This window comes from Pseudophryne corroboree, chromosome 1 (genome assembly GCF_028390025.1).
Source record: "Pseudophryne corroboree isolate aPseCor3 chromosome 1, aPseCor3.hap2, whole genome shotgun sequence".
Classification (NCBI taxonomy): domain Eukaryota; kingdom Metazoa; phylum Chordata; class Amphibia; order Anura; family Myobatrachidae; genus Pseudophryne; species Pseudophryne corroboree.
In genome coordinates, this window is record NC_086444.1 from 799,859,232 (window position 1) to 799,931,320 (window position 72,089).

Consider the following 72,089-nt stretch of genomic DNA (forward strand, 5'->3'; position numbering starts at 1 on the left):
GCCCTTTGTAGCTGACATATCCGAAAGCTCAATGCAAGGCAACACAGTACAATATCAGCAGCACAATACCTGACAAGAACCCCCTGTGCAGAGTATCAGCACAAACAGGGAATTCAAGAGGTATATGGTGACTAAAAATCACAGAGAAAAATACACACTGAGTATATCCTTTGAACTACCTATATTAAATGATAAACCTGACGCACTTAGCCCCCCAGGTTATAGAATATAGGTATAGCAATCTGAGTGAGATACACCAAATGGAGGTCACACAACAGCTATATGCACACACACATAGTCACAAAGTACAATGCAGAAATTATGACATGCAATAAAACTGCACTGGGCTAGCAATACAGAGTAGTACTATGTATAGCTATACACTCAATAGATATAACAATGCACAGTAAAGACTGGATGTATATCACAGGGTACTTGAACTACATAACCCTGACTAAATGCGCTCTTTCTTAGCTAACACTGTCAGCAGACATGTAGAATACTTAAGTGTCCTGTAAAATGCACAGCGCTGACATGCAGACGGTTTTACAGAGGAGGATTTGCCCAAACAGTCCCAGGATCAGCTCAGCTTGCTCCTAATGGCGCCCAAATGCTGACAGGGAGTGAGGGAGAGAGAGAGAGATGCAGCTCCAGGGCAGGAACATTTACTCTAAATGGCACCCTGGGGCTGAGGGAGGGGGTACAGGTCAAAGCCTTATCCCCCTGCTGGACTTCACCACCGGGTACTGTGGGCTTAAATAAACGGTTTATGAGAGAAATTCGGCCCATGCCCTGGTAGTCTAGTGGGGTCCCTGTACTTCCACAGTGTCCACGCCAGCGCGTGCGGCCCACCTCCCATGCGATCCAGGAGAACATCAGTCGTGTGTGTGACTAATTGTAAGAAAACCGGAGCCTGCGCTGTATGTACCCGGCAACCAGGGCACGGGAGTGTACAGCACCGCTGGGGGAGTTGATGTAGCTGCAGCAGGAGATGTCTGTCTGACTGACATCTAACACAGTCAGTGTCTCTGCTGCAGCCCTTGAAGTCTTCATTTTTCTTTAAAAGCTTCTTCTCAGGGCTGCAGGAGCAGCCCCCTGATATATTCCTGCTTATTGCATGGCACCAACTACAAAACAGAGCTCCTGTGCACGGAGGCGGGGTTATAGAGGAGGCGGCGCTAGGCATTCTTGGAACAGACAAAGATTTGAGCCTGTCGGTGCCTTGGATCAAGATCCTACTCTACACCCCCAATGTTATTCCCTGTGGAGCCCAGTGTACCCCGCAGCAGAAATATATATACAGTATAGTCTATGTAGAGCAGATCACACTCTTATCGCTGACATAATTATCAACCACTGGGGTGTCAGCCACGATCTCCAATTCAGTGTAATGACAAGAATTTGTTGCATGTAAAAACACTGTAAATTTATTTCTTACATATTACGCTTAGGATAGTGCCAGAGTAACTCAACGTTTAGGTTCTAGTTGGACACAGCAGCACAACACCGTGTAGAAGGTGTGCAATCCACCCAGATCCAGCATCAAACTACCTAAAAGAATACCAAATTTGCAACCTGGAATGCACATGATGTCATATCCGGGTGCCGACTTAATACTATATTGGGCACAATATGCCATCTATTGTAGAAATACAATAATTAAACAACTTATATGGCCATCCCTAAACACAGCCTTGGGTCTTAAGCAAAAAGCCAGAGCTCACTGGAACCACGGATCGCTGCCACTATTGTCTTCTGATCCGAGTAGATGTCACTTCTGCGTTCCAACTGGAACGCATTGCATCACTTCCTATTAACTCAGGGTATGTCTAATGCTGGGCATACACGCTACAATTATCTGTCCCATCTGTCTGATGTCAGCGGATCGACCAGAAAATTGCAGCATGTATGTTGCTCACCTACCCGAAAATATCGATAGGTCGGGCATGTCCAATCATCCAGCATGTACCTCTAATGCGATATTTTAAAGTGTCCGGTCGGCCACATTGTGCAGTGTATGCCCTACCGTGGCCGACCGACAGACATTTCCCTGTTCCTTCAAATTGGAAGGAATGGGAAAATGTCTCCTCCCTGGGGACGGGCGCCAATATCATGTGACATGCACTGTGAGAGATCTCACAGTGTATGTCCCAGCTATCTGCAGGGTCAGATAAAATGCCTCTCAGTCTAGCAGGCAATTTATCTGACCATGTATGCCCAGCATAAGCATTCACAAAGCTGGTAGCACTGTAACTTCTGCGTTCCACCTGGAACGCATGGCAGCGCTTCCAACAAATGGGGGACCATCACTAGATGCTTTATATATATAAGTGCAAACTCTGCAAATAATGGCACAGCAAATAAGAAGGTACTGTTAATGACGATCAACAGATTGGCAGATCAACAGACTGACAATACAATATTTAAGGTACAATGGAATACTAAAAGCCTGGTAAAGGGGACTGCCCCAAAAAGCAACATCAATAATTACAAAACTGACACAACTAAAATATACAGAAAACATAAATACAACACACAAAAAAGTTTTATTAGAAAAATAATATTAGAAAAGAATATTAGAATAAAAATCTTACTGTATAAATGGAGATTGTATTGATCAAGAAAAGAAAAACAAAGTCATTTTTTTTAGACACATTTTATATACAAATTTAGCACAAAAAATATTGAGTGCATTGTTGAGTGGATTGCATTTAATAAGTATGTGGGGAGCCACTGTCTCCAATCTAAACATCCATTTTACGTCAATTTTTTTAAGGACCATAGTACGATATCCAACTTGGGTCAAAGGCAGAACCCAGTCAATAATGCAGCATCTCAGTGCCACCAACCTGAGCACCAGAAGTAGAAAGCGGTGGGCTAAAAGTATGTCAGTGGTACCAGTAGCCATTGCTTTCCATATAGAGCTTTGGCGATTGGCTATTCTCTCACAAAACGTACACATGGTGATGCCGACATAGGCCAATCCACATGGGCAAATTAACAAAAACATTACGTGATCCATCAAGCAATGCAACGTGTATGGATCAGTATAGGGCTACCTTCGGAAGTGAGAAAGTTATTCCCAGGATGATAGATTTACATGTGGCACATCCAACACATTTAATACACCCTGGTTTCTGTGTAATGAGCCAGATGCTGTCCTTATGTGCTGGGTGTCAAGATGAATGCATGAGGAGCCATTTCATGTTTCTTTATCACCTATATGCCATCATTGGGGGATTAGGAAGACATTACAATGATCTGACTCAAGAAATATGCCAATGTTTCTTAATGGATTTAGCAACCGCAAAAGATTTTCTATCATATTGTATGATGAATATCATACTTTCCTTGGCCTTCCTGTGTCCAACAAAGGATTTATTATGTGCTGTGGTGGGGCGGCTCTCAATGGTCTTCCTTTTATAGCCCCTCTTGAGAAAACGGCCTGTTATCTCGATTATTTGATTTTCCACAACAAATTGGTTGGTATTGTTCCGTATGACCCTCATAAATTAGAGGATCGGAAGGCTATCTTTAAGATTAGGTGGATGATTACTTATAGCATACAAAATAAGATTTTACTCACCGGTAAATCTATTTCTCGTAGTCCGTAGTGGATGCTGGGAACTCCGTAAGGACCATGGGGAATAGACGGGCTCCGCAGGAGACTGGGCACTCTAAAAGAAAGATTTGGTACTATCTGGTGTGCACTGGCTCCTCCCTCTATGCCCCTCCTCCAGACCTCAGTTAGGATACTGTGCCCGGAAGAGCTGACACAATAAGGAAGGATTTTGAATCCCGGGTAAGACTCATACCAGCCACACCAATCACACCGTATAACTCGTGATACTATATCCAGTTAACAGTATGAAATATAACTGAGCCTCTCAACAGATGGCTCAACAATAACCCTTTAGTTAGGCAATAACTATATACAAGTATTGCAGACAATCCGCACTTGGGATGGGCGCCCAGCATCCACTACGGACTACGAGAAATAGATTTACCGGTGAGTAAAATCTTATTTTCTCTGACGTCCTAGTGGATGCTGGGAACTCCATAAGGACCATGGGGATTATACCAAAGCTCCCAAACGGGCGGGAGAGTGCGGATGACTCTGCAGCACCGAATGAGAGAACTCCAGGTCCTCCTCAGCCAGGGTATCAAATTTGTAGAATTTAGCAAACGTGTTTGCCCCTGACCAAGTTGCAGCTCGGCAAAGTTGTAAAGCCGAGACCCCTCGGGCAGCCGCCCAAGATGAGCCCACCTTCCTTGTGGAATGGGCTTTTACTGATTTAGGATGCGGCAAACCAGCCGCAGAATGCGCCAGCTGAATTGTGCTACAAATCCAGCGAGCAATAGTCTGCTTAGAAGCAGGAGCACCTATTTTGTTGGGTGCATACAGGATAAAAAGCGAGTCAGTTTTCCTGACTCCAGCCGTCCTGGAAACATAAATTTTCAAGGCCCTGACTACGTCCAGTAACTTGGAATCTTCCAAGTCCCTAGTAGCCGCAGGCACTACAATAGGTTGGTTCAAGTGAAAAGCTGATACCACCTTAGGGAGAAACTGGGGACGAGTCCTCAATTCTGCCCTATCCATATGGAAAATCAGATAAGGGCTTTTACATGACAAAGCCGCCAATTCTGACACCCGCCTGGCCGAAGCCAAGGCCAATAACATGACCACTTTCCACGTGAGATATTTCAAATCCACAGTTTTAAGTGGCTCAAACCAATGTGATTTCAGGAAACTCAACACCACATTGAGATCCCAAGGTGCCACAGGAGGCACAAAAGGGGGCTGAATATGAAGCACTCCCTTTACAAAAGTCTGAACTTCAGGCAGTGAAGCCAGTTCTTTCTGGAAGAAAATCGATAGAGCCGAAATCTGGACCTTAATGGAACCCAATTTTAGGCCCATAGTCACTCCCGACTGTAGGAAGTGCAGAAAACGATCCAGCTGAAATTCCTCTGTAGGGGCCTTCCTGGCCTCACACCACGCAACATATTTTCGCCAAATACGGTGATAATGGTTTGCGGTTACTTCTTTCCTGGCTTTTATCAGCGTAGGAATGACTTCCTCCGGAATGCCCTTTTCCTTTAGGATCCGGAATTCAACCGCCATGCCGTCAAACGCAGCCGCGGTAAGTCTTGGAACAGACAGGGCCCCTGCTGTAGCAGATCCTGTCTGAGCGGTAGAGGCCATGGGTCCTCTGATATCATTTCTTGAAGTTCTGGGTACCAAGCTCTTCTTGGCCAATCCGGAACCATGAGTATCGTTCTTACTCCTCGCCTTCTTATTGTTCTCAGTACCTTTGGTATGAGAGGCAGAGGAGGGAACACATAAACCGAATGGTACACCCACGGTGTCACTAGAGCGTCCACAGCTATCGCCTGAGGGTCCCTTGACCTGGTGCAATATCTCTTTAGCTTTTTGTTGAGGCGGGACGCCATCATGTCCACCTGTGGCCTTTCCCAACGGTTTACCAACAGTTGGAAGACTTCTGGATGAAGTCCCCACTCTCCCGGGTGTAGGTCGTGTCTGCTGAGGAAGTCTGCTTCCCAGTTGTCCACTCCCGGAATGAACACTGCTGACAGTGCTAGTACGTGATTTTCCGCCCATCGGAGAATCCTTGTGGCTTCTGCCATCGCCATCCTGCTTCTTGTGCCGCCCTGTCGGTTTACATGGGCGACTGCCGTGATGTTGTCTGATTGGATCAGTACCGGCTGGTTTTGAAGCAGGGGCCTTGCCTGACTTAGGGCATTGTAAATGGCCCTCAGTTCCAGAATATTTATGTGTAGGGACGACTCCTGACTTGACCAAAGTCCCTGGAAATTTCTTCCCTGTGTGACTGCCCCCCAGCCTCGAAGGCTGGCATCCGTGGTCACCAGGACCCAGTCCTGTATGCCGAATCTGCGGCCCTCTAGAAGATGAGCACTCTGCAGCCACCACAGTAGAGACACCCTGGTCCTTGGAGACAGGGTTATCAGTCGATGCATCTGAAGATGCGATCCCGACCACTTGTCCAAGAGGTCCCACTGGAAGGTCCTTGCCTGGAACCTGCCGAATGGAATTTTGCTTCGTATGAAGCCACCATTTTTCCCAGGACTCGTGTGCAGTGATGCACCGATACCCGTTTTGGTTTCAGGAGGTCTCTGACTAGAGATGACAGCTCCTTGGCTTTCTCCTGCGGGAGAAACACTTTTTTCTGTTCTGTGTCCAGAACCATCCCCAGGAACAGTAGGCGTGTGGAAGGAACCAGCTGTGACTTTGGAATGTTTAGAATCCAGCCATGCTGTTGTAGCACTTCCCGAGATAGTGCTACTCCGACCAGCAGCTGCTCCTTGGACCTCGCCTTTATTAGGAGATCGTCCAAGTACGGGATAATTAAAACTCCCTTTTTTCGAAGGAGTATCATAATTTCTGCCATTACCTTGGTAAACACCCTCGGTGCCGTGGACAGTCCAAATGGCAGTGTCTGGAATTGGTAATGGCAATCCTGTACCACAAATCTGAGGTACTCCTGGTGAGGAAGGTAAATGGGGACATGCAGGTAAGCATCCTTGATGTCCAGGGATACCATGTAATCCCCCTCGTCCCGGCTTGCAATAACCGCCCTGAGCGATTCCATCTTGAACTTGAATCTTTTTATGTATGTGTTCAAGGATTTCAAATTTAAAATGGGTCTCACCGAACCGTCCGGTTTCGGTACCACAAACAGTGTGGAATAGTAACCCCGTCCTTGTTGAAGTAGGGGTACCTTGACTATCACCTGCTGGGAATACAGCTTGTGAATTGCCTCTAGCACAGCCTCCCTGCCCGAGGGAGTTGTCAGTAAGGCCGATTTGAGGAAACGGCGGGGGGGAGACGCCTCGAATTCCAGCTTGTACCCCTGAGATACTACTTGAAGGATCCAGGGATCCACGCGTGAGCGGACCCACTGATCGCTGAAATTTTTGAGGCGGCCCCTCACCGTACCTGGCTCCGTCTGTGGAGCCCCACCATCATGCGGCGGATTTGGAAGAAGCGGGGGAGGACTTTTGTTCCTGGGAACCTGCTGTTTGTTGCAGCTTTTTTCCCCTTCCTCTGCCTCTAGACAGAAAGGACCCGCCTTTTCCCCGCCTGTTTTTCTGGGGTCGAAAGGACTGTACCTGATAATACGGCGCTTTCTTAGGCTGTGAGGGCACATGGGGCAAAAATGCTGACTTCCCAGCTGTTGCTGTGGAAACAAGGTCTGAGAGACCATCCCCGAATAACTCCTCACCCTTATAAGGCAAAACTTCCATGTGCCTTTTTGAATCTGCATCCCCTGTCCACTGCCGAGTCCATAAGCCTCTCCTAGCAGAAATGGACAATGCACTTATTCTAGATGCCAGCCGGCAGATCTCCCTCTGTGCATCTCTCATGTATAAGACTGAGTCTTTTATATGCTCTACGGTTAGCAATATAGTGTCCCTGTCTAGGGTGTCAATATTTTCCGACAGGGAATCTGACCAAGCAGCAGTTGCACTGCACATCCACGCTGAAGCAATAGCTGGTCTCAGTATAACACCAGTGTGTGTATATATAGACTTCAGGATAGCCTCCTGCTTTCTATCAGCAGGTTCCTTTAGGGCGGCCGTATCCGGAGACGGTAGTGCCACCTTTTTTGACAAACGTGTGAGCGCTTTATCCACCCTAGGGGGAGTTTCCCAACGTGACCTATCCTCTGGCGAGAAAGGGAACGCCATTAGTAATTTTTTTGAAATCACCAATTTTTTATCGGGGAAAGCCCACGCTTCTTCACACACTTCATTTAATTCTTCAGATGGGGGAAAAACTATTGGTAGTTTTTTCTCCCCAAACATAATACCCTTTTTTGAGGTACCTGGGTTTATATCAGAAATGTGTAGTACCTCTTTCATTGCCTCAATCATGCAACGAATGGCCCTAGTGGACATTAAATTTGACTCATCGTCTTCGACACTGGTATCAGTATCCGTGTCGACATCTGTGTCTGCCATCTGAGGTAGTGGGCGCTTTAGAGCCCCTGATGGCCTTTGAGTTGTCTGGGCAGGCACGAGCTGAGAAGCCGGCTGTCCCGCATTTGGCATGTCGTCAAATTTTTTATGTAAGGAGTCGACACTTGCACGTAATTCCTTCCATAAGTCCATCCACTCCGGTGTCTGCCCCGCAGGGGGTGACATCACATTTATAGGCATCTGCTCTGCCTCCACATAAGCCTCCTCATCAAACATGTCGACACAGCCGTACCGACACACCGCACACACACAGGGAATGCTCTTAAAGGAGACAGGACCCCACAAAAGCCCTTTAGGGAGACAGAGAGAGAGTACGCCAGCACACACCAGAGCGCTATATAATGCAGGGACTAACTGAATTATGTTCCCTTATAGCTGCTATAAGTTATACTGCGCCTACATTTAGTACCCCCCCTCTCTTTTTTACCCTTTCTGTAGTGTAGACTGCAGGGGAAAGCCAGGGAGCTTCCTTCCAGCGGAACTGTGAGGGAGAAATGGCGCCAGTGTGCTGAGGGAGATGGCTCCGCCCCTTTTTCGGCGGACTTTTCTCCCTTTTTTATGGATTCTGGCAGGGGTAATTACCACATATATAGCCTCTGGGGCTATATATTGTGGTTATTTTGCCAGCCAAGGTGTTTTTATTGCTGCTCAGGGCGCCCCCCCCCCAGCGCCCTGCACCCTCAGTGACCGGAGTGTGAAGTGTGTATGAGGAGCAATGGCGCACAGCTGCAGTGCTGTGCGCTACCTTGGTGAAAACTGAAGTCTTCTGCCGCTGATTTTCCGGCCCATCTTCATGCTTCTGGCTCTGTAAGGGGGACGGCGGCGCGGCTCCGGGAACGAACACCAAGGACGGGTCCTGCGGTCGATCCCTCTGGAGCTAATGGTGTCCAGTAGCCTAAGAAGCCCAAGCTAGCTGCAAGCAGGTAGGTTCGCTTCTTCTCCCCTTAGTCCATCGTTGCAGTGAGCCTGTTGCCAGCAGGTCTCACTGTAAAATAAAAAACCTAACATATACTTTCTTTCTAGGGGCTCAGGAGAGCCCCTAGTGTGCATCCAGCTCGGCCGGGCACAGAAATCTAATTGAGGTCTAGAGGAGTGGCATAGAGGGAGGTGCCAGTGCACACCAGATAGTACCAAATCTTTCTTTTAGAGTGCCCAGTCTCCTGCGGAGCCCGTCTATTCCCCATGGTCCTTACGGAGTTCCCAGCATCCACTAGGACGTCAGAGAAAATACCATTTAGATCAGTCTCCTCTCAGTACAGTGTAGTGCCATGTTTGGTCCTTTGCCATGATACTGTGACATCTAAAAACATTATGGAACTTTGGCCACAATGTCCTGTAAGACATACAGTGTTATCAAGATGATTCAAATTATTTAACATTAGATTAAAATCTTCCTCAGTGCCATTCCAAATCAATAATATGTAGTCTACGAATCTCTTATAATAAAGAATCCTTTCACCATATTTAGGCATAAGATGGGTGGACTCATAGTTAAGCATGAAAGTGCTATCATATGTAGGTGCAACATTGGAACCCATAGCCATACCTGCAGCTTGGATATAACATTTACCTTCATACATAAAGTGATTGTGCACCCTGATCATGGACTTCTCATCAGTGAGAACCCTCATGGTCAGTATGAAAATCTGTGGACCACCTAGTGAATTTATACTGCAGCTCCTTGCACTGAATGTGCATATATAAATATATATATATATATATATATATATATATATATATATATATATACACAGTATATCTCAACATCATTGCACCAGCCACAAACACTGGCAGCACTTAAACACCACACAGATAAGCAGTACACTTTAATTTGGGACCTTTATGTATGGATGCCAGCATGAAATGGAAAAGCTATGTGCAAAGGTTACAGTTCTTCAGCGTCCCACTTTTGCAGTAAAGTAGACAGTCGCAGTATGCAAACTTCCCTGTCACAACAAATGTAAGATCTTTAACCAGCATCCATGCTCGAGTGTGTCTTGGGTTTTTAGTTCTACAGCTTTATTCTCCGACCTAATGGACACACAATGCTGTATAAACCGAATGCCGGTCAGACAAACACTAGGAGTACATTTACCTACCCACACCCCACTTGAATACCAGAATTTAGCAAGTTAACCACGTTTACTTATTTGCACCAGTGTGGGTTTTAGGACCTGATCTTGATTCCTCTGTTGACTTGCAGAGTATCTCTCGTATGAGTTGCCTGCAAACCTCCTCTGCTAAACTCCAAATTCTGACTTCTCCAATGGGCTCTGTTCACAGTTCTCCCAGCTCTGCAATCCCTCAAGACTTTCAGCTCCCTCTACCCAGAACTCTATTCCAGTGTCCTTCTTTGGGTCCCCTTCTGTGGGCTTGTCACACAACTGAGTCTCTCTTAGGATGCTTCCCCATCTGTAACCCTGGCAGTCTCCAAACTAGGGATTTGCAAACATTGAAGGTCTATGGTTGATAGCAAGCGTGTGTGTTTTGTTGTGCAGCACTGACTCTGCAATTTAAGTTTGATGGTGAGTCCTTTAGATGCCATTTACCTTACAAATAAGTGTCTGTCTTTCAAGTTTGGAATGAGCAGCATGTTATTTTTACTGGTACTGACAGATTGTTCCCATTTAATTGGACTACAGGCATTGCCCATGTCTATTGCCTTCAGTGCTGATATTACCATCATCTAAAATATATATTAACTCTTTGTGAAGTAGATCAAGTTCTGTGAATAAGTTTCTATAATATATTATCTGTTCCTGAATATTGCACCTGAAATGGGACATATGACCTTCCATTGATTTGAAAGTACTACTCCACTGCTAAATTGAATTATGGGGGCTTTTATCCATAGGTAGAGGCTAATTGAAATCCACTTATTAGGACAATATCTTTCATCTTTGTAAACATGGAGCTTCCACAGCATGGTGGTTGAATACTTATTCAAGCAGCATTTTTCTTTTTCTTTTTAAATCAGCAGATAAATAATTATGAGTTTTAAAATCTACTTTAAAGAGCCTATTTATTTATTATTATTTATTACCAGTTATTTAAATAGTGTACACAAATATATATATACCCCGGCGTTTACAGAGAACATTTGGCCATTCGCATCAGTCTCTGCCCCAGTGGAGCTTACAATCTATATTTCCTAGCACATTTACACACATTCACGCTAGGGTTAATTTTTGTCAGGAGCCAATTAACCTACCAGTATATTTTTGGATTGTGGGAGTAAATTGGAGTACCCGGAGGAAACCCACACAAGTACAGGGAAAATATACAAACTCCACACAGTTAGGGCCATGGCCTCAGAGCTGTGAGGCAGTAATGCTAACCATTACACCATCTGTACTTCCCTACTTGTTTGCAAACCTACTGGATTGTAATAAAAATACTGTAAGTGCCATTTGTAATACAGAAAAATTAGTTTATATTTTATGGATTTTAATAAATTTGCAAACCACTGTAAGTGCTTGTATGTGTGTTTTGCTAGGGCCTGTTTGTGCCCATTGTTCTACACATTTAGGAAAGTAATTTAAAAGCTGTACATATGGCCCACTAGTCTTCACCTGGCAGGGAGAGATTGCTAAATCTCAGGTGGCAACAAATTGTGAAAATTGTGATACATAATACATAGTTTCCATTAGTGATGAGTGGGTTCGGTTCCTCGGGATCCGAACCCCCCCGAACTTCACCCAATTTACACGGTTCCGAGGCAGACTCGGATCTTCCCGCCTTGCTCGGTTAACCCGAGCGCGCCCAAACGTCATCATCCCGCTGTCGGATTCTCGCGAGATTCATATTCTATATAAGGAGCCGCGCGTCGCCGCCATTTTCACTCGTGCTTTGAAGATGATAGCGAGAGGACGTGGCTGCATTCTCTCAGTTTCTGTGTTCAGTGTGCTGCAAATATCTGTGCTCAGTGTGCTGCAAATATCTGTGCTCAGTGTGCTTGCAAATATCTGTTCTCAGTGTGCTGAAAATATCTACGTTCTCTGCCTGAAAAACGCTCCATATCTGTGCTGCATTGTAGTATATAGTAGGAGGACAGTGCAGAATTTTACTGTGACCACCAGTATATATATAGCAGTACGGTACAGTAGTCTACTGCTCTACCTCTATGTCGTCAAGTATACTATGCATCCATACCTGTGCTGCATTTTAGTTGTGTGCAGTATATAGTAGGAGGACAGTGCAGAATTTTGCTGACCACCAGTATATATATAGCAGTACGGTACAGTAGTTCACTGCTCTACCTCTGTGTCGTCAAGTATACTATGCATCCATACCTGTGCTGCATTTTAGTTATGCGCAGTATATAGTATGAGGACAGTGCAGAATTTTGCTGACCACCAGTATACATATAGCAGTACGGTACAGTAGTCCACTGCTCTACCTCTGTGTCGTCAAGTATACTATGCATCCATACCTGTGCTGCATTTTAGTTGTGTGCAGTATATAGTAGGAGGACAGTGCAGAATTTTGCTTACCACCAGTATATATATAGCAGTACTGTATATAGCAGTACGGTACAGTAGTCCACTGTGTCGTCAAGTATACTACAAAAGTTCAGTAAAATGACCCAAAAATCAAAATTAAAAGCGTCTGATGAGAAGCGTAAACTTGCCAATATGTCATTTACGACACGGAGTGGCAAGGAACGGCTGCGGCCCTGGCCTATGTTCATGGCTAGTGGTTCAGATTCACATGAGGATGGAAGCACTCATCCTCTCGCTAGAAAACTGCAGTGCCACTCCTAGATGGGCGAGGTGTTTGTGTCGGCCACTTGGGTCGCTTAGCTTAGTCACACAGCTACCTCATTGCACCTCTTTTTTTCTTTGCATCATGTGCTGTTTGGGGACTATTTTTTAAATCTGCCATCCTGTCTGACACTGCAGTGCCACTCCTAGATGGGCCAGGTGTTTGTGTCGTCCACTTGGGTCGCGTAGCTTAGCCATCCAGCGACCTTGGTGCACCTCTTTTTTTCTTTGCATCATGTGCTGTTTGGGGACTATTTTTTAAATCTGCCATCCTGTCTGACACTGCAGTGCCACTCCTAGATGGGCCAGGTGTTTGTGTCGGCCACTTGGGTCGCTTAGCTTAGTCGCACAGCTACCTCATTGCACCTCTTTTTTTCTTTGCATCATGTGCTGTTTGGGGACTATTTTTTAAATCTGCCATCCTGTCTGACACTGCAGTGCCACTCCTAGATAGGCCAGGTGTTTGTGTCAGCCACTTGGGTCGTTTAGCTTAGCCATCCAGCGACCTTGGTGCAAATTTTAGGACTAAAAATAATATTGTGAGGTGTTCAGAATAGACTAGAAATGAGTGGAAATTATGGTTATTGAGGTTAATAATACTATGGGATCAAAATGACCCCCAAATTCTATAATTCAAGCTGACAAAAAATTTCAGGGAGGTTTTGCCAAAACGCGCACGAATCCAAAACACGGCCACGGAACCGAATCCAAAACCAAAACACAAAACACAGGCAGCCGGGCACGTTCGGCGGTGCAGAGTTTGGGCAGCGGAGCGGTACCAATTTCAAAAATGGCGCCATAGCGTCATTTTTGAAATTCAAGATGGCCGCCGCGAGCCAATCACGGCTCGCAGCGTCATCGCCCCGCCCCCTCCGGCTGACTTATACAAGTCAGCGCGAGGGAGCGGCTGTCAGTCCGACGGCGGAGGAGGAGCGGAGAAGAGCTCCTGAAGGCAGAAGACGTCGGAAGTACTGGATGGGCGGCGGCTATGCAAAAGAGCTTAGCAGCAGCCGCCCACCAGGTGAAGACGCTGGAAGCCCTGGGGAAGGCGGCCGCCATGCAAAAGAGCTTAAAGGCCGCCGCCTCCCAGGTGAAGACGCCGGAGGAAGACGCTGGAAGCCCTGGGGAGGTCGCCCCCCCCCCCCCCCAGGTGAAGACGCCGGAAGCCCTGGGGAGGCGGCGGCCATGCAAAAGAGCTTAAAGGCCGCCGCCCCCAGGTGAAGACCCTGTCAAATAAACTATTTTTTTTTTTAAAGAGACTGGTGTTTTTATTATTATATTTTCCTTACAGGTGGAGAACCGGTGCCAGCAGGCCATTTATGTCCGGGCATGCTGGCACTTGTGGTTCTCCATGTGCCAGCATGCTGGGGCAGGCTTGCTGGGACCTGTTGGCCACCTGTAAAAGACAATATTACTGTTCTTTACAGGTGGACCACAGGTGCCAGAGGGCAATTTATGTCCGGGCATGCTGGCACTTGTGGTTCTCCAAGTGCCGGCATGCTGGGGCAGGCTTGCTGGGACCTGTAGGGCACCTGTCAAGAACAATATTAACAATGAACCCCGCACCCATCGCCACCAGGGGTGCGGGGCATAGCACTGGGCTATCAGCCCAGTGCTGGTTGTTGCTCGGGAGAGGGACCCCATTTTCATTTTTTGGGGTCCCCACTTCCGAGGAATTCCAGCCCTGGGCTGACTGGATTGGGGGGGGGGACAGATTAATGTTATGGCAGGGGGACCCCATACCGAGTGTCTCCCCTGCTATGGCATTACCCCCCCCCCCCCCTGGCTAGTTCTGCCCGGTGCTGGTTTCACGAATGTGGGGGTGGGGCTCCACTTTTTTTTTTACCCCACCCTATGGGGGGGTTGGCTGTTTGTGCCTCCCCAGCCACCGACCTCACCGCACGCCACTGGATGACAGAGAGATCACAAAGATAGAGATCTAAGGCACAGTTCACATTATGTGACATACAGTTAGAGCTGATGAACTATATATTGTACATATATTGTGCAACGGCTCATCTCTAACTCTAAAGCTGATAGGTCTGTCATGTCGGCTGTGCTGCACAGCAGATGACGATATATCTTTTAAATGTATCGGTACAACTGCCTGTGTGACAGCAGAATGTCCTATATGCCTGCTGCAGGAAATGCAAACAATGACGTTATAACCAGTTCCTCTGGCCAGGCATATCAGGTGGCTGATTGGCGAGTGTGTACAATTTGTTTGTGCAGAAGACTTACTAAATTGTTAGACTGGTCGGACCATGGCAGGTTGGCTGAGCCATCATTCAGGTGATTACCCAGCCTAAGTGTTTTCCTTTGGGCCTGTATGGAATTATTTCATCATTTGAAGCGTCACTCTATTTAGTAATTATAAGAGTGGGAAGGATCTATAATGAACTGTAAGCATTTCACATGAATGGCAAATAAGGCTAAAGCATGAGTAACTTTTTGTGTGTAATAAATGTTATAAGATACCATGTAAAATGAAATATGATAGATACAATTACATTTAAAATGCTGAAGAAAATACTCCTTTTAAATGTTTGAATTAGATAAATTGCAAACAAGTAATTGTGCTTTATCTCTATATAACATGGACTAGCATTGCTAATGTACTGCAGCATATGAGTGAAACATGTTGTGCTAGGAACCTGTTTGCAATGTCTTTGTCCCATAATAATGTGCTGATGTAATCACATTCTCAATAAATTTGGTTTACATATTGTTTTATGCCAACATATGCACACTTCTTTTCTTGTTTGTCTTGCGGTATAAATATTTAGAAGCAGTGCTAAGCTGAAGACCAGAGTATTCCTAATTAATTTGAGACGGCTACATGAATATGCTGATAGCGCTTACTGCAAAAGTTAATAATGAAATGCCTATCATCTGTGTCCTACTCTTCCTGCTACATGCTGATGCTAAGAGTGGGGGTTGGTGCTTAAAGCACAGATGAAATAATTACAGACATAAGTGAAGCTATTAAACCATTCCTTGATGCTATTCTTGTATTCCCTAACCATTTTATCCTGGGCTCAACACAATCTAAACACTCTGTCACCAAGAGGCGAATAGAGTGTTATAAAGGAATAAAAGCATAAAGTGTTTGAATATGTAAGGACGTTCACAAAAACGCCATCATAAAGTTTATTAACATAAGGTAAAATGTGCATTACTTGGCTGTCTATATTTAGTGTACAGTATGAGTCCCTACCATGAATAACAGCACTGATTCCATATCATTTCAACCGGCAGTAAAAGGAATGTGATATTTTAAATTGATTCAAAGGGTCTAATAAATTGGCCTGGTAGCTGTTAATCGATTCTACGAATGAAAAATCAATGACAATCTGTCTCTTGTTTGCCAAGAGGGAAATCATTTGAGATTTAAATAATTGTAATGGAAGGAAAACATTGTATCTCACATGTCTTTTTAAAATCAAATATATTGGGAAATCATGTTTACCAATTAATGCCTATTAAAAAATCTAATTGATGGTGATTTAAAGAGTCAGAGGAGGTAAGTAAGAGAATTGTCCTTTACAGTGTAAATCACAGGTCTATAGATAAAGTGTGAATGGACGACTCGTGTATTAATGAATCTGGTGCCTGCATTCATTTCTGAGTACTCTTCTTGCCTAGCGTTCAATACAGAAAGTAGCATGAGATAAAGGAGGAATTAATTGCTCATGATTGTAAACAAGTGCATTAAATGGGCAATATACGCTGAATCAGCAACAGTAGTGTTTCCCTATAAAGAAAGCAAGGATTGCATAGTAAAATAGTCTTACTTACAGAACACATATGTTGTGCAGGTAAACATATATGCGAGTAACCCTATACACATGTTTAATAGTTTCAAAATAATCTACATATACAGCAATAAACATTATGACCACAATTTTCCTTCAAGCTAAAAAAAGTATTATATGACGTCACATTGGAATGACACAGTAATGTATGTATTGTTAGATTAAAAAAACAAAAACAAATACATTAAGTTAATAGCCACAAGTCCTCAAGGATGCAGGCTGGTTGATAGGGACAGTGCCGGTTCTAGCCCTTGTTGCGCCCCGGACAAAAATAGGGACGTGGCTTCATAAAGGGGTGTGGTCAATCCCCTAGTAGTATTGCCCCCGTTTGTGGCCCCAGTAGTATTGCCCCCGTTTGTGGCCCCAGTAGCATTGCCCCCGTTTGTATCGCTTTAAAAAATATATAAAAAATAATTAATACTTACCATCCTCGCTCCTGATGCCCGACCGCTGCTGCCCTCCATCTCTGGCCGCTGGCGCCGCTCCTCTGATCTATGGGAGAGACGTCATAGATCGGGGGGGGGGGGGGGACTGGGGGGGGGCACCACCAGTAGCGGATCTTGCCAAGATATGCAAAAGTCTGTATATTCTGCAAAAGTCTGTATATGACTGCATGCAATAGAATACCATTTGTGCTCATTCAGCTTAGAATCAGCCATTGCATTATTAAACACCCGTTATGAATGTGGTATGTGGGGGATGTGTAGCATTCAAAATGCGATGCTTGATACATTCTACACATAATACATAAAGTTTCAAGTCGACAAATATTGACAAGAGATATGAAATATATAAAATGAAACAGTAAAGACAGATCCTTATAAAAAAATATGGGTGAATAAAAGGGTAATAAAGTAGCTCATAACTGGGTAAATAATTGATCAATTACATTCATAAACCTTAATACATATATATATATATATATATATATATATATAGAGAGAGAGAGCACAGACTGAGGTGGCACTCGCGGGTCTAACAGCGGTGATAACAGATGGACACAGGAGTCACTCCTGCTGTTTCAACATTTCGGTTATATTTAAACTTCGTCAGGAACAAACTTAAAACAGTGAGGCACTTACCTAAATAACTTACAGTGAGGCACTTACCTAAATAACCACTGCCCCAACCAATACCCATTGGTTGGGGCAGTGGGCTGTGAATTATAGGTTCCACAGCCACAACAAGTACAGTACAACAAGGATGTTTCTTTCAGAAAACATCAGTAATTTTGTGATAGGCAGATTCTGCGGCTCCCCCCCAGATCCTGATGCCCTAAGCAGACGCCTAGAGCTGCCTAATGGTAGAGCCGGCCCTGCATAGCTCCGGTGCTGTACTTCCAATAATCCATAAACACCTGACTGCGCCACCAATGCATTTCGAACCTCACTGGGTTCTTCCTCAGAACGCTTCTGAGGAAGAACCCAGTGAGGTTCGAAATGCATTAAGCGGTGTGGCTTCTTTTCGATCTGGTGGACTGAGGCATAGGATTGATCCTGAATTTGCGCTTAGGAGTATCCGGAACTCTGTGGGCTTTCTGGATCGATGAGTATACAGCCATCTCTAGCACCAGTGTTACTACATGCTTTTAAATTTCTTTTGTTTGTGAGTGCATTTTTTATTAAAAAATCTTTTCCTTGAATGGGAAGTCTGCACTATTGTTTTGCCTTATTCTGTTTCAGCCTGAAGTTCAGGTGGATATCAGAAGAATCCCTCATGCTGAAACTTACTATATGCTTGCAACTCATTGACATATTGTGAGTGTGGTATACAAAGAACCATTCTGTTTTTTTGAATTGGATGTCTGCACTATTGTGTCATTATATTTCTTTCAGTTCTGATAATTCAATACAAGGTGATATCTGAGAAGTTATTCCCCATAAAGAACTATAAGGGAAGTAAAGCTCTTCTATTTTATGTAACCATTTAGGACTAAATTTGCGCAATCCATACACCTATTTATTTGTAAACATATGAGATTAACAGCAAATGCATACACTACCTGGGTGTACTGGACTGGTCTCGATTAGGAATGGACGTCTGCACACATCATTATACAAAAATACAACGGATAGGAATACCATACTCCATTATACTAGTCAGCATCCTGTTGCTACCAAGAAGGGATTACCATATTCCCAGTTCCTCTGAATATATCACATCTCTGAGGACATAGAGGAAGCTATTAAGGAGACTGACATCATGATTGACCAGTTGTAAGCTAGAGGCTATAATTGCCATGAACTATTGGGGGCAAAAGAAAAGGCTCTGATGATCCCAAGGGACCAGGCACTTATACTGCATATAGAGAAGAATAATCCAGGGTATGGAATGAAGATCTCCTTTGTTCAACGGTTTCATGCCACCAGTTCACGTATAGCTAGGGAGGCAAAAACACCATTGTTTTATCAGACACTGAACTCCAGATGTTTAAATCTGCTACATTGTTGCACAGTTATGCTAGAGATTGTAATCTCAAAGACTGGTTAGTCGGGAATGATATTTCAACTTTCAAGCAGACAGGCCCAACAAATTTTCTGATGAGAAAACTCGGATGCTAGAGGTATATGGGCTGTACTACCTGCAGCTTTCTGGAATGTGACAGTTCTTTTTCCCATTCACATACAGGTGAAAGGATCCCTATCTGATAAGTTTTGTCATGTAGCAGTGTCTTTATTGTGTACATCATTCGCTGTCCTTGTGGTCTTCTCTATGTAGGGAAGACTACAAGGCAGTTTATAGAGAGAATGGCCCTGCACCGATCCTCCATCCGGCTGGCATTGGAGGATAGGAGTAGGGAACAAGTACAACCTGTAGCCCGTCATTTTAAACAGTACAAATATGGCCTGGCCACTCTCCAGTACAAGGCAATTGACCAGGTACCCAAGAATATACAGCGGGTGATAAGGGCAATGTTTTGCTACAAAAGGAGGCTAGGCGGATTCACCGTTTATATATGGTGTCACCGCAGGGCATCAATGAAAAGTAATGTCTGAGATATTTTCTGTAGCACAGTTGTGTTTATCTGGTAGATGTACCTGGATACACATTGTTGTTGCCTATATTTGGTACATCGGTCACTGAGTGCTGTGAGAGGTTTGTATACGGTGGGAGCGTAACACAACTTGAGTGCTCAGCTTTGCTCAAGGGAGACAATCTTCTTTTATGCAGTCTCCCCTGATTGTGGTACGCCACGATTGCATGTGGCTAGTTTGTGGATATTGACATCATGTGTTAATAAAATTGTGCCACTACAGTATATTGTTACCTGTGAGTTATTTTATAACTCTGTTGATTTTTTTTTCTATCAGACCACTGTTACTTGAAATGTATTTTTATGTGTATATTGTGCCCTATGGGTGTTTGTTAGTTGTGGTTGCCAGGTTACCACATGTCTGTCCAGGCGTGCCAGGGGGTGCAAGTCATGTGACATCATGGGAAACGGCGGTTGGCGCGAAGGTGACTCCTAGCATAATAGGGAATTTATTTAGGTAAGTGTCTCACTGTTTTAGGTTTGTTCCAGACGAAGGTTAAATATAACCGAAACGTTGAAACAGCAGGGGCGACTTCCATGTCCATCTGTTATCACCCACCTGGAGAAATAACACCAGGTTTCGCAGAAATCGTGTGATAGACCATTTTCTGACATTAAACCCACACTTCAGCTAGTGATTCTGAGGCTTCGGGGTTCCAGAACCCTTTTTTAGGGGGGGTCGATAACAAGAAGCAGGAACAGAAATCCAAAAGAAAAACAAAGTGTAGAAGGGGATGGAAGAGATATACTAGGCACAAAAGCAGGTGCCAAAAACAAAAGGAAGTAGTGGTTTTTAACCTCTCTAAATATTTACATACAGATTCTGAAATGGCAGTCTTGTCTAAAGGACTTTCCTTTGTAAAAAGGTTTAAGCAGAAGCTTTTGATTTTGAGATAGAATTATAATGTTTTCATAGGCTGTTAAAACTTAAGGATTATTTTTCTAGACAACAACAGGCATCTTATGTTATCAAGAGATTTAAACCAAGATGTATTTTTGATCCTTCGTGCATGAATGCCTCTATAGAGACCTTCATGAACTTGGTTAAACGTGATACTATTGCTTTTGCTAATAATCAGAAAGTCTCCTATTCTACTATGACCAGAGATGAAAGTTTAGCCATGAGGGCACTTGCTGATAATACTGCCATTGCAATTCATCCATCGGACAAGGGGGCGGTATTGTCTTTCTTGATAGAGAGGATTATGTATGCAAGATCAAAAGGCGGTTGTCTGATGAGGCCTGTTATAAAGAACTGGCATATGATCCCACATACATATACAAGAAGGAGAATGATGCCATTATATCCTTGGGTATGAACAATTGTTGGATAGATAAGACTACATCTCAATTTCGTATGCAGACACATCCCCTCATACCCCTTATCTATGCATTGTCCAAGGTCCACAAGATGTTGGTTAAACCACCAGGTAGGCCTGTAATCTCATCTTGTGGATCACTTTGTCAACTGCTCTCGCAATTTGTGGACTTCAGGTTGCAGCCTGTTGTACAGGACAGAAAATATCATGTAAAAGATACCACTAATTTCATTTGCAAGCTTAACAGACTGGGTGCTTTGCTGGCCAATAGTTTGCTGGTTACATTATATATAACCAGCCTCTACACTAACATTGATCATGCAGATGGATTAGCAGCAGTGAGGAGTATTGTTGCCGCTAATCTGCACTATGAAGATTCAAACATTTAATTTTTTAATTTACTGATTAAGCTTGTGTTGCACAAAAATTATTATCTTTTTGAAAATTATTTTTATTTACAGTTAAAGGGCACTGCTATGAGGTGTAATATGGCCAAATCTTATGCCAACTTATACATGCATGTATGAAAATCAACATATTATGGCTCATGCTTATTCTAGATTTATTTATTTTTATGTCTGTTATATTGACAACCTTTTCATGGTGTGGACTGGTGGCGAACAACGACTGACTGAGTTCATCAATGCTCTCAATGCTCTTGATGCGCAAATTAGGTTTACATTGGCATATAGTGCCACAACTATAAACTATTTACATGTATGCATTGTTCAATCCATAGGCATAATCACTACTAAGATTTTTAGAAAATATACAGATAAGAATACTCTCCTATTGGCAAACAGTTTTCCCCTTGTGCCACTTGTGTTCCATGTTTACCTATGACTGTGTCTCTATTTTTGACACGGTGCATATACCGGTACTTAAATTTGCAGATGATATTGCTATCGTAGGCCTCATTAGTGGAAATAATGACTCTGAATTTATATCTGAAGTATGTAGGCTGGAGAAATGGAGTCAGGATAATCATCTGATTCTTAACGTTACAAAGACAAAAGAGATGGTTTTAGATTTTAGGACAACAAATCAGTATATTTACAGTCCTTTGGTCCTGGACAAGCAAGAGGTGGAGATAGTTACATCTTTTAAATTTTTGGGTATGATTATATCTAATGACTTGTCATGGTATTATCATATTGACAATGTCATAAAGAAAGCTCAACAACAGTTATATTTTCTTAGAAAAATGCGTTTAGCAGGAATATCCGAGCCAATTTTAGTTAATTTTTATTTTTGTATTATTGAAAGTGTGCTTACATATGGTATTTCCGTTTGGTATGGAAACTGTAAGGTAGCAGAGCGCGAATCGCTTGACAGAATTGTTAAAACTGCCGGAAGAATAGTTATTTTATCAATGCCAAATATCCAATCCATTTATGAAAAGAGGCTCCTTAAGAAGGCCAGGAGTATATTGAATGCCGTAACCCACCCCAATTCTGGGGTATTTACCCTGCTTCCTTCTAATTTACGTTATAGATCTTTGTTGTGTAAGACCAGTCGGTTGAGGCACAGTTTTTTCCCTAGGGCAATTAATATGCTTAATGGTTTAGGGCAGAGGTTCTCAAACTCGGTCCTCGGGGGCACACACAGTGCATGTTTTGCAGGTCTCCTCACAGAATCGCAAGTGAAATAATTAGCTCCACCAGTGGACCTTTTAAAATGTGTCAGTGAGTAATTAATACACCTGTGCACTTCCTGGGTTACCTGCAAAACATGCACTGTGTGTGCCCCCGAGGACCGAGTTTGAGAACCTCTGGTTTAGGGGGTAGATAGGAGCGTAGTACCTGCTTATGTGTCTATTTGTGTTCCTACGGCTTTTACAAATATTGTAAAAATATTTTATGGTGTTTTATTGGTGTTGTACTTGTGAATTCTGTCTCACTCATACAGAAATCTCATTGTTTGTTCATACGTGAATATTTAATGATAATAAATTCAATTCATTTAAATGTGGTTTACCGTTTTCACAACTTTTGCATGGTGTTTGGATCACTTCGGACAGTTTGGAACTTTCAGAAGCCCTTAAAGAGATGGGACAGAGATTTATCCATAGAGGCTATCCTGAGAATGAAATTAAGACAGCAATAGACAGGCGCATCACCATAAAATGAGGGGATACGCTCTGTAATAACTACAAAAGCCACAAAGAACGGATGATCTTTACATCAACTTATTCAGGTTTGGTTAGTAAAGATAGGCCCAGATTTATCAAGCCTTGGAGACTGATAAATTGCACGGTGATAAATTACCAGCCAATCAGCTCCTGTCATTTTTCAAACACAGAAAGGGTGTGGTTTTCGTGCAATCTCCTGTTGGGGTATGATGCAGTCCCAGTTTTATGTTCATGCTTCCCCCATATTATGGTGGGATAAGTTATTGAAGTATAAATTCACAGTGTACAAGTCCAATAAAGATGCCCAAAAATACGTTATTCCCTTATTCTCTCAGATCCGTTTGAGTTATAGGTTCTCCAATTCTCTATTCACATTTGGTTCAGAAAATGGTTATTCTTCATCTCCAGTATATGTAAAGAAAAACAGGAGGAACCAATAGTGTAACTCAATTTTAATGTAAGAACAAGGACAATAAAAACATGTGGCTGGCAGCGTACCTCAAATTAAGGTGTATAATGCACACCAAGTCTCGTTTTGTTCAATATCTGTGGTGCCTCAAGGTCCTTGATAAAGGCTCTGGCGAAACGCGTCGGTGAGCAGCATCTGTCTGGAAAACGACCCAGTTTTGGACTCTGACGGTAGATTCTTGTTCCAGGGAGGCACCACAGATATTGAACAAAACGAGACTTGGTGTGCATTATACAATGTCACCACGTCTTACTTCATATGGGGATATATCCAGAGGCGTAACTAGGGTTTTTGGAGCCCAGGGCAAGATGGAAAATGGCGCCCCCCCAAAAAAAAGCCACCAAAAGAAGCATGTGCGCGCGCCGAAGGCACGCGCGGTGGGAAAAATGGGCATGGCCACACTCCAGAAGGGGTGTGGCCACACATCAGAAGGGGTGTGGCCACTGAAAATGACCCAAAGTGCCAGTTACATTGCCCCACAGTGCCAGTTACATGCCCCACAGTGCCAGATACAATGCCCCACAGTGCCAGATACATGCCCCACAGTGCCAGATACATGCCCCACAGTGCCAGTTACATGCCCCACAGTGCCAGATACATGCCCCACAGTGCCAGTTACATGCCCCACAGTGCCAGATACATGCCCCACAGTGCAGGATACATGCCCCACAGTGCCTGTTACATTGCCCCACAGTGCCAGATACATGCCCCACAGTGCCAGATACATGCCCCACAGGGCCAGTTACACAAGACTCTCCTCTCTCTCTCCCCCCCCCGTCAGTCACTTACCGCTGCGGTGCTATCACTCTGCTATGTGAGGGGGGGGGGGGGGGGGAGAGCGCAGCACAGCGCCTCTCCTGCCCCTTACCGCTCCAGGTCTCCGGCGACAGCTATGTGGACTGGTTTGCTAGCCAATCAGAGCTTGCAGACTGGCAGCCAATCAGGAGCCGGTCCGCAAGCTCTGATTGGCTAACGCAGCCGGAGACCGGACACACGCAGCGCTGCTGACAGCGCTGCTAGTGCTGGCAGCGGCGGTGTGGGGAGGAAGAGACGCTGCGCTCTCCTCCCCTCACATTTCGGCTTGACGGGGGCGAGTGGGGCATGATGCCCTGGCCGCCGGCAGCGCCCCCCTCTCCTGGGCCTGCCAAGGCACCCAGGGCACGTGCCCAACTCACCCTACTCTAGTTACGCCTCTGTATATATCTATATAAGATGTCACCATGTCTTACTTCGTATGGGGATATACACTGCTCAAATAAATAAAGGGAACACTAAAATAACACATCCTAGATCTGAATGAATGACATATTCTTATTAAATACTTTGTTTTTTACATAGTTGAATGTGCTGACAACAAAATCACACAAAATTTATTTCAATTGGATTCAGATCTGGGGAACGGACGGGCCTGTTCATAGCATCAATGCCTTCATCTTGCAGGAACTGCTGACACATTCCAACCACATGAGGTCTAGCATTGTCTTGCATTAGGAAGAACCCAGGGCCAACCGCACCAGCATATGGTCTCACAAGGGGTCTGAGGATCTCATCTCGGTACCTAATTGCAGTCAGGCTACCTCTGGCGAGCAGATGGAGGGCTGTGCAGCCCTCCAAAGAAATGCCTCCCCACACCATTACTGACCCACTGCCAAACTGGTCATGCTGGAGGATGTTGCAGGCAGCAGAATGTTCTCCTTGGCGTCTCCAGACTCTGTCACGTCTGTCACATGTGCTCAGTGAGAACCTGCTTTCATCTGTGAAGAGCACAGGGCACCAGTGGCGAATTTGCCAATCTTGGTGTTCTCTGGCAAATGCCAAACGTCCTGCACAGTGTTGGGCTGTAAGCACAACCCCCACCTGTGGGCGTCGGGGCCCTCATACCACCCTCATGGAGTCTGTTTCTGATCGTTTCAGTAGACACATGCACATTTGTGGCTTGCTGGAGGTCATTTTGCAGGGCTCTGGCAGTGCTCCTCCTGTTCCTCCTTGCACAAAGGCGGAGGTAGCGGTCCTGCTGCTGGGTTGTTGCCCTCCTCCGCATCTCCTGATGTACTGGCCTGTCTCCTGGTAGTGCCTCCATGCTCTGGACACTACGCTGACAAACACAGCAAAACTTCTTGCCACAGCTCGCATTGATGTGCCATCCTGGATGAGCTGCACTACCTGAGCCACTTGTGTGGGTTGTAGGGAGGTCATACAGGCACGTGGAGGCCACACACACTACTGAGCCTCATTTTGACTTGTTTTAAGGACATTACATCAAAGTTGGATCAGCCTGTAGTGTGTTTTTCCACTTTAATTTGAGGGTGACTCCAAATCCAGACCTCCATGGGTTAATAAATTTGATTTCCATTGATAATTTTTGTGTGATTTTGTTGTCAGCTCATTCAACTATGTAAAGAACAAAGTATTTAATAAGAATATTTCATTCATTCAGATCTAGGATGTGTTATTTTAGTGTTCCCTTTATTTTTTTGAGCAGTGTATATATATATATATATATATACACCACGTCTTACTTCGTATGGGGATATATATATATCTATCTATTTAAAATTCAGAGATGTATGTAAATTCAATATTTACATACATCGCCGATGTTTGCAGATCTGCTCATGTGCAGATCTGTTTTTGTTATGTCGGTTGCAGAGCAGGAAGCATGATGGACATGTTGCTGGCATTTGGGGGTGATGACAAGGCAGCAACATGGAGTGTTCAAGAAAACAATGGCATATGGACTCTTTTTCTGGGCATGTTGAAGCCAGTGGCTGTGTCCTTGGATGCAGCTTCACTGGCCCCCGGCAGTATGATTTCTCCAGACATCCTGAGTTACCTGAGGGTTACTCAGATGTCCAATGCTCATGCAGTTAATGTGATGGCTGCATCTTCACACCCAGCACTGGATCAGAGAAGCCGCCAGTGGGCATCTTTTTACTTAACAAGCCTCCTGTTGCTTTTGTATATTGTAGCAGAGCCAGCAGACTCTATAGATTTTTTTTAATCGATTTTGAACCCAACCGAAATCCAAATCTGAACCAAAACATTTGAGGTGGTTTTGCCAAAACCAAAACACGATAATGAATTAGAACCAAAACATGGAGGTCTGCACACATCTCTACTATATTGAACAGCATAACCCAGGCCAGCAGCACTGCTGTCCTGGGTCACGGATACTGGGTACTGGAGCTCTAACTTCCCACATCTGCTGCTGACAATACACCTACGCCAGGCACACAGCCAATAGGTATGCAGCTGTTAGCATACTTCCAGAATGATCCCGCACTGTGCCAGGCTGGAGGGATGTGGGAGTTTTAGTCAGCCTATGCAGAAGTGGTGGTATGACATACAGGTATGGATGCATACTGCCCCATTTTCAGCATTGTGCAAATGCTTAACTAAACAATGGCATCAATTTATTTTCTGCCTTAACTTGGTCTTTTGGCCAAGAGGCTGCCTGAAACTCCCCGAGCTGGGGGGGTACCTGATAATGTACTTGATGAGCAATACTGCACAGAGTGAGACATTTTGCAATATGCACTTTCATTTTTCAGGAAGCACATTTTTCCTTTGTTCTAGCCAAAGTGAAGACAGTACAGGTTGAGTATCCCATATCCAAATATTCCAAAATACGGAATATTCCGAAATACGGACTTTTTTGAGTGAGACTGAGATAGTGAAACCTTTGTCTTTTGATGGCTCAATGTACACAAACTTTGTTTAATACTCAAAGTTATTAAAAATATTGTATTAAATGACCTTCAGGCTGTGTGTATAAGGTGTATATGAAACATAAATGAATTGTGGGAATGTACACATACTTTGTTTAATGCACAAAGTTATAAAAAATATTGGCTAAAATTACTTTCAGGCTGTGTGTATAAGGTGTATATGTGACATAAATGCATTCTGTGCTTAGATTTAGGTCCCATCACCATAATATCTCATTATGATATGCAATTATTCCAAAATACGGAAAAATCCCATATCCAAAATTCCTCTGGTCCCAAGCATTTTGGATAAGGGATACTCAACCTGTATTTACATTATTAGCTGAAACACTGTAACAATTGCTACAGTATTTTCTTTATTTATTACAAATTTTTTCACTTACACCCCACCTATTCATGTGTTTGTGTGTTTTCTGTATGTGTCTTTTTTTTTTTTGAGGAGTTAAGGGGAGATTCTTATTGGGAACACCTCTCCACAAGTTGTTGGAGGCTCCCTTCTTCTGGAGGAAGCTGAAGATCCAATTCCTCCACTTACAGCTTTGGCCAGTCTTACTAACAAAGAGGCCTAACACAACTAGGGAGGCCAATCCCGGGCCATTTTTTCAATCCCAGGTATCGGGATTGAAAAATGGTCAATCCCGGGATTCCCAGGATACCCGGGATTGGCTTTCAACTGTTTCCGGCCATCCCCCACGCCCCTCCCCATCTGCCCCGTAGACATTAAAAAAGTACAAACCTGCACAGCCGGGTAGCTGGTGAGGAGGAGGCGGCGGGGGAGTGCAGGGGAGCCGGTGGAGGAAGGCAGGGAAGCCGGGAGGAGGCGGCGGGTAGGTGCAGGGGAGCCGGTAGGAGGCGGCGGGTAAGTGTAGGGTGAGCAGGGAGGAGGCGGTGGGTGAATACCGCCGTAACTTCCTGCTCTGCGGCTGCTGACAGCGCAGCGTGACCTCACAGGCACAGGTCACGATGCGCAGGGGGGAGCTGAGAGGAGGTAGCTGGGCAGCGTTTGAGCGTCCTGAGGACGCTCAATGCTGATCCCTCAATCCCCGGGATTGGACCTTCCAATCCCGGGATTGAATCCTGGACGTTTTTGGGCCTAAATCCCGGGATCCCGCCGATCCCGATCCCGGTATTGGCCTCCCTAAACACAACCTTGCAGAAAAAGTGGGAATGAAGATCATTTGGTGGTGGGAGGGGGCAGAAACAATTGAATTCCACCCTTACACTTGTGCTGCTTTTGGCTCTTTTTTTTGGGTCAGCTGAGAACTGTCTGTGAGGAAGCCATTCTTTGCCTTCTGTTGTGATATCTTACAGCTGTGGCCAAAAGTTTTGAGAATGGCAGTATTGGTTTTCACAAAGTTTGCTGCTTCAGTGTTTTAGACCTTTTGGTCAGATGTTACTGTGGTATACTGAAGTAAAATTACAAGCATTTCATAAGTGTCAAAGGCTTTTATTGACAATTACATTACGTTTATGCAAATGTCAATATTTGCAGTGTAGACCCTTCTTTTTCAAGACCTCTACAATTCACCCTGGCATGCTGTTAATCAACTTCTGGGCCACATACTGACTGATGGCCGCCCATTCTTGCCTAATCAATGCTTGGAGTTTGTTAGAATTTGTGGTTTTTTGTTTGCCCACCCACCTCTTGAGGATTGACCATAAATTCTCAATGGGATTAAGTTCTGTAGAGTTTCCTGGCCATGGACCCAACATTTTTATGTTTTGTTCCCCGAGCCACTTAGTTTTCATTTTTGCCCTATGGCAAGGTGCTCCATCATGTTGAAAAAGGCATTGTTCGTCACCAAACTGTTCTTGGATGGTTGGGAGAAGTTGCTCTTGGAGGATGTTTTGGTACCATTCTTTATTTATGGCTGTGTACTTAGGCAAAATTGTGAGTGAGCCCACTCCCTTAGCTGAGAAGCAACCCCACACATGAATGGTCTCAGAATGCTTTACTGTTGGCATGACACAGGACTGATGGTAGCACTCACCTTTCCCCGTATTAGAGGTGATGTTTTATTCTTTAGTGTTGTAAACTATTGTTTTAATTTCAGGTGCCCTTTCTGAGCAGAGTCTTTAGTAGATGTTAAAGTACTGATATCACAATCATTATGACTGTCAGCAGCCAAAGCACTAATACTTGGTTGCTGCTCCTGTTTTTCCAGCAACTGATCATGATCCATGTCGACTCAGTGTGCTTATATTTATTAACTCATTGGGGCACGGCGCCTACTCAGCTTTAATGAATGCGCAAGTTGTACTAAAAAAATAGAAGCTTGTTTTATTTACACAAATGACTAGCCATACTGCAGACTCACAGTGCTTATATTTATCAACACAGTGGGGCACAGCACCTACTGGGCTTTACTGAATGCACAAGTCGTACAAAATTAAAAATGACTTTTTTTGTTTTTTTCACAAATGACAACTCACATTGCTGATTCACAGTGTTTATATTAATTAACACATTGGGGCACAGCCTGGCCCTGTACACACAATTTTTTTTAATGTATATATTTTATTTTATACACTGCTGTGAAGCACTGCACTTATATAATAATAGTAATGGTGGCACTCACCAGTGTGCACCAATAAAGGGTTAATGATGCACTGTGGGCCGCGACAAAAAAAAATACTAGTGTGCACTGTGCACCAAAGGTTAATAATGACCCTCTATTAGGCAGTGACAAAAAAACAACCAAAAAAACAACAGTGTGCTATGCACCAAAATGCTGCAGTTAATTTACAGTACCAGTGTGACACACAGCCAAAATGCAAGTGATATAAACTGTAGATGTTCCTTTCTGCACTAAAAAACATAAAAAATAATGTTTTGCTAACTACGTATATCTATCTAGCTTGGCCAGTATATTGTGGGTGCCTGTCAAACAATGACTCCTCGCTTTAATCTTTTAAAGCTTCCTCAGCAGCACCAGTGTGATTGTGCATGTGCACGGATTAAGAGGTAATGATGATTAACACCGCCCTTGTGAGTTCTGGACTGTGTGCACCAGTATAAATGACAAATAAATAAATTTCTGCCCTGGCAGTCTAGTATGTGCTCTCTTTGCGGTGGTCCTGTGTGAAATGGTGCCCAAATCATAGTGGAAGGGACTTATTTTAAATCCAAAACATGCAAGTTCTGACACAGGGGGCCATTCTGATTCATTGCTAGCTAGCTTTTTTCACTGCGCTGCAGTCAGGTCAGAACTGCGCATGCATATACACCGCAATGCGCTGGCACGTGCACAGGTACAAAGCAGATCGTTGCTGTGCGATGGGTTTTACGAAGAATCCATTTGCACAGTCGATCGCAAGGAGATTGACAGGAACAGGGCGTTTGTGGGTGGCAACTGACCATTTTCTGGGAGTGGTTGGAAAAATGCAGGCGTGTCCAAGCGTTTGCAGGGCGGGTGTCTGACGTCAAATCCGGCCCCGGACAGGCTGAAGTGATCGCAGCAGCTAAGTAAATCCTGGGCTACACAGAAACTGCAAAAGATCTTTTTGTACCGCTCGGCTCCACAAGCATTCGCACACTTGCACAGCTAAAATACACTCCCCTGTAGGCGGCGACTATCTGATCGTAGTGCTGCAAAAAACTGCTAGCGAGCGATTATGTCTGAATTACCCCCACAGAGAAGATAACGTTTTGCCTCCTTTTGCAATCCGAGCCTGGCGGGGAAAACCGAGCCATGGCCCCGGATTCCCTTGGTTCCCAGATGTTCGGGTGGGCTCGGTTCTCAGCTTGGTCTCATCTACTGGCATCGGGAACAACACAGGACGTCACCACGTCTTACTTCGTATGGGTATATATATATATAAAATTCAGAGATGTATGTAAATTCAATATTTACATACATCGCCGATGTTTGCAGATCTGCTCATGTGCAGATCTGTTTTTGTTATGTCTGTTGCACAGCAATAAGCATGATAGACATGTTGCTGGCATTTGGGGGTGATGACAAGGAGGACACATGGAGTGTTCAAGAAAACAATGGCATATCAGACTCTTTTTTTCTAGGCATGTTAAAGCCAGTGACTGTGTCCTTGGATGCAGCTTCACTGGCCCCCAGCAGCATGAGTTCTCTAGACATCCTGAGTAACCCTCAGGTTACTCAGATGTCCAATGCTCATGCAGTTAATGTGATGGCTGCACCTTCAGACCCAGCACTGGATCAGAGAAGCCTCCAGTGGACGTATTTTTACTTAACAGCCTCCTGTTGCTTTTGCATATTGCAGCAGAGCCGGCAGACGGGATGCCAGCTGTCACTATACCGACACCGGCATCCTGTCAGCCATAATCCCGGCTGCAAGGCAATGAGTCCCATTGTGAGCTTGCTGCGCTTGCCACACTTCAGGCCAGGGTGGTAAGCTTTGCTCGCCACAGGTTATATTCCCATGTGGGTGGTGGCGTGGACCCTCCACCTGAATTGGAATATGGGGCTGCACTCGGGATTGTGACCACCGGCAGTTCACCGGCTGGCGGAATTCTGCCGTCGGTATCCTAAATGCCGGGATCCTATCAACCGGTATATTAACTGCATCCTGCAAAGCCGCTGCTTACAAAGACACAGCAACTGGGCTATAGCGTCATCCTCTGAATCAGGCCCTAAGTTGTAAACATGCAATTTTGTAGTACAGAAACCTTTTCACCATTGTATTAAATTAATATCTAATAAATGACTTTACTTTTTCTAAACTCTCTCTGACACTGTATATACCACTAAAGAATAACATATTTTGGATAGTATATAGTAAAAGTTTACTGCACAAATAACTTCGTTATTTATATTCATTATGACATATCATTAAATTAACAAAACAAAACCATAAACTTTAGACTCTAAATTCCTTGTCTGTGATTAACTCTAAAATATGTGTTGAATGGCTCCCAGGGTCTGATTCAAGTATCTGTTAAAGGAGTGTCTTTAGTGTTTATACTTATAATAGACTGTTGCTGGCTCCATGGAGTTACATATGTGTAGTAATTAGTATGAACTTGTTTCTTGCTGAATAAGGAGTTCAGGGATGGACAAGCAGCTGCGTTCCTTGTCAACTTTGGACGCCTTCTAATTAAAGTGACAACATACGATTACTGATCAATAGAGAGTCCTTTCAATAGAGAGACTGGAAGGGGGAGCTACTGTAAGTACATTGTAGTGCAAATCTACAGTCAACCATAGGACGTGCGTGTTTTGGTTCTAATTCATCATCGTGGTTTTTGGCTTTGATATTTTTTGGACAAACCACCCTCAAGCACAGAGCCGGCCTTAGGCATAGGCAAACTAGGCAAATGCCTAGGGCATTTGGTATGCCTAGGGGCACAAGCAGCTTCTGCTGATTAAAATTATATGCAGCATGCCTATATTCTGTGTGTGACTGTGGCTGTATCTGCATACGAAATGCTACGTTACAGTGTATTCCTGGAAATCACTGTAACATAGCATTTCGTATGCAGATACAGCCACAGTCGTACACAGAATATAGGCATGCCACATATCATTTTAAACAGCAGAAGCTACTTGTGCATTCTAGCCACATAGTAATGCAAATAAGATGCATTTTCATAAAAAAGGTGCCCAACGTTAGCAGAGCTGCCAGCTGACTCACACCAGGCATCTCCTGCTGCATTACGTATTGAGTCAAGATGTATAAGGACACATCTGTATCCAAGCAGAGGCAGAAGTTGCAGTGTTAGCGGCCATATGAGTGATGTGTATGGGGCATTATGTTTGTGAATAAAGTTGCACTAGTGTGTAGCATAATTTGAATTGGGGGTACTATAGTGTGGCCATGCCCCTTCCCAGCAAGAACACAGCCCTTTTTGGGATGTGCGCCAAATGTGCAATGTTCCTATTTAATATATAGGGGGTAGGAACACCAAAATGAGGACTGCTATGGGTGAGGGGTGATGGTGCTGGGAAATGGGAGCAGGGGCAGAGGCGAAACTAGCGGCAGTGCTAGGGAGCACCAGCCAAAATCTTGCCTAGGGCATCATATTGGTTAGGGCCGGCCTGCTCAAGCGTTTTGGTTCAGGTTAAATTCGTTAAAAAAATTGATAATCACTGGGGGGGAAAAATCATGTCATTTTTGCAATCCAAAACCCAAAATTTGGATTTGAAAATCGGAATTCCGAACCGCGGGAAGATTCCAACTGGGACTCGGACGGATCTCCTGGGGGGGATCCGGAACGGATTTTTTTTTTTGTTCGGATCCACAAAATTCGGGTGGATTCTGATTTCTGTAGCATCAAACCACACATCTCTACATAGAACTATGGTGTCAACGACAGATACTACTAGTGATCTTTACATTTTGTTTTAATCACTTAAGTGCCAAATATTTTTTCAAACTTTAAAATCTGAATTCTGAATCACGGGAAGACTTAAACCGGGACTTGGTTTGGATCAGATGTCCTCAGAGGACCCAGACTGGGATTTGGGGGGTAATTCAGACCTGTTCGCTCGCTAGCTGTTTTTTGCAGTCCTGCTTTCGCATAGTCGCCGCCCACTGGGGAGTGTATTTTAGCTGTGCAAGTGTGCGATCACATGTGCAGTGGAGCGGTACAAAAAAACTTTGTGCAATTTCTGAGTTGCCCAGTACTCACTCAGCCGCTGCTATCACTTCAGCCTGTCCGGGGCTGGAATTGACGTCAGACACCCGCCATGCAAACGCTTGGACACGCCTGCGTTTTTCCAACCACTCCCTGAAATCAGTCAGTTGCCACCCACAAATGCCTTCTTCCTGTCAATCTCCTTGCAACAATCGGCTGTGCGAATTGATTCTTCGTAAAACCCATCGCACAGCAACGATCCACTTTGTACCCGTGCAGTGCATACGCATGCGCAGTTCTGACCCCCTTGGTTCAGTTCGAATCCACAAAATTTGGGTGGATTTGGATTTCTGGAGATCCGAACCGCACATCTTTACATGGGACTATAGCGTCAACTACAGATAGTACTGGTGATCTTTACATTTTGTTTTAATGACTTCACTGCCTAAATATTTTTTCATATAATGGCTCATAAATTGTAATTTTTTAAATGATTGAATTAGGTTAAGAACACTTATTTTAAACATATCCAACACAAATTTTATTTAAAAAACATATAAATATATATATATATATATATATATATATATATATATACATAGGCGTTTCTATAATGGGTGCAGTGTGTGCAGTGCACACGGGCCTCTGGATCCAGGGGGCACACACCGCACACACTGCACCCATAAAATATACTTACCCCTCTGGCCATTTCCGAGTGATTTGCGCATGTTCCCGGAGACCTGCGCATGGACAGTAGACTCTGGCATTATGCCAGAGTCTTCTGCTGCTGGAGAGGAGGGGACCCGCGAAGGAGGCTGCACGCGGGTCCCCTCCTCTCTTAAAATGCCCCTGTGTATGTGTACATATATATATATATATCAAGCAATGGCCGGCACTCAAATTTGATGCAAACGTGTGTGCCTGGGTGCCCTCCGATGTCCACGTGAACGGGGACCAATAAAGCAAAGAGTATGCAGCGGCACTCACAGGTTTTGTATAAGTGGAATAAATCAGGCAACTGGCACCTTGCCCAGCAGGTTAATGTTTCAGTTTAATATCATAAACTTTCGTTAGAACAATTTTACAGTGCAAAATTACCTATATAGAAGTCACCAAGTGAATCAGACTGCGTGCAACACAAGCGGGGCGCTGGGTGGGTGATGTCACACACTTGCGACGGGCGCTCCTCCGCGCCAGGTTTGGTCCCGGCGTCACCTAGCAACAGGAGATAAACAAACAGTGCAGTCACCAGGAAGGGAGAAGCAGATAGCAAAACTGTTGAGAGCAGTCACTTAGCGTTAAAATAAATTACACCACAGGATATAAATAATAACATGTAATATGGGCTGATTTCCTGAGGATTTAGTGGGACACTGATGTATTAGTAAAAAAGTCCGATATCATATGCAGGATGCTACATTAAGCATGCTAAGCATGTGAACCCACATGTAAGCTAATCTATGGTGCCTCCTTCCCCTAAGGAAAAGATTCTTATAACCCCAAATAAGGCAATCTGCAAGGTATATTACCCAACTGGGAATAGGTGAAAAAAGAAAGTCACAAATAGCAATTCCAATTGATCTATTCATTAAGGCCCAGCGGGGCCATGGTGTTCAAAGTGTAGATCCATCGCGTCTCCAGTTGCAATAACCTCTTACCCCGATCCCCTCAACTAAGGTTCGGGGGAACATGGTCGATGGTTTTGTAGGGTAAGGTCACCAAACTATGTTTCTGTGCCTTAAAATGTCTCGCTACAGGTTGCTCAGACTCTGAGCCCTCAAGTGCTTGGCGTATAGACATCCTGTGTGTCGCAATCCGTTCTTTGAAGCTACAAGTGGTTTTACCCACATAAAACATTCCGCAGGGGCAGCGGATGAAATATACAACAAATTTGCTCGAACAGGAAAATACAAACTTGATGCTGACACGCTTGCCAGTAAGTGGATGTGTGAAAGAAGATCCTGCCTCCATGTAGCTGCATGTTGTGCAGCCAGTGCACTTATAACAGCCAGGTTTTCTGGTTAAGAAATTGGCCCTTGGTGCTGGTTGGAGGCGCGAGATGTCATTCACCACCAGCATGTCTTTAAGATTTCGGCTTCTGGTAAAGCTCGGCAAAATCCTTGTTTCACTAAGGACTTTGAGATCAGGATCAAGGGTCACAATGGGCCAAAGACTCTTGGCCTCTTTGATAATTTTGTTGCTCAACGGGTGGTATTCCTGAACAAACACCATTCTGTCCGCAGTTTCATCCTTAGTAGGAACGGGGGTCAATAATGCTTCTCTTTCTTTGGCCCTCAGCAACTCTGTATAATCATATACCCTGACGAGGAATTGTTGCAACATCTCATCAAGTGCTTCTTCTGCCTTTTGGTATGTGTCAGATATCCGACAAACTCGTAGAAACTGTGAGAAAGGGAGACTTCTGATACATGGATAAGGATGTTGACTGGAGGCATGTAAATATGTGTTCCTGTCTGTGGGTCTTTTGAACAGTTCCGTATGCAGACAATTGTCCATCAATGTGACCCGGACATCCAAAAAGTTAACGCTCAGGTCACTAATGATAAAAGTAAATTTAATATTATAGTCCTGAGTATTGGCCATAGCAATGTGTTCTGCGAGGGCATCCTGTGGACCCTTCTAGATGAGGAAAAGGTCATCTATGTACCTTGTCATCCAGATTATGCCCTGGGCAAAGGGTTGGCGTTCTTTAGCAAACATGAAGGCATTAGCAAAGGTGGGGGCCACACAGGACCCCATCGCACAGCCTCTTAGCTGTAGGAACCATTTCCCATCGAACAAGAAATAATTATGCTTCAGCGTAAGCTCCAAAAGTTGGATGTAGAAATTGACATCAGGACCTTTAAGCTCAGTGCTTGCAAGAATTAGCTCACTCGTGGCTTGTAGTCCTACCTCATATGGGATGTTAGTATAAAGAGAAACTACATCTAGGGTACATAACATGCATCCGGAGGGCAACAGTGACAGCGTTTGTAGTTTGTTCAGGAAGGTGGTAGTGTCCTTGAGGTAGGTGTCTTGCTCCTGGACTACCGGCTGGAGATAGAAGTCAAGATATTGCGAGATCTTGTAGTAGAGAGTTCCTGGCAGCGATGATTGGTCTGCCAGGTGGTCGAGTCATGCTCTTGTGGATTTTTAGTATGTTGTATAATACCGGGGAAATGGGATAATCTGTCTGTAAGCTGGTACCGACTTGCTCTATGATAATATTGTCTTTACATGCTTGTGATAGAATGCCATTTAATACATTATTGAATGTAGCAATGGTATCTTGTGGCAATTCCCTGTATACTTGTTCGTCGCCCAACTGCGAGTAGACCTCACTATTGTACATCCCAAGGTCCAGGACCACTGTACCTCTGCCCTTATCAGCCGGGCGGATGACTATGTCTGTATTAGACCTCAAATTATGTAAAGCTTGGCGCTCTTCCTTGGAGATATTATTCCTGTACGAGTGATGTCCTTTGATTTGTCTTTGTACCTTCTGATCTAGTGTGCGGGTAAAGCTTTTAATTGCGATGTTATTAGAGATGGGATCAAAACCTGATTTTCTCTTAATCTGCAGAGGGATACTAGAAATGGTACTGGGTTTTGAATGGGTGTTTTCGCAAAAAACTCTTTTAGACGTAATTGTCTTTAAAATTGATGCAAGTCCACCTTCCACTTTAAATCATCGAAACCTCCAGATGGAACGAAAGAGAGGCCATTATTCAGGATGGACATTTCGTGAATTGCGAGTTGACGGTTGGACACATTGAAAACCACATTCAGTTCCTATTCTTGGAGGTTTTCTTTGATTTTCCTCCGCCACTAGCCCCTCACCTTGTGTTGATCCTTTTACTGGGCCGCGCTGTCCTCTTGGTAGTCCTGTTGAACTATTGCCAATTTGTCCCTTTTGTACTTGACAGGACTGTGTCTATATGCGTCAACTTGTTCCTTCAATCTAATGAGCCAGTCAGGCCTACAGGATGCCCTCGCAGAACACATTGCTATGGCCAATACTCAATATTAAATTTACTTTCACCATTAACTTTTTGGATGTTCAGGTTACCTTGACAGACAATTGTCTGCATACGGAACTGTTCAAGAAACCCACAGACAGGAAAACATATTTATGTGCCTCCAGTCAACATCCTTACCCATGTATCAGAGGTCTCCCTTTCTCGCAGTTTCTATGAGTTTGTCGGATATCTGACACATACCAAAAGGCAGAAGAAGCACTTGATGAGATGTTGCAACAATTCCTCGTCAGGGGATATGATTATACAGAGTTGCTGAGGGCCAAAGAAAGGGCAATGGCCACACCCCGAGAAGCATTATTGACCCCCAATCCTCCTAATGATAAAACTGCGGGCAGAATGGTGTTTGTTCAGGAATACCACCCGTTGAACAACAAAATTATTAAAGAGGCCAAGAGTCTTTGGCCCATTGTCACCCTTGATCCTGATCTCAAAGTCCTTAGTGAAACAAGGATTTTGCCGAGCTTTACCAGAAACCGAAATCTTAAAGACATGCTAGTGGTGAATGACATCTCGCGCCTCCAACCAGCACCAAGGGCCAATTTCTTAACCAGAAAACCTGGCTGTTATAAGTGCACTGGCTGCATAACATGCAGCTACATGGAGGCAGGATCTTCTTTCACACATCCACTTACTGGCAAGCGTATCAGCATCAAGTTTGTACTTACCTGTTCGAACAAATTTGTTGTATATTTCATCCGCTGCCCCTGCGGAATGTTATATGTGGGTAAAACCCCTTGTAGCTTCAAAGAACAGATGGCGACACACAGGATGTCTATACGCCAAGCACTTGAGGGCTCAGAGTCTGTGCAACCCGTAGCGAGACATTTTAAGGCACAGAAACATAGTTTGGTGACCTTACGCTGCACAATCATCGACCATGTTCCCCCGAACCTTAGTTGAGGGGATCGGGGTAAGAGGTTATTGTAACTGGAGACGCGATGGATCTACACTTTGAACACCATGGCCCCGCTGGGCCTTAATGAACAGATCAATTGGAATTGCTATTTGTGACTTTCTTTTTTCACCTATTCCCAGTTGGGTAGTATACCTTGCAGATTGCCTTATTTGGGGTTATAAGAATCTTTTCCTTAGGGGAAGGAGGCACCATAGATTAGCTTACATGTGGGTTCACATGCTTAGCATGCTTAATGTAGCATCCTGCATATGATCTCTGACTTTTTTACTAATGCATCAGTGTCCCACTAAATCCTCAGGAAATCAGCCCAGATTACATGTTATTGTTTATATCCTGTGGTGTAAATTTGTTTTAGCGCTAAGTGACTGCTCTCAACAGATAGGCTTTACATTTTGCTATCTGCTTCTCCCTTCCTGGTGACGGAACTGTTTGTTTATCTCCTGTTGCTAGGTGACGCCGGGACCAGAACTGGCGTGGAGGAGCACCCATCGCAAGTGTGTGACATCACCCACCCGACGCCCCGCTCGTGTTGCACGCAGTCTGATATACTTGGTGACTTCTAAATAGGTAAGTTTGTTTGCACTGTAAAATTGTTCTGACAAAAGTTTATGATATTAAACTGAAATGTTAACCTGTGGGGCAAGGTGCTAGTCGCCTAATTCATTCTACTTATACAAGACCTGTGAGTGCCGCTGCATACTCTTTGCTATATATGTATATGTATATATATATATATGTATATATATATATATATATATATATTTATGTAGGATGCGTTCAAAGTGCCAGCTGTCAGGATCCCGACGCCAGAATACCGCCTGCTGACAATGCTGCCAGCCGGCAAAACTCGTATTATTCCCACTCGTGCAACGAGCCCGCCAGGGGGATCTTTGCTTTTGCCGCGCTGCTGGCATTCTGGTGAGGGGGATGCTGCTGTCAAGATAGGAACAGCCGGCATCGCGCCCGCCGGTAAAACTTACTTTATATATATATATATATATATATATATTCAATGTGAAAGTAATCAGCGCCTATCAATGCCCAGAAAATGAAGGTGGGGATATGAAGTGTGGTTTAGTGGGGATATGGAGTGTGGTTTAGTGAGCTAGGGGAGTTTTAAAAAATTGGAACAAACACTTATCTCAAATGGGAATCTTCAGTCCTTAGACCAGTATTAATCACAGTGATATGTAAAAGAGAAGAAACAACAAATAGTGTGTACCATTTTAACCTATATGTACTTATAACATTTTGCTACTGAGTGGGTGTTAATGGAAATGATCCCAAAATATCACACTCCACAGTATTATAGCAGAAAGAAATTTTCACATTTAATTAGTACATAAATAAATCCAGGGTTAAAATGAGCAGGTATCACACGTACAAAAACAATAATTTCCCCATGATGAAGTCTTGCCTTAAAGACGAAACGCGTCGGGAGTTACCCTGGAACCTCTTTTGATGGACAGATAAGCTTTTAAAACTATTGTTTTTTGTACATGTGATACCTGCTCATTTTAACTCTGGAGACCTACTCCTAGCTTGCGATCACTGCAGACTATTTAGTTCCTGTTTTGACGTCACGAACACGCCCGGCGTTCAGCAAGCCACACCTGCGTTTTTACACACACTCCTCGAAAACGGTCAGAAACACCCACTTCCTGTCAATCACTCTGTGGCCAGCAGTGCGACTGAAAAGCGTCTCTAGAGCTTGTGTGAAACTGCATCGGCTTTTGTGAAAGTACGTCACGCGTGCACATTGAGACGCATACACATGCACAGAAGTGCCGATTTTTAGCCTGAATGCTGCACTGCGAACAACGGCAGCTAGTGATCAACTCGGAATGACCACCAATGTCAATTAAGTCATGCAAAAAGATGGCTGTGATTTGATGTAATATCTCTGTGAATGGTTGTGATAATAATATTGAGTGGTCAATTTACTAAGCCTTGGAGAGAGATAAAGTGGAAAGAGATTAAGTACTAGCCAATCAGCTCGTAACTGTAATTTTTATACACAACCTCTAAAGCTGGGTACACAATGGTCCAATGCTCGGCAGATAAGACCGCAGATTAGGATGTTTATACAATCCTTTTGTGGACCTGCTCACAGATTCTACATCCAATCCTCACTACACACTTGTCCAATTTTTCAGCAGATCAATCTGTGTCTGCTGAAACATTCTGCTGAAAAAATATAATTTTTGCTGGGGGAAGGAGGATTTATGAATGAGGAATTTAATTAGAATGGTGAAGGGTAGATGAGGGACAGCATTTTAATGTTCCTTCCAAATAAAAAGAAATATGTGGGTTCTCCCCCAAAGGCATAACCAGCCCTGGGCTCTTTGAGCCAGCCCTGGTCGAAAAAATACAGGGAACAAAACATGCAGGTATCCCCCATGTTTAATGAATCAGCACCGAGCTCTTGGAGCTGGCCCTGGTTCTAAGAATACGGGGGGGGGGGGGGGGAGTAGGGGTCCCCCGTATTTTCAGAACCAACACCGGGCTCCACTAGCAGGGGAATAATGCCACAGCCGGGGGACACACTTGATGGGGTCCCATGGCCAAAGCATTCAATCCCCCAAATTAGTCAGCCCAGGCTGAGGGTTTCCTGGGGAAGTGGAGAAGTGGAGACCCTCCCCAATAATGTAGTTCCCCCTCTCCACGGCACCCAAGTCCAGAACTGAAGGCCGGGGCTATCCACGTACCTCTGGGACATTAAGGGCCAGCTAGCAAAATAAATATTAAAATAAAGACAGGACACCGAATGTTTTAATATGTTATTAGCCAGCACCTTCATCTGGAGGGCAAGCTCTTTTACATGGCTATCCAAGACTTCCCCGGCATCTTCAGTCTTCAGGAGCTCTTCATTGCTCCTCCTCCACCATCGGGCTGATGCCTGCTGCCTCGATCTGGCTAATATTAGCCGGCACTAGGGTTCGTTTTTAAGCCATGGAAAGAGATAAAGTGAAGAGAGATAAAGTACCAGCCAATGAGCTCTGCCATGTTACAGGCTGTAATTGAAAAATGACAGGAGCTGATTGGTTGGTACTTTATCTCTCTCTAAGGCTTAGTAAATACACCCAATTGCTCTTAACATTGTGGTGCGATTATGCAAACCTAACCTCATGGTTCTCTATTCTATGCTTGCTTGCCCCTGTTCCACCATTCCATATTTAAGACAAGGGTAAATGATATGTAACAAACTATGTACAAATATATGTTCTTCCAGTGTTTGCATGGTATTCCTTGGGTGCTATGGCTTCCTCCCATATTCCAAAAACACATTGGCTGATACGTGGTTTTATGATAAAACTAGTGTGTTGGGGTGGCCAGTAGTGAATTTCCCATTAGGCACGTGGGGTGGCACCTGTTGGGAGGCAGCACCAGTAACTGCAAAATATTTGTACTGTACCATATGCCATCTTCATTGGAGTATAAACAGGTAGGATATGCACATACTGCCTCTGTAAGCTGTCCTGCTTAGTAAATATGAATACATAATAAAAAAATGTCATAGTAGCTTTTTTTTTTAATTATTATTATTATTATTATTATTATTAATATTATATTAAATTGGCTACCATCAAATAAGGGCTTATAACCAATCAATAAAACTTATAAAATAAGGCCCGTGGGGGGTATGCCTAGGGGCTCCCTCACCTCTAATTCCGCCCCTGGGGGTGGCATTATATGTTATGCTATTTAGATTGTAAATGACAGTGGGATATGTACTGATATGAATTGCAATGCATTCTCTGTACAGTGCTGGGTAAACTGGTGGAGCTATATAAACAAGTAGTAATAATGAGTACATATCCTGATTGTGGCCATAAATGAATTGTAGAAACTAATGGGTGTCTTTGTTGCATTACTACAATAAGTGTTATGAAGACAAACCATAATGGACTTCAGGAAAGTGAATGCATTATAAGCTCTAAATGAGTTTGTAGAAGACACACATAGAACTCACATCATAGTTTAAATAATAGACCAAAAAAGGCAAAACATCCATTATGGAATGGACCCTTTCTTTAGGCATGAGACAACTTTGCAATCCTTTTAGCTCTTCACCGAGGGTGAAATTTACTAAAGGACAATTTGCCACTCCAGAATTATGAAAGTTTAGAAACCTCAATCAAACACATAGCCGCTACAAAATTGTATTAGTATAACATAGAAACCACTACATTAATTATTTTCGGAGGTGGTGTGACTAGTGCCGTAGGCTAGGATGCGGTGATCTGGGGATGGCATGACTACTGCCCATCTCAGCCTGCCCATGATGTTCTTGCCCAGCTGTCCGGCTACCTCCCAGTCTGATTGTGTCAGCACTGTACCAATTACACTTGGGAATGAGATGCAATGACGTTTTATTCCCCAGAGAAGACTAGCCTGCTCTGATGAGGAGAGAGCAGCTGCAGGAGATGCAAAGTGGAACAATGTGAGTTCAACCCAGCCCAGCCAGAGCAACATTGTGAGTAAAGAGCTATATTGTATAATATCTATATGTAAAACCAACTGCTGATGAAACTGACATAATCATGACTGTGGCACGCAAGTTCATGTTACACCTAACATGCATGACTCACCCTGGCTCCCACATGGCATACTGTGCATGTAAGGTGTGCTGTGAACACACTGTGGTAACAGGGAATGTGTGTAGATGTGTAACAACAAAATCATGACGACACTTGCAGCATCAGTGTAATACAGGTCTTTACTCAGCATGATTCAGACACCAAGTGGAAGTAACAGGAGACAAACAGGAAGTGAGTCACCTCGGCATGACATCATCTCCCATGATGCACAGCATGATGCAGAACATAGATAAAACAAATGCAACAATGTGACAATGTTAGGCGTGAACAAAAGAAAAGACATTATACAATAAAGTCTTGGAACTTTTGGTTGGGTTTGGACACACGGCCCAATCTGGTAATGACAGACTGGGAACCTATAGGCATGTCCGATGTGACACCAGAGGGCTCTATTACTTCAGAAGTGGTCTCTGAGGAAGGACTGTCCATGCAATGCAAATCATCACTGACATTGGTTGCAGCTGTGGTAGAAACTGAAGAGTCAGGCTGTGTAGAGCTTTCTTCAGGTACACTTAACAGATGGCGGCGGTTGCGTTCATAGAGGGCATTATCAGACTGTACCACGTAGCTATTTGGACGACCTGCAGGATGCTGAACCACTGCCATTCTGTCAAATCCTTGCTCGGTTGGCCGGACAGGCTGGCCTGGAGACAGTGGTGGCAGGCGGTATGCTGATCTGTCATAAGAAGCTTTGGCAGCCATTCTGCACTTGCTGATGTTCTCCTGTACCTGTGGCTCTACTCTGGGTTGCCATTGGGATGCCTGTGCGGGTACGCCATGCTAATAGGCACTGTGCAGGGTATGGAAGACCATCTTGGGGCGTGTTTCTCAAGTTTAACAGTGCCAAGTATATGTCCGATCCATCTCGTGCACACTTCTCCATTAGGTACTTTGCAGAGCAGACTGCACGCTCTGCCAATCCATTTGACTGTGGGTAGCGTGGACTACTAGTGATGTGCTGGAAGTCCCACGTATTTGCAAAGTCCTTGAACTCTCTACTATTGAATTGCATGGCATTATCAGTGATCAGCTGCTGTGGGGTGCCATGTGCTGCAAAGTGTCTCTTCCGCTTTGCAATGACCATTTGACTTGTGGTGCTGGGCAAGTAGTTTATCTGGAACCATTCTGAATAGGAGTCAACTAGTACCGGGTACTCTTTTCCCCTCCATTTGAATAGATCAGCCGCAAGAATGGACCACGGAAGATCAGGAATGTCATGGAGCAGCATGGGCTCCCGTGGCAGGTGTGGATGCAAGGCATTGCAGGGTACACAAATGAGACAGCACAGTCAATGTCGCCGTACATGGGCCCTCATTCCGAGTTGTTCGCTCACTAGCTGCTTTTAGCAGCATTGCACACGCTAAGCCGCCGCCCTCTGGGAGTGTATCTTAGCATAGCAGAATTGCAAACAAAAGATTAGAAGAATTGCGAATAGAAATTTCTTAGCAATTTCTGAGTAGCTCGAGATTTACTCAGCCATTGCGATCAGTTCAGTCAGTTTCGTTCCTGGTTTGATGTCACAAACACAAACAGCGTTCGCCCAGACACTCCCCCGTTTCTTCAGACACTCCTGCATTTTTCCCAGAAACGCCAGCGTTTTTTCACACATGCCCAGAAAACGGCAAGTTTCCGCCCAGAAACACCAACTTCCTGTCAATCACAGTACGATCACCAGAACGAGGAAAAAACCTTGTTATGCCGTGAGTAAAATACCTAACTTTTGTGTAAAATAACTAAGCGCATGCGCTCTGCGAACCTTGCGCATGCACAGTAAGCGACTAATCGCAATACAGCAAAAATCGGCAACGAGCGAACAACTCGGAATGACCCCCATGGAGGGCCAGAACAGTGTTTCACGGGCCCTACGCTTGGTAGCCTCCAGGCCGGGATGGCCCTGGTGCAACTGCTGGGTGTAGAATGTCTGAAGGGCAGCCATAATCACGAAGCGATGACCCCGCAGGATGACACCATCAGACACGGTGAGCTAATCTCTCATACAGTAGAAGGAGCGAAGGCAGTGCGGCAGTTCCTTGGAAGAGGATGGCCAGCCATTGAGAATTACAGCAAAGAGACGCTGACAAAGATCATCTGCAAGTGTAGCAGCATGCAGCTCTTTCAGCCACTTGGTAGGGAGCACCTCCACAGCCATGACCTCATAGTCATCCTCAGCAGCGTTCATGTCAGTAGTCGAAAGGAAGGCTCGAGATAGAGCATCAGCATTGTACATTTCTTTGCCTCGCTTATGTGACATCCAGGTTGTATCGCTGCAGCTTGAGCATCATGCCCTGAATACAGGAAGAAGCAGAGTGGATGGGTTTCTTCAGTATGGTGATTAGAGGCTTATGGTTGGTTTCCAACGTGACAGGACGGCCATAGATGAAGTCATGGAAACGGTTGCAGGGGAACACCAGTGCCAACAGTTCTTTCTCAATTTGTGCATACCTGTGCATTTCAGTGTCAGTGAGAGCCCTGGAAGCAAAAGCCATCGGTCTGCAGTGTTGGAGGCACACGGCCCCTAGACCACTCTGTGAAGCGTTGGCAGAGAGGACTACCGGATCATGCACATTGAAGTATTGCAGGACCGGTTGTTTTGTCAGCATGGTCTTCACTTGATCAACAATAGCTGTGTGCATCCAGCCAGCACCATTCTTAGTCCTGGTGGAGTAGCTGCCGCAAAGGTGCCGTGGTTTCACAGTACTGTGGAAGAAATTTAGACAGGTAGTTGGTCATCCCCAGGAAGCGCTGCAGTGCTTGTTGGTCACCGGAAACGGCATTTGCTGGATGGCAGTGATTTTATTTGGATCCGCTTTGACACCTTGAATAGTGAGCATGTGTCCCACGTATGCCACTTCTGTAACTCTAAACTTGCGTTTGTCTAGGTTGAGCTTGAGGTTGAAAGCACGGGCTCGTTCAAGTATCTGGTGCAGTCGCTGGTCGTATTCTTCCTTGGTGCGGCCCCACACCAGGATGCCTGCAAACAGTTGCAGCATCCATGCAATGCTGGAAGTCCTCACTGCCTGTAGTGATTCCATAGGGCATGAAAAGGAAGACATACCGCCCTTTCGGGGTCATGAAAGCGGTGAGCAGGGACGAAGCTCTGTCCAAAGGGATTTGCCAGAATCCGCACTTTGCATCCAGGGTACTGAAAACTGTGGCACCTGGCATGTCAGCAATCACTTGCTCGATGGTGCGGAGAGGGTGAGAGGGATGCAGCAGTGCTTTGTTCAAGTGTACTGGATCAATACAAAGACGTACAGTCCCATCCTTTTTTGATGCGGCCACCATGGCGGACACCCACTATCTTGCTTCCTCTATGGGGGCAATGACACCCAATTGAGTCATTCTGTGGATCTCTTTAATGATTTTGTCTTTCATTGCGATAGGAACCCTCCGGGAGTCACAGACAGTAGGTACAATGGAGTCATCCAGCCTCATATGGTACACAACAGGAAGCTTGCCAAGTGTACTGCAATCAAATAAATCCTGAAAGTCTTTTATCTCTGGGATGGTCATCTGTATTGAGTGTACCTCAGGTCCCAATATGAGAAGGCCTAGCTTCATACTGTCATGGAGGCCTAGCAGTGGTTTAACCTTTGATCCACAATGTGGAATAGCAAATCAGCACGGGTAAACTTTAGCTTTGTGGTACTCAGTGTGGTGATGATCTGGCCACCATAAGCTATCAAGTTGATCTTGTCTCGTGGGTTTATCTGTGCAGTTGGATCTATTTCACGTAGTTGTTTGTAGGATATGACATCGCACTTCGCTCCTGAGTCTATTCTGACTATGACCACCTTGTTCGTATGCATTGTTCTCAGTTTGATAAATATTTCGCCCTTTTCATCCAAGTGGTCTACACTATCACAAACTGTCATGCCAACCGATTCACACCCTGGCTCCATTTCAACCTGGTTAATCCGCCTGGGTGAGCGGCTAAAGCGCGACTCAGACTGTCGCTTTATGGAAGTTTGATCTTTGGAGCGGCAGCACCTTGCAAAATGATTCCATTTGCCACATGCATTACATCATTTATCATATGCCGTGTAGTTCACACATGTGGAGGATCAGCGCAGAACGGCCGTCATGACACACACCTCGGCGTCCTTTCTTAGTTCCCTTGTGCCCTTTTCAGACTGCTCATTTAACATACAAATATTTATGGCAGTTTCTAATGTGAGGCCCTTCTCCAGCAGCAGCTGTGCATGTACCTTGTCGCTGCGTATGCCGCATACAATTCTGTCATGGATGAGCTCCTCTGTGAGGATACCAAAATTGCACTTCTTTGCCAGCAGCCATAGCGTGGAGATGTAGGACTGTATAGTGTCATCACCCTTTTGGTTTGTGCCGTTGAAAACATGCCTGTCCATAATTACATTCTTTACTGGCATGCAGATCTCTTCAAACTTTGCAATTAGGATGTCAGGATCCTCTCTGTCTTCTCCGTCAGCGTATACAAAAGCATCTGATTTGTCTACAGCATTGATTCCTGCGAGGTTCAGCAGCGTGTATGCCTGGACTTTTTTTTATTTGGCTGAAAGGCCTGCTATGGAGTATACGTGCCATTCCCTATTAAACCTCAGCCAGTTGTCAGCCACGTTTTCATCAAATATCAGCGGATCTATTCTCCTGAGACTTTGTGCCATGGCATCCCAGTTTTGACACCATGTAGATGTGTAGCAACAAAATCAGGATGACACTTGCAGCGTCAGTGTAATACAGGTCTTTACTCAGCATGAGTCAGACACCAAGTGGAAGTAACCGAAGACAAACAGGAAGTGAGTCACATCGGCATAACATCATCTCCCATGATGCACAGCATGCATTTTCAATGTGGATCTGTGATGACAGTCAAGAAGAGGACAGGGAATGGGGGTAAGTATAACAAGAAAGCACATAATAGGTCAGGGCAAAGTGGGGATTTCTGAGGTGTCCCAGTCCAGGCGTGATGACAGTAAAGAAATGGACAGGGAATGGGGGTAAGTTTAACAAGAGAGGGCGAGGCAGAGCTGGGGCAACTGTGGGAACCTGGTGCAATTTCTAGTATATTATACAAGTGGTGGGGAGTGTTTGTGGCAGGTTTAAAAGCACCATCCATGATCTAAAGCAACATCCTCCATCCAAGTCACCAGCAATGGACCCACCCTTTAGTAAATTTACCCCTGAGAGATTAAAGTGACAGTCATCTGACATCCAGAGTTCACGTTAAGGAACCTTATAAGCAATAAAAACAGGACTATGGGAAATATGAAAGATGATTTATTAAAATTGCATATTTCCATTGACTTCTGCACTGGGATGAAAGGGGTGATTTTATTATTGCACCTTTAAAGTCTACAGCAAAAATTGGGGATAATCAGTAATTTTGACAAATTGCTGTTCATTACAATTCCCCCTATATGTAACATCCCCATTTTCATATAATGTAAGCAGAGTTAAAGTCCAGTTGACTAAAATTGCGCCGGCATTATGTGTATATTTTCCCATATGCAGAGTTGCATGCATCTTTGTGGTTAGACCGCCCCTATCTATACGCTTGCTTTAGTTCCTATCATTATTATCAGTGCATAGTTGCACATGACCCTATCCTTGGTGTAACAATCCATCCATAATTAGGCTTATTTATGCGCGCACATAATCTTGTATAGCACGGAATTCCATCAACAATGGCTAAACTTAGCCTATGGTGGTCATTCCGAGTTGTTCGCTCGTTGTCGTTTTTCGCAAAGCAGCGATTAGGTGGAAAATGCGCATGCACTAAGTTATTTATCACAAAACTTAGTAGATTTACACAAGCTCGAGCAACGTTTTTTCATCGCTCGAGGGATCGTAGTGTGATTGACAGTAAGTGGGTGTTCTGGACGGAAACTGGCCGTTTTCAGGGAGTGTGCTAAAAAACGCAGGCGTGCCAGGTAAAAACGCAGGAGTGGCTGGAGAAACGGGGGAGTGGCTGGCCGAACGCAGGGCGTGTTTGTGACGTCAAAGCAGGAACTAAACGGACTGAGGTGATCGCAATCTGTGAGTAGGTCTGGAGCTACTCAGAAACTGCAAGGAATTATTTAGTAGCAGTTCTGCTAATCTTTCGTTCGCTATTCTGCTAAGATAAGATACACTCCCAGAGGGTGGCGGCCTAGCGTGTGCAATGCTGCTAAAAGCAGCTAGCGAGCGAACAACTCGGAATGAGGGCCTATGTGCGAATGCTTTTTTTTTTACCATCCTGTTACTCGTTTCCATCCATAAGTGGAGATGTCATGGAGTTGCATATGACTTCGCATCACCTGTAGTTGTATACACTTTGCTCGCAGTCAGAAAGCTCACAAGATGTGTTCTGCGAAACTGACATGTGCTACAGTCTAGAAGCCCTCTTATGTACTAACAAGTACACCAAATGTTTCAATACATGAACGGTATCATGTGCTAATTTCTGCTCCTAATTTGAACAAATAACAAAGGTTATCACCGAATTGTGCCAAATTCAGATGGCAGACATAGTTGGTAACACAACAGTAAGTGAATGTAATCATGCTTGTGAGAAATACCTTTGTCCTGAGAATAAAACCTTCTTACGGGAATAAGCTCAGTAGATGGGCAGAACAGACTTTCCATGTTGTCAACATCTATGTTTCTACAGCCATCCAGAAACATCTGGGGCTGTTTCATACCTTGTTACTGCTTACATCTGGTTCTGCTTCGCACCCTTAGTCTGGTATCAGTTGTAGCATTTCAGCCACCACTAAAAACATCAGGTGCTGCTTCCCAGTCTTCACAGCACACATCCCAGGCTGCGACATGCACGTCTCTGTGGCTGTACCAGTTGCAATGTTTCTTACTGGCACCTCTTCCTGTCAAGTCAAGTTTAGCAAGTACTGGAAGCACATGGTTTAATTGTACCTCTCTGCCACGTTCAACACCATACCTTCTCACAGATATTAGTAACAGTTGTACATGCAAACTGTGCGCTGTCGCTCATTTAATGTGCAGATTTATAGAGATTCATATTTTTCAAGACTACAGTAGTGACCTGGGAATACAATCTATACAATAAATATAACATACAGATGCTGATCTTTCTAGACATAATGCATCTCTCCTTTATTAACACAAGTGCCTTCAGTTGAACAAAAGGAGACGCATTTATACTTGGAATAAATTCAGAAGGTTTCACTTGTGAAGTTACAGATGCCTCCCTAGATTGTCTGGAGGTCATGATGTGCAGGTTCACGAAAGGAAAAGTCTGCATGAAATATTAATAACACACATTAATAAGCGGGTTTTGAACCAGATGTCAGACTAGAAACTTTATATGATAGGAATGGGTCAGAAGAAGTCATGTTCAGCCAGATGTGAGACTGAACTGGACAATGAACGATTTACAGATGTCAAACTGACTTCAGAAAGGGACTTTCACTGTAGCAGATCAAGTGAGACCACACATACTTGGTGGGCACCCCTGGACGCAAATACGAGCTGAGCTGAATATGAGTTAATAAGTTGCTTTAATAAAACTGTGGAGAAAGTGATCATTTTATATTGGTATTCTTTTATGTTAGGGCTATATACTGAGCGCTTACTGTACACTGAGCTCCTCCCTGTATCTTACCAATCATCATGTCCAAGTCAGAGGGAGAAAGAAAATATAGGGGAGTGAGAGAAAGGAAACACAGAAAAAAGAGGACTGAGTGAAAAGAGGGGGGTGGTCATAAAGGTGGATAGAGTAAAAGGAGGATGGGACAGAGAGAAAAAAGAGGGGGAGAGAGGAAAGAAGAAATGGGGGGGGGGGGTGAAAGTGTAGTGGAGGAGTGTATAAACAGAGACCACTGATGGGTCCCAAATACTAGCTCAACATAATGGTCACCATTTTTAAGTCATTTTCTAGGATAGTGCTGCTGAACAGGTGCATCTATGTGGGTCACACAGGCAGTGTCGTAAGTTTGTCCCGGTTGCCCGGAGGCAAGAAAGATATTGGTGCCCCCTATATATATATATATATATATATATATATATATATATACAGTATATATATATATATATATATATATATATATTATATACACATATTTGCTCCTGCATAGCAAGCCTGCAGATTCTAACTATGTGAAGCTACTACAGAACTGTTGCAACTAGGCAGATCTATGTAGGGGTCCAGCCACACACTACATTGATCTGCTCAGTTGCTCACAATGCTGATTATTTCTCTGACAATTAATTTGCAAGTGACATATCCAGGATTAGAACCCACAACCTATTACACTGGCAGCATGCACCTTACTGATGGAGATATCTGCTCTTGCATAGGAAGTATGAGAATTCTAACTACAGTATATGAATTTACTTATAATTGTCTGAGAAATAACTTCATATAGTTAGAATTCTCATGCTTCCTTTTTAGGGGCAAATAGCTTCATCAGTAAGGTATCTGCTTCCAGTGTATCTATAATAAAGAGGGTGTGATTGGTAAGGTGTAGTGACTAGTGGGGAAGTCGGCTACGGAAGAGATACCGGCTGCTGCCATTTAACGTAATTGATTGTCGCTGAACACATGTAACAGGAGGAGAGGTGCCCCCCTTCAAAGCAGGAGCCCGGCGGCAGCTGACTCCGTTGCCTCCCAGAGTTCTGCCTCTGCACAGGGTGCTGTCACATTCAGACTATGGTCCACTATAGTCGTCAATAAAATGTGTTCACTAAATTTACTTATGAATTTTTTTTTTGCATGAAAAAATCTTTAAAGAAATAGTATAGCTGGATATATATCTACAATTGCATTCACTATTCCTATTAAGAGGAGTTCTAAATACAGATGTGTCATCCATCTAGCCTCAATATGCCATGCAGTGCAAAATGTCTGGAGTGAGTATACTGCCGGTCCCCCGGAACTGTGCTGAGTAATTTTATGTGCAACACTTGTATATGTGAGTCTGTATATGGAGCACAATGGGACTTGGCATGGAAAAAAAGCAGCAGCACTTCATATATAGAGCCTGATTCTGATTTGGGAATAAAGTAAAAAAGAGCAAGTAACTTTGCACCTATACAAACCATGTTGCAATGCAAGCAGTTCAAATACTTACATTGTTTGCATGCTGGGTAAATACTGGCTGCTTTTGCACGTAGCCTACAAATATTAGACAGCTTTATTGTCCAACTGCAATTTAGATTTCAGTTTGGACGCACCCCTCCAAAATCTAAATATTTCTGCACATTTTACGTATGGACTACCTGCAATGTTACATGGTTTTACCAAGGTGCACATTTACTTACTATTAGGGTGTGGGGAGTACAGACCACACCCAGGTGTCACTCTCAGAGGGGGTGACACTAAAAAGGCCAGCTGCTCTACAATGACAGGGAGCTAAGTCCTGCACTGTGGCATTATTGTTAAACGCCCAGCTCTCATTACTGAGGATGGGCTGGAAGTGCAGGCAGGGTCTCCGGGGGCAGCCCAGAATCTCCGGGACCCAAGGAATTATGTAATCGGGGGCTTCCGATGTCACTAGACCCAGTGACTCCTCTGGTATGAGGACACATCTATATTCATAATTTCAAGTGTAAATAATTTCCAAGGATAGGTTGTAAAACCTGACTGTCCCAGTTCCAGGAAAACTTGGCAGCTGAGCCAGCGATTCTGGCATGGCTTGTTCAACAATTTCTTGATGTACCATGGAGCTCTACAATTGAATTATAGGACTAAATGTGAAAGTCTGCGAAAAGCAGGAGGTGTGAGAATGAACCAACCTGGTTTTTCCTTGTAAATTATTGCCACTTTTAAAAATATGGGCATTCCTGCACAATGTCCTGCACCTCCTGTTTCTCGCAGGCTTTTACATTTAGCCCATAGTGTCATATTGAATTTGAGTCCATTTTTTTGTATTTGAATGACATCTAAAATACAAAGAAGAGAAAATAAGAAACTGTGCAGCTAAAGCTAAGATACAAAATATCTGAAAACAGATAAAAAAGTTTAAAATTATATAATTTTTTTAATAAGCTTGGCAAACGAAAAAAAAAATGTTTTATTTACAGACATGTAGCGCTACCATCTTCTTTAAACAGGCTTCCACATGGGAAATATTTCAAAGGTGGGGCTGTCATTTCAAGAGGCCTATTTATCAAGAAAAATTAAAATCCTATAAAAAATAACAAATTATCGTGCAACAATTTGCAGTAACAGAGACTTGTCTATCAGCGCAATTTATCAATGGTCCAATAAGAAGCTGTCCTGTTGAAGGAGCGCGGCTCAGCAGCTCCCACAGTCATGCTCCAAAAATGTTCACTTTTCGGAACTCAATATTTTAGATAATTACTATGTCCCCATACACTGTATGGGGGCATTGTACTTGCTACGATTCTTTGAAATGTATAAAAGTATTATTTTGGCATGTATATCAAAGCTGTAGACAATAATAAATAGGCCTCTAAGAGTGTGAGACTAATTGACATCAATAAAATATATGAATAATCCTTTCGTTTTTATACTGTATTTGTGACCATAATTGTAACACTGGTTTATTAATTCTGGTAATCAGAAAGTTATCCAATAATTAAATATAAAAATATGAGACTATGATAAACTATAATATATGAAATATAAAATTTTGCAATTGTCAGCAGTTTATACCAAAATTCTAAATTTGCAGAGAATTAATTAATTTCCTTCTTTTGAAGAGCTGTCATTTAGCTTTATGCTGTTGATATGTTCTATTTTTATTATATTGAAATTCTAGGCCTGTATGTTTGTTTTAGAGCTACAAAGGAAAAGCAGCTTCAGAGTTATTTTAAGTCAACTTAATTGAAGTTGAATTGAATGTAATCTCACATTTGTTCTCTATGCAGTAATAAGTTGTATGTCACATAGCTTTGTCTAACTATTGCCCATCACTCTCCCAGTAGTTCAGGGCTGAGAACTTAATTAAATGAAGATTCCACCAATGTCCCCCAGCTGTACTGGCGTTATTTGACCAAGTGTTTTTTTTTCCAGGTAGAAATCTATGTTCTATTTTGAGAAGTGTGGCCTTCCTTGATGAAACACCCAAAGTGAGATAATCCTTGTGTAAGAAATCAGTAAGTATGGTCTGCCTAATCCAGTCCCAGTGTAAAACTGTTGACATTTGTACTTTTTTTTCCATCATTATGTGACTGGGCCTGTTTTTTGCTGGATTAGTCACAAATCTCCTATGCGGCACATTTGGCATGCTACAAGTAGTCTAACTTCATTAATAATGTATGAGGGAATTCTAATCCATGGCAGAAAAAAAAGGCAAAGTATTTTACCGTTACCAAATCCTTTAGAACAGTTGATTAGTTAACATCTGATGTTCTATTTTAAATGCCACGTTTCCCTGCACAACAGCTATCTTTATTAAAGCATGTAAAAGGACATGTCCAATTTTAACATTTCTTAACATGAAGTCTTTTTTTTTTTTTTTTTGCTGCTTAATAAAGGTGCAATTAATAATAATTAAAATTAACACAATGTCATGAAACATACACCAGGGCAAATGCAGAATAACTTTCTGCAGTGGGGAAAGCAAGTGCTTGATTAGGAATCCTGATAGCCAACGGTCACTGACAAGTCCTTTTTTTGTGCTTAACTCTTGCATCACATTTGGGCTGTTCCAGTAACAGCTGGGGAGACTTTCTTCAACAAAGATGAGTGTCAGATAATCCTGATGAGATTGTAAAGCCACATCTTTTGTAATTATGTCACACTCGTTTTTAATGGAATAATTCAGACTGAAAAAAGCTTTGATCCCATCGGAGGCACTTTCTTCTAGATTGACTTTTTCAAAAAGATCTCAAGATTTTCTGTTACAGGATCTCGTTATTCCCTGAAGAATACATTGCTCTAAAATGATAGAAAATGCATGATACTTATGTGGGGTACATAAACATTTGTCCATGAAAATCTTCAATGGTTTAATTTGCATTAATGTAAAAAAAAAAAGGATAATTTTTACTTAATCACAAAAATAATGTTATGTTCCAGTTTATGGGACCACACACCAACCTAAGGTAATGTAAAACAGCCATAGAATAAAAGTACATTAATCAACAATGAAGTCTGGTATAAAAAGTACAAATATGCATGAAAGAATATGTCTGTAGTTGCATTCTCGTTGTATGCCGACACAAGGACGAGGTCAGCAGTGTCAGTATGGTTTCTGAATCCACTGAAATGAAAAACTGAAAGTGATGGGTATAATGTGGTTGATGCTTTTTGCTAGAATACTTTGTAAAGATTTTACTTGGTACAGATGCATAAAAAGTATGTGCTGATGGAATCTCTCCTCCGGAACACAAGGTTACATATATAACTATATAATTTCAGAGAATGGACACTCCAGTTACACAGAAAAATATTTGGAGTGAATTGATAGCCTAAATATGCATGACCATTGGTTCAATACTACTGGCTTAGCATGTTGGAACTTGGTGAACCCCAAAACTAAGCAAATAAAGTAAATTTGTATCTGCAATCTTTTTACAATGAATAGATAAACTAGATGCTGCTACTGATAGATGATCGAATCTTAAGGCAAATTAACTAAATGATTACTGATAATTCTTTTGCTGTCTATTTGATTTTTTTTCTAGTCTCTGATTGTCATCCTTTCCAATGTTTTACTGCAGTGGTTCTCAACCGCGGTCCTCAAGTACCCCCAACAGTTCATGTTTTCCAGGTCTCCTAACAGGATTGTAAGTGAAATAATTTGTTCCACCGGTGGGTCTTTTAAAATGTGTCAGTGAGTAATGAATACACCTGTTCAACTGCTAGGTGACCTGGAAAACATGAACTGATGGGGGTTCTTGAGGACCGAGGTTGAGAACCACTGTTTTACTGTATGACTTCTGCTTACAACATTTAGAACTTTAAGCAGGTAACTCTGCATATAATGCTTTTCAGATAATCACATTCATTGGGTCATTTGCTGCGTGCAAACCACATCATATATTTGAATGTATGTGAAATCATTGCTATTATGCTACCAGGCTCAGATTGACACACATGCTGCGTGCAAACCACATCATATATTTGAATGTATGTGAAATCATTGCTACTATGCTACCAGGCTCAGACTGACACACATGCTGCGTGCAAACCACATCATATATTTGAATATATGTGATGTTTTTCTTGTAATTTCCTATGTATGTGATTGAATTTATTGTGAATAGCTAGAGTAGTTTTTGTCTGATTACCCACCCTGTGCAATTTGTTCTATGATCAATTAGCATTTCAATCAGGTGACCAAATGTTCAGAGGTAGGCCTGTTCCTAATCAGAGACAGTATTTCTTTAGATTCAGTTAAGGGATCAGCTTGCTGGGGGTAGCTTGCGTGGAATTTATTAAGTGTGGAATTAAGAAGTGTGTTATCTGAACAGTTTAAAAAAACAATTGAACAAACATTGAACAACATCAAGGAAAGGTAACTTACTTTAACAACTTACTCCAACTCCACTTAACCCATAAAACACAAACAACCTCAGCATGTTCATCAAACTACTGTTTCTTATTTCAATTCATGGAATTTTCACCAAATTTAACACATTCTACACTCACCCTGAAACTCACCCCTCTGTACACATTACAGCTTCTATTCTCCACTCCCCTCTTCTAAACTCTCATGACCTTTATACTTACCTCTCTGCAAGTACTTTGACAACCACAAATGGCCACCAGAATAAACACTCGCAAACATCCACCAATATTTATCTCACTCTTCTGCTTTTATTAGCTGGTGACATATCACCAAATCCAGGCCCCAACCACCTTTCCCTCTCACACTCTGCTGTCTCAAAACAACATAGAAATCCATCTAACCTCAAAAATATCACGTGTCTCCCATCCCCCTCCAAGTCACTAAAATGTGCCTTATTGAATACACGCTCTGTTTGTAACAAATTAACATCCATCCATGACCTCTTCATATCTCACAACTTTAATCTGCTGGCTATAAGAGAAACATGGCTCACACAATCAGACACGGCCTCCCCTGCAGCACTGTCACACGGTGGTTTCCATTTCTCACACACATCTAGGCCTAATAATAGTAAAGGTGGTGGGGTTGGAATCTTACTGTCACAGTTTTTCACATACACTGTTCTACCTCAGGTTCCATCACTCGCATTCACATCATTTGAAGTTCACTCTATCAGGATTTTCACCCCCTTCTCTCTGCCTGTTGCAGCTATCTATCGCCCTCCTGGGCAACCTAAACAACAATTTCTAGAAGATTTTTATGCCTGGCTCCCACACTTCTTATCCTCTGACATCTCCACTATCATTATGGGCGATTTCAATATAGCTCTTGACAGTCCACAATCTGTTCATGCATCCAAACTCCTCTCTCTAACCTCCTCTCTTGGCCTAACCCAATGGTCCGACTCCTCTACTCACCAGGAGGGCCACTGCCTTGATCTTGTGTTCACCAGGCTCTGCTCAGTTTCTGAATTCATTAACAATCCTTTCCCTCTTTCTGATCTCAACCTGATCACCTTCACAATCTCTTCTATTACTTTAAATTCTAGGACACTAAAACCAAGCAAGCCTCCTCTAACCCACAGAAATACTAACAATATACATTTTCAACAACTTTCCACTTCTCTGCAACAACTGCTCTCACCAATCTCTACATTTACCACACCTGACACTGCTGTATCCAACCTGCACCAGACCCTAGAGAGTGCCCTTGATGAAGTGGCACCAGCTACCCATCACACTCCACGTAGGCTTAGATGCCAACCATGGCACTCTAAATCAACAAGACACCTACAAAAACTGCCACGTAAAGTAGAACGTCAGTGGCGGAAATCTCAGAATCCAAGTGACTTTTTCACATATAAGACTACCTACCACTCCTATCGTCAGGCCCTGGACACTGCAAAACAAACATATTTCCAATCTCTCATCTCTTATCATGCCACCAACCCCAAGCGACTTTTTAATACATTTAAATCACTTCTTTACCCTCCCTCACCTCCCCCACTAGCTACTATCCGTGCACAAGAACTAGCTTCCTACTTCAAGGATAAGATTGATAAAATCCGAGATGAAATGGTATGCTCTAACTCAGCCAGTGACCTGCTCAATTCCCTACCTGAACCCTCTGGCACTTTCTCTTCATTTGATCCCACAAGTGAAGATGAAGTATCAACACTCTTTTCATCCTCCTACTCCACTACCTCTCCTCTGGATCCTATACCCTCACAGGTCAGTAAAACTTTGTCTCCTGTGCTTATCCCAACCTTAACTAAAATCTGTAATCTCTCTCTCTCTACTGGTATCTTTCCCTCTCTGTTTAAACATGCAGTCATTACTCCCATTCTAAAAAAACACAACTCTGACCCAAACACACTCTCTAACTACCGTCCCATTTCTCAGCTACCCAGTCCCTCCAAGCTACTTGAGAGACTTGCCTACACTCGCCTTACACACTTTCTTAACTCCCACAACTTATTGGACCCACTTCAGTCAGGCTTTTGTGCCCAACACTCCACGGAGATGGCACTGACCAAAGTAGTGAATGATCTAGTCACTGCTAGATCAAAAGGCCATTACACACTACTTATTCTTCTAGATCTCTCTGCTGCTTTTGACACTGTTGACCACTCTCTTCTCATACAAACACTACAATCCCTAGGTCTTCAGGACACAGCCCTTACTTGGTTCTCATCCTAGCTATCTAATCGCTCTTTCAGTGTTCACTTCTCTGATTCTACCTCCTCTTCTCTACCTCTATCAGTTGGAGTACCGCAAGGCTCAGTCTTAGGTCCTCTGCTTTTCTCAATCTATACCTCCTCTCTTGGTAAACTAATCAGCTCCTTCGGATTTCAGTATCATTTGTACGCTGATGATACTCAAATCTACCTATCCTCCCCAGATTTGTCACCATCTGTATTGGCTCGTGTCACTGGATGCCTGTCTGCCATTTCATCTTGGATGTCATCTCGCCACCACAAACTCAACATTTCCAAAACAGAATTAATTATTTTCCCACCAGCTAAGAGTAGTTACCAACCTGATATCTCCATAACTGTTGACAATGCAACTATCAACCCTACCCCACAAGCGCGTTGCCTAGGTGTCACCCTTGACTCTGAACTGTCCTTTGTTCCACACATTCAATCTGTCTCTAAATCATGTTACATGCACCTTAAAAACGTATCAAAAGTACGCCCTTATCTTACACAAGACACTGCAAAAACTCTAATCCATGCACTCATCATATCCCGCATAGATTATTGTAATAGTCTCCTTACTGGTCTTCCCAAACGTAGGCTCTCACCACTTCAATCCATTTTAAATGCAGCTGCGAGGCTAATCTTCCTCGCCAGATGTTCTTCATCTGCTGATCCGCTCTGTCAGTCCCTCCATTGGTTACCGGTATTCTACCGTGTCAAATATAAAATACTTTTACTTACATACAAGGCTATTAACCAAACTGCACCATCATACATCTCCTCACTCATCCCAAAATATCTCCCTACCTGACCTCTCCGCTCTGCACAAGATCTGCGTCTCTCATCCACATGTATTACCTGTTCCCACTCAAAATTACAGGACTTTACATGGGCTTCACCCACTCTGTGGAATGCACTCCCATGCACAATAAGACTCTCCTCTAGTCTCCAAACCTTTAAACGTTCCCTGAAAACTCATCTCTTCAGGCAAGCCTACCAAATTTCCGACCCACACACATAACCTTCAATGCTTCCCTATCAAGTTACATCCCCTCTGTACAGTCCACATAAACTCACATTTTGTCTTCCAACATTGCTGGGTGATCATATCATACAACCCATTAAGTACCTAGCAATCTGTGGAACCATTATGTAACAGGTAGCATCTATCCTTGTGTATCAATGCCTATTTCCCTATAGATTGTAAGCTTGGGAGCAGGGCCTTCCTACCTCTGTTTGTCTGTCTGTCTTTGCCCAGTTTTGTTCTATAACTGTTGTTCTAATTGTAAATAAATAAATTCAGGCTGTGCTGAATGCAAAAATTGTGACCATGACACTATGCTGTGGGTTTCCTGATTATATTCTGACAAGCACAGACTGTCATAGACTTGTGCTAGATGCAGCTTTTGGTTTTGCTGTTTGTCGCCCTGCAATTGTTGCAGAACGTAGTCTATAAGCGCTGGTGTTCAGATCAATTATTACAGGGATAGGGATCACCTTGTTTTTCTTTAAATATTTATTTATTTAATATACATCAAAATGGCAGTTATGACTGGTGTCTGAAACCCATAATGATATGCTTAAAATACATTTTCAGGCTGCAGATGTATTTTTGCCTATTATTTGATATAGCACATAGAGTCTTATATCTATCTATATATATATATAAAAGATACGTTCAGTTCAGCATATACACATAAATGAGTCATTATTTTGGATGCAAAATACATCCTAATTTTTACATAAAATTTGTTCTTTTCAATATGTGGCCATGTATCTCACAGAAGCCCTAAAGCCAAGGTGTACTATACACTAGAACCTTAAGATTAGCCATTAGCAGTCAGAGTACCCCTGAACACGGCATCAATTTTATGGGTTTGGTGGTTGCAGGGCTGTGGCAGGCTGGTACCAATCGCCTAGTGGTCAACATCCACTTTGGTGATGTTCCTCCTGAGGTCAGCGCTCCCTCTATAGATACTCTGGAGGCTGCAGTCATCTCTCTGCTCCTGGCGGCAGATTGTCTGCTGCTCCCATAGGGACATATGTTCTGCTCTGCTAAAATGTAAAGAGGTTGGTGCACCAAACATGATGTCACATCTGACGCAAAAGTCAAATCTCCTCCTTATAAAAGGAAGTCTCTGCCCTGTTCAAGTGCCAGAGTATTAAGCTCCATACCTTTACTCCAGTGTCTGTTGCCAGTGACTTCCTAGTGTATTATCTGTGTTCTCCTTGCTTACTCCTCTGGTACTGCTCCTAGTGATTTTTTGTTTTGACTTTGGCTATTCCTCTGACCTGATTCTGTCCATCTCCTGGTATGGCATTGCCTGCCTGGTTCTGACTCGTTCCTGATGGTTACGTTCCAGTACACCCCATGGTAATCAGTGCTTCATACCTTCATACCTGCCAGAACCAGTCAGATGGCTGCCACCTGCTTATCAGATGCAGCAAAGCCCAAACCCCCTTGCAGGGGACTCTGGTGAAGGCCACCAATATGTTGGACTCTGTGCCTCAGTTCTGGGTCTATGCCAACTACAAATGTACAGTCAGCAACCACACCATATATCCAAGAGCAATGTCAGTTAAGAGCAGGGACTTTAAGTAATTAGCAACCACACATAACTGAGACAATTGAGACAACTACAGATACAACACATGGGTGGAAATGTCCTACTCGGAGACTTCCACAGTGTATTACAGTTGCTGTACGGAAGCAGGAAACAACATCCAGGGCCAGATTAACAAAGTGGTGAATCTAGATACAGCTCCAGGTCTCCACATAAAAAAGACCCATCGGGGCGCGTGGCAAAGATGGGCATGGAGTAGCACACATGCTGTGCAGCTCTCCAGCCACTATATCCTGCACCTTCTTCCTGCTTCTCCCCCTGGGGCTACCACTTGGACCACAGCTGCCTTAATGCTTGGTGCCCCCCCTGGACTCTGATTGGGCCTCCTGAGGCCGGATACCACTGTGCTACGAGCCTTTTGTTGTGAGGGCTCCGAGGCGCGCTGAGCTAACATGGGACGCTGCCGCCTCGCACTCCCCTCTCCTCTGGAAGTCTGTGTCTCACCGCGTCTCACCGCCATCTGCTACTACCAGCCGGGACATGTAGAGCTAGGTGAGCTACTCGGGTGGCCGCTGCTGCACTCCGCTGTGTGGGCACCTGGTGCGGCTCCTGTGAGGTCATTCCCCTCATCCCGCTACCTCTGCTTCTGCGTGCCCGCTGCACGCTTCCTTGGTGCCCTGTCTCTGTCTCTGCCTCAATCAGCCTATGTTAACCCTCCCAGGGCGCACCTGGGGTGAGCGGAGGACTGAGCTGCTGCTGCAGAGGTTGAAGTTGGTGGGGGCCTGTGCCGGGTGCTCTCTCTAATATATGCGCCCCCCCCCCCCCTTTCCCCCCCTCTCCTCCTTATATATTAAGGTGCCTGCTGACAACCTCCTTTTAATTGGGAATTGGGGTCCCTATTCCTGACCTGGACTCCATACAGTGGAGTTTGGCCCTGCATACCTTCTTAAAGTGACAGCAGCCATATACATGGGATACTGCTTGGCCCCTGCTCCTTGTGTACTGTTCTGCGGCCCACTGCCGTAATACAGCTGGAAGCTTCGGTTCCTATCTATGTATATATATATATATATATATACACCACACCTATTGTGTCTGGTGTTGCGACAATGTGTTATCCAAAATGGTGAAAGGCCGCCAGCAAAATGCTGCGGCGGGTATGATGGAGAAGTTTGTCCAAAATCCTGTTTCTCAACGGCAAAGGGGGGAGAATGGGGGATCTGAGGCCTCGCCCCCATCTCCCACAAATAGTTCTGCTTCCTCTGAGCCACCGTATGCTGCCCTACAAAGAGTTTTGGATGCCGTAACTGCTAGTGAGGCTCGCTTGGCTGATAAGATTGGGCAGGTGCAGGCTGATCTTTCTATTATTCATCAAGACCTTCAGCGGGTGAGAGAGAGAGTGAGAGTGGGAGAGGTAGAGACTCATATCTCCACTGTCGAAGATACTGTCACTTCGCTGGGGAGGCGAATCGATGCCTTGGAATCTCAGATGACTGATGTGCGCAAAAAACTAACGGACATGGAGAGTCGCTTGCGGCGCAATAATATTCGCTTCATTGGCCTACCTGAAAAAGAGGGGGGCTCATCTCCTGAAGAGTTTCTTGAAAAATGGCTTAGGGATGCATTTGGGTCTGAGGAGTTCTTGCACTACTTTACAGTGGAATGAGCCCCGCCCCTTCATTGCCAAATTTCTCCACTTCCATGACCGGGACACTGTTCTGAAACTTGCTCGCACAAAAGGCCCTCTCAAATGGAACGGGTCACCAGTATCGGTCTTTCCGGACTGTGCGGTGGATGTACAGAAGGAGGCTATTAAACGGAGGCTCCGTGAGCTCAATTTGCCATATGCTATGCTCTTTCCATCAAGACTGCGGGTAGTGGCTGATGGTGAGACTAAAATCTTTGCAACTCCCCGTGAGGCCTCGGTGTGGCTGGATAGACGCTTTCCGGCGAGGCGTGCTCTTGCAGATCCTTGATTATTTCCAGAGGTTCTGGATGCAAGAATTATGCTACGTATGCTGTAATTATATGCCTTTTTGCTCTATGGCCATGAAATTTTTATGTCTGTTGCTTTGGGTGACCGTTTGGACCTGTCTGTCTATGCTGATATGCGGGGGGGGGGAGTATTATGGTCCTGCCATATCCGAATGTGTTCTGTTCTTAAGCCCTGGAGGGAGATTGTATATGTGTCATCTCTTTTTTCCCCCCTTTTTTTTAGGGGTGTTGTGGTTTGGTGGTTGGGAGCTTTTCTCTTTTCTCAGTGCCAGTATATTCTTGGCTCCGCCTAGATTATAGTTTAATGTGATTTTTGGTTTTGTTTACACCAGTTAATGGTGTGACATTTTTTCTTGTTAGGAATTTGTAATCTTTTTTTGGGATCCAAGTATGCTGCAGATTGGGAGTAGTATACAGGGTCGGGGAAAGGGGGGTTTGTTTTAGGCTGCTACTATTTTTTGTGTGGATGTTTTTGGTTTGATTGTGTGTGGATTACTGTTTTACTTATCGAGCGCTGCTGCCTTGCGAGCCTGGGTGGTGGGTTTGGCTGGCTGCGTGCTATACTCCTCAATATAACTTTGATTTCCTATGGCTGGACTTAGAGTGTTATCGTGGAATGTGAGAGGGCTCAATGATAAAATGAATAGGTCCCTGGTGCTCAGACAGATCAGACAGTATGCCTCTGACATCGTATGTCTTATGGAAACTCATTTAGTGGGCAGCAAGATTCTTTCCCTTAAGAGACTATGGGTGGGTTGGGCGTTCCACTCTATGCACACCTCTGCCTCCCGTGGGGTTTCTATCCTTATTAAAAAGACTGTTCCCTTTGTGTTTGAGTCTGTACAAACAGATCCTTGTATTTTTGAATTGTAGAATACATTATGTCTCTTTACTTTTACTAGCTGTGTATGTGCCTCCTCCTTACTCTCCCGATGTCCTTAAAAAAGTTGCAGGGTTTATGGCCTCGTCACCAGGGATATCCGTTATTTGTCTGGGGGATTTCAATAATGTTTTGGATGTGGCGATTGATAGATCTTTTATACCTCCCTCTACTCTACATTCTGGGAGATCTGGTTTTGCTGATGTTGTATCGGGGTTGGGCCTGGTTGATCCCTGGAGAATGAGACATCCGTCTCTCAAACAGTATTCCTGTTTCTCCCATTCCCATTCCTCGTTCTCTAGGATTGACCTGGCCCTCCTCTCGAATGATATTTTCCCCCGGGTCCACGATATTAGATATGAGACTAGTGTTTAAATCCTTTGGGTGTTTAAATCCTTTCAGCAACTTCAACAGGAGTTTAATGTCCCTTCGGTGTTCTTTTTTCGTTTCCTCCAATTAAGACATGCTATGGCTGCCCAATTCCCTAATGGTCCTCCAACTCTTGCCGACTCCCTGGTTAAATTACTATTGCAAACATTGGGATCGGGACACTTAGTTTCTAAAATATATGGCCGTATACTCCAGACGCATCATATGGAACCCCTTGCCTCTCTTAAGACTACGTGGGAATCTGATTTAGGTCCATTATCGGATGACATATGGGAGGGTGCTCTGGGGTCCCATCGGTTCTCAACTTCCTCCATCAGATATCAGCAAATACAATTGTTCATACTACACAGGGTATATATGACCCCGCTGAGACTGTCGCATATTGGGGGATTCCATAGCTCAAAATGCCCTAAGTGTGGAAGTCTGGGAGCAGACTTTTAGCATATGCTCTGGTTATGTCCCATGGTGTCGGCATTTTGGAAAGGGGTCATGCATGCTGCAGTTAATACAGGTATTCCTTCTCCTATACTTACACCTGTGACGTGTGTACTAGCGGTTATAGATGAGGAGGTTCTAGATCCACCCAATAGATGCTATGCTATAAACTTATGTGCTCTGGCCAAGGTTTGCATAGCCAGACTTTGGCTGGCTAATGAAGCCCCGATCCTAAGATCCTGGATTTCTGTTTTTTTTTTTTAAACATTTTATTGATAGTTTTCAGCTTTACAAATTATCATAGTTTGAACTGTAACCGTTACAAGGTCTCCAAAGAGACAATATAACATAATATGACAGAGTATAAAAGGTAACTATCTAAATTTTTCTTTTTTATGGTAGACAGATATATATATATAGACAAGACAGAAAGACGAGGGGAAAGGAGGGGGAGGAGGAAATAGAGAAGTAATTATGTAAGAGATAATGAATATTGGGCATTAGATTCCACAACGAAAGTATTCAGCAAAGGCTTTACATACAAGGTGGATACAACAGTTAATACATTCGAAAGATTGCTCTCATTTGGCAGACTATTGTAGGAGGGATGGTGAGATCGATAGGTGGTAGAAGTGCCTTGACCATGTCTTGCTGGGGGTTTATAGATCAATTAGTAAAGAGGAGAAGCGACTGAGCTCTTTTCCACTGCAAAGATCCAAAGAAATTTGAAATCACTCTTGTGTCTGCTTCTGCTAGGGATTTTATGAAGAAATTCCATCTGTTGTAAAAGGCTGAGGTGGATCCAGGGTCATTTATAAGAACAGAACGAATGTCAAAATATAGATGTTGGAGTAGTCTTGATTTCAGTTCGTGTATAGAAGGAGCAGACTTCTTAATCCAATGTATTAGAATAAGCTTCTTAGCCAGAGTCAATACAATAATAATAAAGGGAATATATCTGGAAAGAGGGGTTCCCAATGACCAATTATCAAATTTAAATAATAGACATGAAGCAGGAGAAGGGGTTAGGGATAAATCAAGAACTGAATTTAAGTAGCATATCGTCTTAGCCCGAAATCGTCTTACTTTAGAGCAATCCCAAAAACAGTGGAAGAGTTTAGCATTTGACTTTGAACATTTAATACAGTTCCCTGTTTCAGTAGCGATCATGTGTTTTCTCTGTGAGGGAGAAATATAAGCTCTATGTAAGCATCGAAAGTGGGTTTCTTGTAGATATGCCGATTGTAAATGCTTAGCATATTTACTATAGTCTAGGAGCGTAGCCTCTTCTGAACCTGTTATAAGAGGGATATCCTCTCTCCAGTTAGCTAGGAATTGTTGGGGGTGATGTGAAGAGTGTACTTTAGCTTTAATTAGGGAAGGGTAGAGTTGATGAATCTTGTAAGTTTTTGAGGACAATCCATTTAATATTTTAAGAATAATATGAGGTTCATTGTAATGGGGAAAAGATATCGGTAATGACTGTGTATAGTGTCTGACCTGGAGATATAGATAAAATAAATTGTTAGGAATAGCATATATATCCTGAAGATCTTTGAATGTATAGATATAGCCTCCCGGATCAAAGACTCTGCTCACGAGTGCAATTCCCTTTTGTTTCCACAATTGGAAGGAGGGGTTATGTAAGGACGGTGGAAATTCAGGATTTCCCCATAAGGGAAGGTAGGGTGAGAATCTAAATTCTTTCTTTAGTTTTTTTGTGTAAGCTTATCCAATTTAAGTAAGTATCTCGAAAAATCACATGAGTGTACAAGTGCTTTGGGATGGAGGCAGCTTTGAGATGTAGTAGTGCTGAGGGTGAGTAAGGTTCAAATATAGCGTGATCTAAATTAATATCGGAGTATGTGGAAGTCTCCAGTAACCAGTCACAGGCATACCTAAAGAATACTGCTATTGTGTAAGATTTAAAATCGGGAATCTTGAGGCCTCCCACAGATTTGGGAAGTATCAACTTTGAAAGTGCAATTCTTGCCCTTTTTCCTTTCCATAAGAATTTGGAGATGGAGGAATTAATAGCTAAAATGTCTCTATTAATTAATGCGATAGGTAACATCTGTATAGCATAGAACAGTTTGGGGAAGATTACCGTCTTTACAGCAGCAGCTCTGCCCAGAAGGGAAAGGGGGAGTAAGTTCCATGAAGACATTAAAGCTATAACCTTGTCCACGAGGGGGGAAACATTTGCCTTATAAAGTTTGTCAATAGTCCCGGTAATATGGACACCGAGATATTTTAGGTGGGAAGTGTTAATTTTAAAACCTTCGAAGGCTGGGGAGGAGAGCAAATCTAAAGAATAGGAACCTAGGGGAAGGATCTGAGACTTATCAATATTTATCTTATATCCTGAAACTATGCCAAAGTCTTTAATGATTTGCATTATCTTGGGAATAGATTTTAGGGGGTCCGAAACAAAAAGCAGCATGTCGTCTGCAAAAAGTGAAACTTATTAATTCGTAGGAAGAAATTTTAATGCCCTCAAAGTCAGAAGAGTTGCGGAGCATAATAGCCAGTGGTTCTATAGCTATTGCGAACAAAAGGGGGGACAAGGGACAGCCTTGTCTAGTGCCTCTGTATAGTTCAAAGCGATCCGAAACTTGTCCATTGCACATAATTTGGGAGGCTGGGTTAGTGTATAATGCCTTAATGTAGGAAATAAAACGGGGAGAAAATCCGAACCTATCAAAGGTATTATATAGATGAGGCCAGAGGACTAGGTCAAAGGCCTTTTCTGCATCGAGTGATATGATTACCCCTGGAGGGGCTATATCACTAGAGTTTTGTAGCTGTTGGACGGCAGAAATGACCTTTCTGACATTTAGAACTGAGTGCCTCCCTGTAATGAATCCGGTTTGATCTGGGTGTATAACTATAGGCAACACTTCCTTGAGCCTATTCGCTATGACTTTAGCTAGTATCTTATAGTCAGAATTAAGTAGTGATATAGGTCTATAAGACCCCGGCAGGGATAAATCTCGTCCAGGTTTTGGTAATATTTTAATAAATGCTGCATTGAAATATAGTGGGGGGGTGCCTGTCTGCAATATTTGATTATAGGTCGCCACCAAGGGATCAAGGATTTCAGTAATCATTAGTTTATAGAAGCATCCTCCATATCCATCAGGCCCAGGGGCTTTAGAAGAGTGGAGAGATTTAATGACCTTAATGACCTCATCCGTTGTCACAGGTCCTTCCAAAACCTTTCTCATATCCCCGGTAAGAGAAGAACATGACATATCGTGCCAGCTAGGTATGGAGAAGTCTAGAGGAATATCTGTACTGTCTGATTCCTGGGAGTGGGGGCCATATAGATTTGAGTAAAATTCTTTCATAATTTGTGTAGCCTGTTTATTCGTAGAGGTTAGTGAACCGTCTGGGCACTTTAGGGGATGTACTGCTGCGGACGTTCTACTGCTATTCAAAATGTTTGTGAGCATTTTACCTGTTCTGTTTCCAAATCTGTGATATCTGTAATTAGTGCTATACAAGTGTCTATTGCCTTGTTTATTTAGATATGCATTAAAGTGTGCTTTAGCCATAGTGTATGTCTGTTTATTAGCCGAAGATGGTTTACCGCAGTAATCTGTGTAGGCCTTGGAAAGTGTTTTTTGTAGTTCAACGTATGTCTTAGCAAAGTTTTTATTTAATTTTGCCACATAAGAAATTATATCCCCCCTTAGAACGGCTTTTGCAGTCTGCCAGAACAAAGAAGGGTTGGAAGTTGCCTGCGACTGGTTATCTGAACAATAATCTTTCCAACTGTCTAACAACATAGATTTAAATTCAGGGGAGGCTAAGAGATGAGAGGGAAAGCACCATCTACCTCGTGAGGAATGTTCTTCAGATATGTGTAAAGTGAATTCTTGTAATGCGTGGTCCGAAATGGATATTGATTCTATATTAATTAAGGATACCCTCGCGAATAGAGTCTGTGATACCAGCAGGTAATCAATTCGTGATAGAGTGTGATGTGCTGCCGAGAGGCAAGTATATTCTTTAGTGGTGGGATTCGAAGCTCTCCATATGTCAATTAGATTTAATTGTTCTGCAAATTGTGGTATTCCCATTTTGGGAAGAGAAAAGCCTCTTTTAGGGGCTTTTGACCTGTCTAAGTACTTATCTGATATTAAATTAAAGTCCCCGCAAACCATTAGAGGGTAATGAGAATATGGTAAGAGTTCAGCTATCAGTCCCATAAAAAATAATTTTTTATATACTGTGGGGGCATAAACATTGCATAATATGTATGGTTTAGAATAGAGGGAGATATGAGCAATGACAAATCTTCCATCTGGATCTATTATTGTTTTGGTCACCTCAAGCGGTATTATACGTTTAACCAATATTACAACTCCCCTCGCTTTAGAGGTGAAAGGAGCACATGCCACCAGTTTCCAGCCTAGCATCTGGAGTTTTAACATTTCTGAATGTATTAAATGAGCCTCTTGTAAGAATATTAGCTCTATTTTAAGTTTATTGCAATATACCAATACTTTCCTACGTTTCGCAGGAGAGTTGAAACCCCCTACATTTAGAGATCCTACCTTAAGTGTAGCCATAACTCTTGAAGAAGTGTAAGCCCAACATAGTAAAGGTACCAATGAATAGATATCTTAGGAAAGAAAGAAGAAAGAAGGGGGGCACAAAACATTAAGGGAAGGGGAGAGACAATAGACAAATGTACATGAGATATCCATCTCAGGAATTGACATGCGCTGCACGTCAAATCTCGACATTAAACAATCAAATAACTTCTGGAACATTGGGAAAAACAAATACTTATACAACAGTGGGATTAATCCCATCATAAACCCGGAGCACACTCCTTCCATGTATGGTAAGCTAATTAGAAAGTTTCCCCCTGCTGAACAAGAATAAAGGCTGAAATCGCTTGGATGGTTTCATCGGATCGCCTTATATGTAATACTTGTTCATTTAGATGCGAGATAGGAAATTCTCCTTGAAACTTTGGCTTTGCAACAGTGAAATTATGTAAAACTTATGTGTAACAATCAGGGGATCAGGCACGATCAGATATATCAGAGTCCCCGGTATTCCCGTTGTCACGCAGGAAATCTGCTGCGTCATCAGGAGATGTAAAATAAAAATGCTTATCTTTGTAGAAGATGCGCAGTTTGGCTGGATACATCAGCGCAAATTTCTGTTTGTCAGCGATAAGGCCCGAACATATGGGAGAAAAGGCTCTGCGGGCTTTCGTTAGTTCTACTGAGAAATCTTGAAAGAAACGTAGTGTTAGACCTTCCCATTTTAAAACCGGCTGTTTCCTGGAGGCTGCCCAAATTGCTAGCTTATGAGTGTAGCTGAGGCACTTAAATATGGTAACTCTTGGTCGCTTGTCATTAGGGCGCGGAGGGGGGCCAATCCTGTGCACTCTTTCTATGATCATGTCTTGGCAAAGATTCTGAATCCCTAGAAGTTGCGGGAGAGTGGTTTTAACAAATTGTTCTAGGGATGGTCCCTTAAATGTTTCTGGGAGGCCAACCACTCGTATATTATTCCGCCTTGTACGGTTTTCGATTTCCTCCAGCCTGTTATTAAGAGTATAATTCTCCTTTTCTAGCCTTTTAACGGAGCCTTGAAGGTCAGCTAAATTATGGGCTACAGAGCCTATCATGTTCTCAGTTGCAGAGACCCTGACGTTTAACTGATTAATTTGGGTGGTAATTTCACTTACCGCCTTGGTAAACAGTGGGCCCACTGTGTTGGATATTGCATCCACTAAATCCTCATATGACAGGGGAGTGTCCTGATCCCGTTGTGGTAGAGCGGTGTCTGTGCTCGGATTTTCGGCCGCAACTTTCTTAGAAGCCGGGGAGACTGCAAGCGTCTCAGCGTCCGGCGCCATTACAGGGTCCTGGCTCCTTTTAACCTGCCGCAGCGTCTGATGCTGTGTCCGCGGCGGCTGTGAGGATGTGAGGAATTTATCCATCCTCACGATCAGGGTATGAGTGTTGTTAGTTGTTGGGGGTCTGGAGGCTAAATTAGCCTTGTAAAAGTGCTGTTATAGCCACACACGGAGAGGAGCAGTGAGGAAGCGCTGCTCACTCCATGCAGCCGGAACCGGAAGTGTGGATTTCTCTGGTTAATGAATCTATTGCGCATGAGAAGTTTGTGTTTCTAGCCAGGAATGCAGAGAAAAAGTTTCTTACGGTTTGGGGAGAGTGGTTGAGCTCTCGCTATTTCACGGATAGGTAATGTCGAGCCTTAGAGATACTTGGATAAGTGTTGCTTGGGTCTCCTGCGAGAGATTTGTGTGGTGGGTAGCCCGTGGCCAGCCATGTTCATGTTCAGTTTTGCTCATTTATTTACCGTATATACTCGAGTATAAGCCGACTTTTTCAGCACTTTTTTTTGTGCTGAAAAAGCCACCTCGGCTTATACTCGAGTCAGTGCAGGCAGAGGCAGAGCAGTGTGAAGGAGGGACATGGAGCGCACAGCGCGCGGCGCTCCTGTGTCCCTCCTGCATCTCCGGCGGCAGCAGCGGCGGTTCTATTACAGGAAATACCCGTTCGTGACCTCTGATCACGAACCGGCACTTCCTATAATAGACCCGCCGCGGCCGCCGAAGATGCAGGAGGGACACAGGAGAGCCGCGCACGCTGTGTGCTTCGTGTCCCTCCAGAAGACAGCGCGGGATCGACGGAGGGGTAAGTAACAGCACTGTGGGGCATACCTGGCACTTGGGGAGGGAACGTATCTGGCAGCACTGTGGGGGCATAT